Source organism: Gopherus evgoodei, unplaced genomic scaffold (genome assembly GCF_007399415.2).
Source record: "Gopherus evgoodei ecotype Sinaloan lineage unplaced genomic scaffold, rGopEvg1_v1.p scaffold_31_arrow_ctg1, whole genome shotgun sequence".
Taxonomy (NCBI): domain Eukaryota; kingdom Metazoa; phylum Chordata; order Testudines; family Testudinidae; genus Gopherus; species Gopherus evgoodei.
In genome coordinates, this window is record NW_022059983.1 from 3,826,773 (window position 1) to 3,895,967 (window position 69,195).

Below are 69,195 nucleotides of genomic sequence, written 5' to 3' on the forward strand. Positions count from 1 at the left end.
GATAGACAGAGCCTTAACAAGGGCAAAGCAAGTGTGGCACTGGCCTTGGGTGCAGAAAGCGGAGAGTGCAGCTCTATCGCCCAAGCAGGGTGGAGGGGAAAAAAACCAAAAGCTGCGATTGGCGCCGCTTCGGCGGCAGCTCTACCACCGCCGTTTCTTCAGCGGCAATTCGGCGGCGAGTCCGAATTGCTGCCGAAGAATGAATGAAGCAGCAGTAGCAATTTGGCGGCAGGTCCTTCCCTCCGAGAGGGACTCAGGGACCCATCGCCGAAGAGCCTGGAGCCGGCCCCTGCCTCGGGCGCAAAAATTCCCTGTTATGGTAGATAACAAGGTAGATACTGCACAGCTTCTCCATTGAAGGGACAAAGAGTCCAGTGGCACCTTATAGACTAACAGACGTATTGGCGCATACATCGGCCAAACCGGACAGTCCCTACGTAAAAGGATAAATGGACAAAAGTCAGATCTTCGGAATGGCAATATACAAAAACCTGTAGGAGAACACTTCAATCTCCCTGGACACACAATAGCAGATTTAAAGGTGCCATCCTGCAGCAAAAAAACTTCAGGACCAGACTTCAAAGAGAAACTGCTGAGCTTCAGTTCATTTGCAAATTTGACACCATCAGCTCAGGATTAAACAAAGCCTGTGAATGGCTTGCCAACTACAAAAGCAGTTTCTCCTTCCTTGGTGTTCACAACTCAACTGCTAGAAGAGGGTCTCATCCTCCCTGATTGAACTGACTTCGTTATCTCTAGATTGATTCTTGCCTGCCTCTGGAAATTTCCACTACATGCATCTGATGAAGTGGGTATTCACCCACGAAAGCTCATGCTCCAATACGTCTGTTAGTCTGTAAGGTGCCACAGGATTCTTTATTGCTTTTTACATATCCAGACTAAGGGCTTGTCTACATCAGAAAGTTGCAGCGCTGGTGAGGGAGTTACAGCGCTGCAACTTAGGAGGTGTACACATCTGCAGGGCACCACCAGCGCTGCAACTCCCTGTTTGCAGCGCTGGCCGTACTCCCGTTTTGTCTCGGGTGTAGAGGATCCAGCGCTGGTGATCCAGCGCTGGTAATCAAGTATAGACACTTACCAGCGCTTTTCTTGACCTCCGTGGAATAAGCAGGTATCCCAGCATACCTGAGGAAGCCTCTGGTAATCAAACTGGTCTCCTTCCCCAGCTTGCTCTCGCGTTCCCCGAACCCCGAGCAAGCAGGTCTCCTTCCCTGAGGTTTGCTGGGTGGTTCCGGGAACGCGAGAGCAAATCGCGGGGAAGCTGGTCTCCTTTCCCGGTTTGCTCTCGCGTTCCCCGAACAAGCAGGTCTCCTTCCCTGCGGTTTGCAGAGTGGTTCGGGGAACGCGAGAGCAAACCGCGGCGAAGCTGGTCTCCTTTCCCGGTTTGCTCTCGCGTTCCCCGAACAAGCAGGTCTCCTTCCCTGCGGTTTGCAGAGTGGTTCGGGGAACGCGAGAGCAAACCGCGGCGAAGCTGGTCTCCTTTCCCGGTTTGCTCTCGCGTTCCCCGAACAAGCAGGTCTCCTTCCCTGCGGTTTGCAGAGTGGTTCGGGGAACGCGAGAGCAAACCGCGGCGAAGCTGGTCTCCTTTCCCGGTTTGCTCTTGCGTTCCCCGAACAAGCAGGTCTCCTTCCCTACGGTTTGCAGGGTGGTTCGGGGAACGCGAGAGCAAACCGCGGCGAAGCTGGTCTCCTTTCCCGGTTTGCTCTCGCGTTCCCCGAACAAGCAGGTCTCCTTCCCTGCGGTTTGCAGGGTGGTTCGGGGAACGCGAGAGCAAACCGCGGCGAAGCTGGTCTCCTTTCCTGGTTTGCTCTCGCGTTCCCCGAACCCCCCTTGAAGCCGCCCAACAGCGCTGCAGTGTGGCCACATCTAACACCACTTGCAGCGCTGGTTGCTGTAAGTGTGGCCACTCTGCAGCGCTGGCCCTATACAGCTGTACTAATACAGCTGTAACAACCAGCGCTGCAAAATTTTAGATGTAGACATGGCCTAACACGGCTACCCCTCTGATACGTCCCCATTGAAAAGATTCTGTGCAGGAATATAGCTTTGCCACTAGGGGGCGATATCCCTAAGCATTTTTCCAATTACCGCAGATTTTCTCTTTAGAGGTAAATTTTTTCAAAATCCCCATGCAGAGACAGATGAATCTGAAATTGTACTTGTTAGGGGGCTTATTCCTTCACCCTCTCACTTCCCTGGTCCTTCTCGCATGAACAGAGAGAAACAATACCCGAAGTCCAAAGGCGCAAACAATTCAATGTTTATTGGGGTGAACTTCCAGCAAGCACGATTCCAATTTCTGACACCACAGAGCCTTGTTCCTGTCCCCATCCCCTGTTCCCATTCCCCCCTTTAGCAAAACATGATCCCAGTTCCACCCCCAACCCCAGTCCCTGTTCCCATCCCCCCTTTTACTTCCTGATTGACTGCAGAGGATATAGTAAAACTTGAGTTCTGCTCAGCTATACCGTAACCAATCACTTTACTGAAATTTAACTAACCAGTCCTAACATACTGTAACATGGTTATTTAGCCAATTATATCCCACCACCTCAATTGATTTACACCCAGCAAAATTAATTACACAGCAGACAGAAAGAATCACAGAACCAGACAGATTATACAGACAAACAATAGGGAAGTGGAGACTACACTGATAGAACAATACAGAAATGAGGATTTCACATCCCAGCTATTGAGAAGTGAGTTCTTGCCAGACAGGATGCTATCAAACTAAAAGTTTCCTTTTGCATCTTCTAGGCTCTTCCCTTTCTCTGAAAGTGAGAGGAATATCAGGACAGGATTGTATTCCTAACAGCCCAATAGCACCTTATTTCAATGTGGCTAGTTTGGAATGTGAGGATGTGACCATACACTTCCCAGTTTATGGCTGCCTTTGCTGCTTAGCTGAAGAACCAGGCCTCTCACTGTCACAGTAAGAGACGGCCATTACACAGACAGACAGTGATTTTTTATTCTTTCTTTTATACCTCTATAACTAGCTAAGTGATAAGAATCCACCTAAATTCTTGAAGTATAAGCCTTTGCAGACAGGCCTGAATATCTATATCCTAACAGTGCTACTTAGCTCAAGGGCAGGGATGGAGCACGGGGTCTGAATCTTGGGCCATTTTGCCAGGGCATGCTGGAGAGGTTGGCTAGCTGGGTACAGGGAAGGCGCTGATGATGCAATTTCACAAAACCCAGTTCACACAACAGTCTGCAAAGACGCCACATGGTGCATACATCTAGTCACATCAGCCAGGCTCATGTTTCCCTCTGTACACAGAGCCCTTCAGCACAAGAGCTACCACCAACCCTGTGTGACAGGATGCCTGGGGCGCAGCTTGGAAATAGGGTACTGCTGTGCCCCCTTAACTCTCCAGCCTGGGCTGTCTCTCACAATGCTTTGCTAGTGACAAGCAGCAAATCCCTCCAGGTCCTGTTATCACTCAGCACAACAGCATATGGAGCCCTACACATAGCTAGATTGCATGAATGCTCCCAGAGCCGCTCATGAATCACACAGAGAAAGGCATCAGCCAAACCCCCCAGCTCCCAGCCTTGCACCCCAGAGCTGTGCCGTTCTGCCCTGGTCAGAAGCCTGAGCAGTTTACATTTATTACCCAGTCCATCCGCCCTCAACGTGGAAAGGACAATGCACCAGCCTTTGTAACCTGAGCTGAGCTTTCCCAAGCACTTCAAGCCAAAATATAAAACAGGGTTATTAAGTACAGAAAAATAGATTTTAAGTGATTCTAAGTGGTAGACATAAAATAAAAGATAAGCGCATGATCTAAATCTTAAACCTTATTACACTAGGCAGTACTTAGCTCAAGCAATTTGCTCACCCTAGTACAGGTTTTTTCCCTTAAACCTGGGCCAGTCTCTTCAGCTGAAGTCTTTTGTCTTTCCAGCGTTCTTCTTGCTTCCAGCATAGGTGGGGGAGGAGAAAGGCAAAGCATACTGTTTCCTATTTTATATCCTTAGTCCATGTGTGTAACTGTCTCACAACTGAAAACACCAAAGTCAGGACAAACTGCTGAGAAATGGGGCAGAGACACCCCAGAACTGGAGGTTATTCTCCCATGAGATATACCAAACCAGCAACACTGGCTAACAAGAAGTCAGAAAAGCAGTTTCCTCAGTTTTTGTATCACTCCTGGAAACATTGGATTTAAAGATGAATGGTTCTTTACAACCAGTCTCATCAAACAAAAGATTCTTCTGATCCCAAAGGATCAGCCACACACCCAGCTCAACATACAACTCAGATCTTATCCCTAATCATGCTGTTGCCAATCATAGAATATCAGGGTTGGAAAGGACCTTGGGAGATCATTTAGTCCAAGCCAGGACCAATCCCCAAATTTTTTTTTTTTTTTTAAAACCCCAGTTCCCTAAGTGGCCCCCTTGAGGGCTGAACTCACAACCCTGGGTTTAGCAGGCCAATACTCAAACCATTGAACTATCCCTCCCCCCTTTGGTAGCTAACATCTAAATGTTGAAAGAAAGAGTGAGTTAAAATTGGTTAAAGGAATCAAATACATATAAGAGGCCATGCCTGCTAGAGCTCAAAATTTCTGCCCTGCGGCAGGGAGTGGGGTCTCAGGGCACCAGACCCACGGGAGGTGCCTGCCAGGGTTCAGGGCTCTAAGCCTGCTCCTGTTGAAGCCCTGAGACTCCTCTCCTTGCTGGGCAGAAGGCCTGAGCTCACTCCTCACGTCTGGTAGGAGGAGAATGGGGAGGCATAGGCGTCAACTTTTCCCGGCACTGGTGCGTGTTCCCCTCCCTACCCCTATTGGACCTCTTCCCCAAATCCTGGCCCCAACTCTTCCTCCAGCACGCTGTGTTCCCCTTCCCAGCTGGGAGCTAAGGGGAGAAGCGGAGCCGCGGCATGCTCGGGGGAAGAGGCAGAGGCAGAGGTGAGCTGGGGCAGGGCGCTGCCAGTGGGTACAGCGCACCTTCCCTGTGGGTGCTACAGCCCCGGAGCACCCACGGAGTCGGCGCCTATGAATGGGCGGGGGGAGGGCAGCATGTGGGAGCATATTTAAAATGTTTGTTGATTTGAATATTCACAGTTGTTGGAAATTATGCGGGGAGTGGGAAGATGTCAGACAACAATTATTTAATGACAATAGACATTGAGATTCAAACAGTTAAAGCTTTATAAAAATGGTCAACATCACATACACAAAGTAAACAACTTTAAATCGAACTCTAATACGGTCTCAAGCAGCTTTTATCTTACTTTGCCTCTCTAGAAATTTTCAATTATTATTAATCGAAACATTTTTCTGTTTGTTTCTGAAATTGATGTTTACAGACATTCATTGATAAAAATCTACTTCCAATCTATATGCAATACTTTAATATAAAAGTTGAAACGAAATAGGTGTAAACATTGTGACACTATTGAAACAATAATGTTTCAAAGGTCCCAAATTGATTTTTTTTTACAATTTTCCTTTCACAGGAAATTTTTGTTTCACTGGACATTTTGAATTTTATGGGGAATATTTTTCAGAGGAAATTTTCGAATTTTTTGGCAGGAAATTTGGAAAAAAATTGCTTTTTTCCACTGGAAATTTCGGGTTTTTTTTAGTAGAAAATTGTGATTTAAAAAGATATCATGGGAATTTTTAATTTATTTTTTTTGTGGGGGAGATTTCAGACTTTTGGTTTTGCTGGAAATTTTGGGGGGATATTTTTCCAGGAAAAATTTCAGAATGTTTGTTTTACAGGAAATTTTTAATTAAAAAAATTATGAAAAATTTCAGAATTTTTGTTTGTTGGGTAAATTTGAATTTTGAGGGGCAAATTTTTTTCTTTGGGAAATTTTGGAATTTTTATTTCACAGATTTTGATTTAAAAAAAATTTCCATGAGAAAATTTGGAATGTTTCATAGGAAATTTTGATTTTCTTTTACTTTTGTGGGAAATTTATTGCATTAAAATGTTTGAAATATTTGTTTTGCATAAATTAAAAAAATTCCATGGGACGTCAGATTTTTTTCATGGGAAATATTGAATATATGGAGGTAACGGGGGGAGCAAGACATTGCAACATTTTTGTTTTATATGAAATTTGACTTTCCTGTGGGGCAAAATCCTAGGGTTTACAGATTAATGAGAACATAAGGGCTACCACACTGGGTTAAACCAAGCATCCATCTAGCCCGATATCCTGTCTCTGACAGGCTCATCCATACCACAGCTTCAGGGGCAGAGCACAGCACAGGGCAATTTTGGAGTGATTTGCCCCTCCCTTCCTCCCTGTTTCTGGCAGTCAGAGATTTAGGGTTGCCTGGAGCACAGGGTTGCATCCCTGGCTATCTCGGCTAATAGCCAAAGAACTTACCCAGGCGTTTTTTGAGCTCAGCTACACCTGCAATTACAGTGGCAAGGAGTTCCACAGGTTAACAAACTCATTAAGTCTGCTATTATCCCGCAGGGTGCCCCTGCTTGCTAGGAGTTTGGTCTCCCTCCACCTCAGCAGCTCAGGGGTTGCTCTCCAGTCCTCATCACCCTTGCATCCACCTGGCCTCATCAGCCCTGAGGGGGGGAGGGGCAGTACCCCACACTGAGCCCCTGCCCTGGGGCAGGACACAGGGATCGCTACAACGCACAAGTTTGCACACGCTCCCTGCGGCCGCTCGGGGTGGCTGCGCGCAGGCGCCGGAGGCGGAGACTACATTTCCCGTGGTGCCTCCTGCCGGCGGGGTGAGCGGAGCGGTTGTGCGCATGCGCGGCTGTGGCTCTTCCGGAGCGGAGCTGCGCGTGCGTGGGTGGCTTAGTTTGCTGTGTGGCGGCTCGCGGCGCTGGTGGAGCAGCATGAGGCCGGGTGAGCGCGGGCGGCCCACGTGGGCGGGGGGGGGGCGGCCCAGCAGAGGGGGCCGGTCGGGGGGGGCGTGGGCAGTGGGGCTGGTGAAGGGTGGCGGTCAGTGGGGGAGAGTCACGTGGCGTGTGGGGGGCGCGTGTCGCTGGGAGATGGGGGTTGAGGGATATTTGGGGGGTACCGTGGGGATCGTGTCTCCGAGGGGAGGGGCGCGGAGGGGGGTGCTGGAGGGATGCCGGGGGGCAGGGCGGATGTGGAATATCAGGTGGGTGGGATGTTGGGGCTGGGGAGCGGGGGATACTGTGGGGGGGGCGAATCCCTGGGAAGAGCGGTGATGGGGGGAGCAATGGTGGGGGGCAGTGTTGGGCTGCAGGCCCAGCTCTGTCTCTCCCCTGGTTTTGGAGGTGTGGGGCGTGTTGGGGGGAGTGTTGGGCTGCAGGCCCAGCTGTCTCTCCCCTGGTTTTGGAGGTGTGGGGCGTGTTGGGGGGAGTGTTGGGCTGCAGGCCCAGCTCTGTCTCTCCCCTGGTTTTGGAGGTGTGGGGCGTGTTGGGGTGTTGGGGGGGCGTGTTGGGGGGCGTGTTGGGGTGCCATCTCTAACTCTCTGTCCTGGTTGCAGGCTTCAGCCCCCGTGGGGGGCGCGGTGGATTCGGAGACCGTGGACGAGGCCGAGGGGACTTCCGGGGAGGCCGAGGGGACTTCCGGGGAGGCCGAGGTGGCTTCCGGGGAGGCAGAGGTAAGTGCCCTGGGTGCCCTAGTGGCATCATTAAGTCTGGGGGAACTTTGTGGTCAGGGAGGAGTGCCTGACCGGGGAACCAGCCCTGCTCCCTGGCTGTTTCTAGCACCCTCTCTTTCCCCCATCTCCTGCTGTCTCCACACCCCCCAGTAGCCAGCCTGGCAGTGCAGCACCCAACGTTGCAGCCGTGTCTGCAGGGTCTCCCCGTCCAGTGAATGCTGGGAGAATTGTGCCATCTTCGCACAGTGATTATTGTCCATGCAGTCAAAGTCTACCCTCAGCCAGAGTGTATCCTGCCCCAGCTCTATCGGGGTGCCCTGACCAAACCCCTGCTTAAGTCATTTCCCCCCGTGCGAACTCAGAGGGACATTCGTCCCCTTCACATCCTGTCCCAAAAAGTTCAGCTGCTGTGTCCCTCCCTTTTCCATGTAAGGCGGGCGCGCTGGTACAGGGGGACATGCATGTTACTCCCATCTCCTCTCTCCCTTGTAGGTGGTGGGTTTAAATCTCCAGGTGGAAGCGATGGAGGCTTCAGAGGAAGAGGAGGAGGCGGTGGTTTCCAGGGAAGAGGCGGGCCAGGCCGGGGCGGCCGTGGAGGCGGAGGTCGGGGCGGCCGAGGAGGGTTTAAAGGAGGCAAGAAGGTGACTGTGGAACCCCATAGGCATGAAGGTAACCAGCCAGGCCATGGGTGCTGGAGTGGCATGAGATGCACCAGTTCTTCCCGGAGCAGTGGGGGCCATGTGGTCAAGGTGGTCTGTCTAAATGGGAACAGGGTGGCGCTGGGGTTCACGACCAGATGCTGGGTCATGCTTGGTTGGGGCACAGCTGGGGCTGGGCAGTGTCCAGTGTTTCCAATACTGCTGTTGGGAGGTTGCACGGCTGAGCCATGGCTTGGTTGCCCAGCTGAGATCCCCTCATGATTCTCAGGAGTGTTCGACTACTTCCCGTGTTCGCCCAGCTCGGGGAGGGGGCTCCCCGTGCTCTGATGGCTTCCCATCTCTTTCCCCCTCCCCCCCCCACCTCAGGCGTCTTCATCTGCAGGGGCAAAGAGGATGCGCTGGTGACAAAGAATCTGGTACCTGGCGAGTCTGTGTATGGGGAGAAGAGGATCTCTGTGGAGGTAGGCGGCCTTGCTGGGCCGTGGTTGTGGGGAGGTTCAGGGGAGCGCTGGCTGCGGCAGGATTCGGGGGTTTGATGGTGCCAGCCTGCCTGGGCAGCTCCTGTGTGACTGGAGCTGGTGCTGTCACAGCAGGGAGGTCGTTGGGGGGTGGGGGAGGATGCTGCTATTGAGCATGCTTACAGCCAGCTGGAAGCCCCCCGGGGAGCTGAGTGGCTCAGCTCTGACACCACTGCTCTCTCCACAGGATGGTGAGCTGAAGGTGGAGTACCGCGCCTGGAACCCCTTCCGCTCCAAGCTGGCGGCAGCCATCCTGGGCGGCATTGATCAAATACACATCAAACCGGGAGCCAAGGTCCTGTACCTGGGAGCTGCCTCCGGGACCACAGTCTCGCACGTCTCTGACATTGTGGGGCCGGTAAGGAGTCTTTCCCTCCAAAGCCGCTGCTGGGCCTGGGTCTGTAACGGAGTGGGAGGTGGGGAGGAGGAGATCTAGGGGGTCTGACTCAGCTGTGCTGAAAGAGGACGGTGCCTGGTTGCCTTGCGGTGGCAGGGTGGGGTGGCAGGGAGAAGAGAGGCTGCTCTGCTCTGGGGGAGATGGCTGACCTCGGCTCTCTGCCGCACCCAGGACGGTCTGGTCTACGCTGTGGAGTTCTCCCATCGCTCGGGCCGTGACCTCATCAATGTGGCGAAGAAACGCACCAACATCATCCCCGTCATTGAGGACGCGCGGCACCCGCACAAGTACCGCATGCTGATTGGTGAGTGCTGCGGGGGGACAGGCTACAGAGCGAGGATCCCCCGCCATGGCCAGGATCCCCACCCCTGCTGATAGAAATGGCTTTCTCAGCAATGGGGGGCTACAGAGTGAGGTTCTTCCCATCATGCCCAGGGTCCTATAACCCCCACAGAACGGTTTTCCCCAGCTGTGGGGAGAGCTACCAAGAGAGGTTCTCCGCCATGCACAGAGCCTGGGCTGATGCTCCCCACTTCCACAAGCTCAGGCTGGATTGCAGGGCATTGAGAGGATGGGTCTGGTGCTGCCCCCTGGCTGGGGGGTATGGCGGAGGCAGGGATCTAAACCACCCTCTTCTCTCTGCAGGGATGGTGGACGTGATCTTCGCTGACGTGGCCCAGCCTGACCAGTCACGCATTGTGGCCCTAAATGCTCACAACTTCCTGAAGAACGGAGGGCACTTTGTCATCTCCATCAAGGTAACGGTAGCAGGGCCCGGCTGCTGCCCCTCCCAATGCCCCAGGGGTGTGACCCGTGGGCTGTCTAATGTTTGGGCTCAGTGGGGTGCCTCCTCGTCACTTGTTCCTAGTTTTTCCAGTAGTCTCCAAGGATCGGGGGGTTTGGTGCACAAGGTGCTGGACAAGCACAGGGTAACTCCCCAGTGCTGCAGTCCTGTGCATTGGGATCTATTTTTGGGGTCCATGCTGGATCCCCTGGGCTGCAGTCCCTGTGCATTGTGCTGTCTTTTGGGGCAGGAGGGGGCATAGGCTGTCTCTTCTGGCCCAAGCTGGGTCCCCATGGCTTGCAGGAACCATGCGCGGACGTTGTCTGTTGTGGAGGTCTGCTGGATCTTCTGGGCCAGAGCTGGTCCCTCCAAGCCCTCAACTGGAGGACCCTCTGTGTCCCTGAAGGAGGGATCTCAGCTGTGGGGCAGGTTCAGGGCTGTCAGGGAAGCAACTTACTGCAGTTCGAGGGGATACCCAGGGACAGAGTTGCTCGCAGAGGAGGGGAAAGCTGCTTAGCTGCTCACTGCTTCTTTTCAGGCCAACTGCATCGATTCCACAGCGGCGCCTGAGGCCGTCTTCGCCTCTGAGGTGAAGAAGATGCAGCAGGAGAACATGAAACCCCAGGAGCAGCTGACGCTGGAGCCCTACGAGCGAGACCATGCTGTGGTGGTGGGGATTTACAGGTACGGCTGCGTCAGTATGAGAGGTGGGGTTGGGAAGGAGAGAATGGCTGGGTTTACCAAGCAGAGGGATTGGGGGTATCCATGTACCCCCTAATGGGAACATGCATGCAGGCATGGTGGGTAAAGGCTTGCCCTGTGGGGCTGGGAGATAGCTCTGCTCAGAGCGTGGATCTAACCTTTGTCTTTCTCTTCCAGACCTGCTCCCAAACAGAAATAGTAGCATCTCCTTGGAGCTCCTTGTCACTGGGCCACCAGGCCGGATTCTATCGTCTGCTAGCATTGGGCCTGGGAGTGCTCCCTGGGTGTGAGGTCGTCTTGCTGCTCGCCCTACCTCTCCCCCGGGACTCATTTCTGTTCAGCTTTGTGGATTTTTTTTTCTTCTCCAGATGTATTTTTATTAAAATATGGGAAAATGGTAGCAGCAGGTTTGTGTGTGCTGGGCAGGCAGTTCACACGCGTGAGTAGTGACCCTATATTCAGTGGCCTCTGCCTGGGCCATTTGCCTGGCTCCTCTCCAACCCTGAGGGTGACTGTCACCCTGGGGAAGCTCAATGCCTGCTGGGGATGCGTGTGGGTTTGGCCTGGTGGAGAGGTGACTGCCCCAGCCCTAGGGGGAGTATCCTTGGGGGAAGCCAGGGGCCCGTTCCTTGATCTCTCCAAAGGGGGGGAGAGGGGTTGGCAGGGTACCTGGAGAGGGTAGGGTTGCCAACCATCCTGGTTTCACCAGGAGTCTCCCGGAATCAGGCTTGTTTGCCTGGATGCTACTGAAGCCCATCTGGGAGATTTTAGGCTGCTAAAAGTCTGGCTGCCCAGACAGGCTCCCCAGCTCTATCCTGCTCCCAGAAATGACAACATGTCCCTGCAGGCCCTAGACCAGTGGTTTTCAAACTGCGGGTCTGGGTCGCAGAACGTGAGGCCCTGGGTCGCGGTGGCTCTGGTCAGTATTGCTGACCGGGCTGTTAAAAGTCCTGTTGGCGGTGCTGCTTGGCTAAGGCAGGCTAGTCTTTGCCTGTTATGACATTGTGCTGTGCTCTGGAAGTGGCCAGCAGCAGGTCTGGCTGCTAGGCAGGGAGGCCACGGGTTGGGGCAGTGCCTGCAAGCAAGAGCCATTGGAACCGCTTGGGTGTCTCTGCCTAGGAGCAGGACCTGCTGCTGACTGCTGGGGCGCAGCACGATCTGCAGTGCCAGGAAAGGCAGGAATCCTGCCTTAGCACCCCGCTGCAATGCTGACCGGGAGCTGTCCGAGGTAAGCCTGTGCCCCAGTCCTGAGCCCCCTCTAAACCCGGAGCCCCTTCCTACACTCGAAACCCCTCGTCCCTGGCCCCAGTCCAGAGCCTTGCGTAGATTCAATCTGGTCAGTCTCATCACGTGGGCTGCTGGCCGGGCGTGTGCGCACGCCCCTCTGGTAGACCTGGATCATGTGGGTGGCTGGCACGGCGCATCTGTGGTGCCCTGGTGGCGGCGGCAGTTTGTTGTGGTTACCGTTATTTGTTGCATTACTGGGAAATCTCGGGGCACGTGCAGGAGCTGCTCAACTGGACTGGGACCTGCTGCTGGGGGGTGCCACCTGCAGCGGGATGGGACTGGGACCCGCCTCCGCCCAGGCTGGGCTCACCAGAAACCCCCCCACTAGGGCCGCTGCTGCAGGTGAGACCGGCAGTGACCCTCCTGCTCGGGACTGGTCCCGACTAAGTTGTCTATCCTCGGCCCCTCCCAGGACCCGACCTATCCCCTGTCCCCCCCCGGGATCTGAACCGACCCTGGGACCTGACCCCCCCCAGAGCCTTGACCCCCCCAATACCCCAACACTCTGCCCCAGCCCTGAGCCCTTCCCATACCCCAAACCCCTCACCCATTGGGTTGCAGGCATTAATAAATATCTTCAACTGGGTTGCCAGAGAAAAAGTTTGAAAACCGCTGCCCTAGGTGAAGGGGTGGCCAGGGCCTCTCTTCACACTGCCCCTGCTCTAAGTGCCAACTCAGCAGCTCCCATGGGCTGGGAACAGGGCACTGTGGCCAGTGGGACCAGCAGGGCCCTGTCTGCAGGCAGGGGAAGCACGCAGTTGCTTGGCTGCCCTGAGCCCAGGAGCTAATATTGGACATGTTGTCGCTCCTGGGAGCCAGTGGTGGTAAGCACCTCTGGGCTGGAGCCTGCACCCTGAACCCTATCCCGTGTCCTTGCCCCAGTCCGCTCCTGCACCCAACCTCTCTTCGAGAGCCTTCACCCTAACTCCCTCCCCCAGCCTCAGCCTAGAGCCCCCTCCCACCCTGCAAATCTCTTGGCCCCAGCCCAGAGCCTGCACCCCACCCCAGGTCCCAGCCCAGTGAGGGTGGGGGAGTGTGTGTGTAGGGGGGTGGGGCCTCAGAAGAGGTGGGGCCCCGGGAGAGGTGGGGTGGGGTGTGGATGTTTGGGTTTGTGAGACTACACCCTTGGCACCCCTGAAGTGGGTTATGGCTGGGGGAGGGGGAGAGGAAGGGGGAGTCCTGCCACTAGCTGGGGCCAGGGCCAGCCACGCGGGGGGGGGGGGAGACACAGGTCATTAAGGGGCGGGGCCTAAGCAAATGGGGCGTGGTCTGTTCCGGATGGGCGGGGTCATAGTGAGGAGGAAACGCCCTGGCCCCAGCCCTCTCCGAAGGGTGAGAGGACCCTTCCGAGAGGGGGTGGGGCTGCCCGTTGAATCCCCTGATTGGCTGGGGAGGGGGATGCGCATGCGGAGTTCGCGGCTCCCCACCGGCGCCTGTGGCTTGCAAGAGGAAGGTCACGTGCTGGCGCGTGCCCTCTGCGGGAATGCGCCTGCGCTCGCCAGGAGGGGTCACGTGGTGCTTCAGCGCCAATGGGGCAGTAGCGTCGGCGATAATTTATGACCCCATCAGAAGGCTCCTCAGTCACTTGTCAGGGCCATTCCGCATGCGTACTTCGCCCCGCTGATTTTGGTCACGCGCTCTTTCCGTAATACGCATGCGTAGATTCATTCTGGTCAGTCTCATCACGTGGGCTGCCGGCCGCGCGCGTGCGCACGCCCCTCTGGTAGGCCCGGATCACGTGGGCGGCCGGCGCGGCGCATGCGCGGTGCCCTGGCGGCGGCGGCGGTTTGTTGTGGTCGCCATTTTTTGTTGCATTACTGGGAAATCCCGGGGCGCGCGCAGGAGCCGCCCGACCGGACCGGGACCCGCCGCCCGCCCGCCGCGGGACGGGACCGGGACCCGCCTCCGCCCGCGCCGGGCCGGGCCCGCCAGAGACCCCCCGCCAGGGCCGCTGCCGCAGGTGAGACCGGCCGGGACCCTCCCGCCCGGGACCCGCCCCCGGGATCCGCCCGGGCCCCTGTGCCCGGCATCCCCAACTCCCTCCCTCCCCAGCGCGGGACCCTCCGTCCCTCTGCTCAGAGGGCCGCGGGAAACTGCCCCCTTCCCCCGTGTTCACTTTGACCCCTTCTGCCCCCGGGATGACTTGGCCTCTGTTTGTCCCCGCCCTGAATCCCCTTCTGTCAGGGCCGCTGCCACAAGTGAGACGGGCCTGGCACCAGTCCCTGGGCGGAGACCCGCTGTCCAGATCTCTGTCCCCTCCCTCTCTTGCCTAGGACCTGACCCTCTGTCCCCCAGTACCCCTGCCTGGCCCAGAATCAATTCCTTCCCTTGCTCCCGCCAGAAACCCTGTCCTGGTCCCCTCCCCTGCCAGGGATGCTGCCACAGGTGAGATCATCCAGGGTCCCTGCTCCCTGCCTGGAGCCTCATCTGTCTGGAACCACTCTGCTGTACGTAGCATAGACCCCCCCCCCCCCCCCCCCCAAATCTCCTGGGAATGGATTCCTTACCCTGGCCGGCTGTATGTACCCTGGATGCTGCACTTGAAAGCCTGCCTGCCCTGAAACTATCCTGCTGTACCGGATCTTGCTTTTCCTACCTAGGAGCTGACCCTCCAGGATCTAACCTGCCTCAGAAATCAATCTACCCCTGCTCTGCTCTACCTGTCTTGGAACCCACCATAAAGAAAATGAGCCCTTGCATCTTGCCCCAGAGCCCTTGGCCCACTGTATTTGTACCTGGCCCTGGATCCCATCACCCGGATAGTGACCCTCTGTTGCCCCACTGCACCTGCCTTGGAACTCACTGCCCAGGAAGTAACTTCCCCCTTCTCCATAGCCCTCTGCCTGCTGTAGCTGCTCCTGAATCGGCCACTTGGCAACCCCTCGTGACCTCTGGGAACACCCTGTACTTTACCCAGAAACTCCAGCCCCACCTTCTCTTACAAAGCATTGTTTTCACTGAATGTCACCTGAAAAATCCTCCACGGGAATCCCACCCCCAGACACTTGCCTGGAACTGTCTTGCCCACACCCGGGACCCACCTGGAGACTCTACCCATTGCATTTTCTCCTCCCCGCCCCTCAATATCACCCTGCACATTCCCCATGAGAACCCTGGCCCCACATGGGTATCCCTGATGTCTGGACCCTGGGAACTCTGTTACATTTATCACCCCACAAAAGCACATGGAAACTCCTTTCTCTTATGGTACTGCCTGGAAACTGCTCCCTCCTTCCTATCCCTCATATCTATGACTACTTGAAAACTCTCTCCTGATACTGTCTGCGGACCGTAAATTTTTTCCCCCTTAGGTACCATCACTATGGTTCCCTCCCTACTGCTTGGGTAGCACTCTTGATCTTCTATGGTACCTCCTAGAAAACTGCTCCTATATGCCGCTTAGGGCCTTGTCCCAATCCGTGCCCACCCCCCGAACTATGCAGCCCATTCCTGTTCCACTCCAAGAAACCTGGCCCCCTTCCCACTTCTGGGAACGTGGAGTCCCTCTCACCTCACTTCCCTATCTAATCCTGACAGCTCTTTCGTGCCCTGGCCCTACACTATCCCAGGTATCACACCGTAGCTCTATCTTCCCCACTTTCACTCTCTCCCCAAGCTTTGAGAGGTGATGGGCTGATCTTGGTCTGGGTGGAGTTTTTGCTTTTGGGTTTGTGTGTGTGTCTGGGGTGAGGCCTGCACTCTACAGGAGCACCGGGGGAGGGGGAGTTGATTTCGCCTGGTGCTTTGTGGGAATATCTGCATTGGAGTGATGCAGATCTGAGTTGGGGTGAATCCAAATTTGAGCAGAGACTGTGTGGTATGGATCTAGGGTGAGGGGGTCTAGGCAGGGCCGGAGCAGGTCTGAGATGGAGGGGATCTGGTTTGGACAGGGTCTGTGTGGTGATGTGATGGGGAGGGATCTGAACGGAGGGGCGTAGCTGCAGCATTTTAAGTGTAGGCCTGCCCTCGGTTTCCCTTACTGAGGGCAAGTCTATGCTACAAAATTAAGTCAACCTAAGTTACATCCATGTACAGCCCCTGCAGTTATTGAATCAGTTTTTCATGTCCACACTACGCTTCTTGGTTGGCGGTGTGTTCCCTCACCAGGAGCACTTGCATCAATTTAACTGCCAATGTGGGGCATTGCGGGACAGTTTTGAAAGGCAGCGACAGTCGATGTAAGCAATGCCACATCTACTTAACTCCATCAACCTAAGCGCTACTCCTCTTGCGGAGATGGAGTTAAGTCGGTGTAGTGGGCGAGTGATGTTGGTGGGAGCTACATTTTAGTGTAGACACTTAACAGAGTTAGTTCAATGTAAGCTGCCTTCTGTCAGCCTAACTCTGGTGTAGACCAGGCTTGAGTGTTTGTGCAGTCACCCACCAGCCAGTTCTTCAGTTGTCCATAGTCTCCCAATAGAAATGAGTGGTGAAGACCCATTTCCCAGAGTCAAACAGAAATATGGTTCTGGGGGTTGTGGGCCCCATTCTGGCTGCACAGATGCTGGAAGAGGCCGCGGCCGATGGTGCTTTTTGCAGGGCTCCTTTACATGCACATATGAATACAGTCATTCCGGTTTGTTTCCTAGCAGAGTTTGGAGAGTGTTGCTCCCAGAGGAGTGGGGAGAGCAAAAGACTGTGTTTGGTTCAGTTCTAATCACGCTGGGCTCCTTGACTCTGGGGTGCTGCCTGTGGGAGGGCATCTGTGTGGGTTTGGAGTTCTGGCAGCGCTGGAGAGCCTATGTCTTGTGGCTGGTCTCGGGGCGTCTCCCTTCCTCAGGGTCTGCTGGGTTTGCCATTGCTCTGGTGGACTGATCAGGTCATAGCTACTCCAGAACTTATAGCCTTGATGTAAGCTTGAGTGTTAATTTCCTCCCCTCCCTATGGCCCAGCCCCCTGTGAGTTTCTCTGTCCTGCCTGCCCCACTCCGTGTGCCTGCCCTTTGCCATTTCCTCTCCTACCTCGTCTGTCCTCATCTCTCCTGCTGGTTCCCCCAGTGGGCCCGCCTCTATTTCCTGGCCATCTCCCTTTCCCTGTTTCCCTGGTAGGAGAAGGAAGGAAGGGATTCCTGGAACAACAGTAGCTATCTGTTTGTTCGTGTTAAGGCTTAGTTGGAAGGGGATCTTTCTGTCTCAGTGTGGGAAGTGGCAGTCAGGGGCTTTCCCAGTTTAATGACCCTGGAGTTCCTAGAGTCTCCTGCTCTGAGAGGGCAGCCATCCCAGTCCTTAGAGCACTAGCCAAGGACTTGGGAGACCCAGGTTCAGTTCCCTGCTCCACCACAGTCTCCCTGCGTGGCCTTGAGCAAGTCATTTAGCTGCTTTTTGCCTCAGTTTCCCCACCTGTATCAGGTGGATAATGTCACTCAGATCCTGTTGTGGTGCAAGCCATGTAAGTACATAAGATAGAGACCCCTTCAAAGTGCTGTAGGGCAGCCCCATGGACGGCCCATACTATGGTGTTTGGTAGTGCCCTGAGCCATGGCCCCATCCTGCTCAGGCTGGAGTATAGCCTGTCCCTGAGTGTGCCAGTGCCATTAGCTGGGCCAGGAGGAGGTTATGGTGGGTGCTGGACACATCCCAGGTGACAGATGCATGCTGGGTCCACCCAAAGCATTTTAACTCTGCCCACATGGGCTGCCCTGGGAGAGCCATGTCTGTCCGTCACGGAGGGGGTAATACTTCCTAATGAAACAAGCCTGTGTGATGGGCGGGTACCCAGGAACTGATTGGAAGCTGTTTGGGGCAGAGATTGTCCATTGAATCTGTGTCTGTACAGCACCTAGCACAAGGAAGATTTGGTTTATGACCGGGGCACTTTGGCCCTACCATAATACAGTTAGACCCTACCGTAATACACCTAACAAAACAATAACGTACAGTTCCTGGCCCAGTGGTGTCCTGGTCTATTAGTAGGGCTCTTAGGTGTATTACAGTGCCATCTGATAAATAATGTGCTGCACCCAGCACAGTGAGGTCCATGACTGGGGATTCCCAAGCACTGCCATAATACACCTAATAAACACTAATATACAGCATCCAGTGTAGGGGGAGCCGTGTCTATGCTGGGGGTTCCTAGGCACTACCCTAATACAGCTAATAATAATGGACAGCACGTAGCACAGTGGGAGCCTTGTCCTTGCTGGGGGTTTGTAGGCATAGGCACTACCATAATACACCTAATAAATAATAATATAGCGCACCTAGCACAATGGGGCCTGGACTGTGACATGGCCTTCTAGGGCTACCACAGTAATAAGTGCAGTGCTGAACCATGACAGGATCCTGCCTCCTCACCCCCAGGATGGATGGTTTATTTCCCAAAGCAGCAGCTTTTATATCCCTTATTTTTAAAAAATCCCATGTAATATAATTCTGATGTTTTCATTATTCAGCCCCATTCCTAATCCCTTTCTCAGTCTTGGCCCCTCTCTTGGGGCTGTGAGTTCCGCAGGTGAAGAGCGTTGTGTATACAAAAAACAACTTTTCCTTTAATCAAGTTGCTCTATCTTTTGCCTCCCCAGCAATAATATGAAGAATCCACACAAGCCTGGCTGGGTCCTAAATAACCCTGCTCATTAAACGCACGCACACACACACATATATGCTTGCAAAGCCTACCTAACATAAGTACTGCTGCTCTGGCTGGCTTCTGGCATGCAACATGGTGAGCACTGCTAGAGGGCTCACAAACTGCTTAAAGGGTCACTGCATTTGCCTTTTAGCCAGATTGCCTGTCTGTGTTGTGAGAAAGGTGAAGGGGGGCGCACCCACACTTTATACTGCTCTGGTGTGTGTCTCTAATCTCTCATAAATCTTTCCTCCTGGACACACCTGTCCTTCTAGTTTTATCCTGCAGCCCAGCATCATGGTATGCACCCTCTGCAAAATTAATAGCAATAGCATGTTCTCTTCTGATGGCCTCTGAGCAGATGTCACGCTGACCCCTGGAGCTGTTCCCTCAACAGTTACTTTTGTAGGAAGGGTAAAAGTTTCTGGTGGTGCTCAGTTTCAGATGGGGGCAGAGTTAAGGTGCCCTGCCTGCCCTGTCAGTGTGTGTGTGGGCCACCACCCTGGGGTTTGAACTGGGGACCTCCAGAACTAGACGTGTGAGGAGCTACAGCAGAGCTAGAGCCAGGGCTCCTTAGGTTGTCACAGACTTGGAGCCTCTGTGGATTGAGTGCAGAGAGGGAGCTGTAACACCCACTCACCAGTGGGCATTCAGCAGCTTGGGGCTTTCTCTAAAGTGCAGCCTTGACTGGGAACTTGTAGGCTTCCTGCTGTGAGTTAGCTATGCCCTGGCACTGAGACTTTGCAGCCATGGTGGCGGGAGAGGGGGGCTGACAGTGCCAGAGACTTTTGCTTCATGATCCTTTTGCCTGGGAAGAGACCAGGGTCTAGAAGTGCCCAAGGAGCTGGGACAGCACAATGACCATATCCTTTTAAGGGAGCGAGTGGCTGAGTTCTGCACTCCTGAGTGCCCTGCAGCTCCGGGCGCTCAGACCTGGAGGTGGCAGGCGCCTGGGGTGCCATAGCAAGGCACTGCCCTGGTTGTGAACATCGGGGAATGGCTGGGGATCCCCGGAATGGATCAGGTGATGGGGGGAGCTGGACTGCACACCCCACCCCATGCCCCGGTGTGACATGTGAGTGATGGGGGCACTTGAGGGAAGTTGAGCAGTGCCAACCCCAGGCCTGTGTGAACTGCTTCATGGTGGCATGTGGGAGGGAGAGGCGGTGCTGTCATCCTGTGCCTGGCTTCCACTGCTCTTCCTTGCTTGTGCCTGGGTGGCGCTGCGCTCCCGGAGGAGCGGGCACTGCCTTGAGCCCTCTGTGGCGCCGTGCCAACGGTCTGGGCCCCGCTGTCTCCGGGGCAGCCGGCTGAGTAGGGAGCAGATTATTTATAGCCCTGTGTTCCTGGAAGGAGATCTGGCTCTTCCCAGGCGGGTATTTTTGGAGCCTCTCTGTCCTGCTCCTGTTTCATGCTTTGTTTGGGCATAATCGTCCCTGCTGCATCCCAGAGAGCCTAGCAACATGAGCTGCTTCCCCATTGGCTCCCGGGGATTCCGAGTGGCCAATGGGGAGCCTGTTGCCATGGCAGAGGACTGTTGCATGGAGGCGACTCAGAGAGGCAGGCGTTCCCTAGATCTGCTGTCAGGGCATCCGGGTTGCAGCCGCCTGGTCCCAGCGAGTGGCAGGTGTCCCTCAAGCTGGGGCTGCAGGGGCCCAGAGTGGGGATCTGCTTTTTGGGTAGTGGGGCTTGATCACGCTCCCAAGTGCCCATCCTGCCCTGGCAATGGCCAGGTTTTACTTTGCAGCCTCTGACCTAGAAGCAAAGTGCAGACATGGCCCTTTGCCAGGAGATCCAGGCGCTGTGCTTTGCCAGGGTGGGTTGAAGCGCTTTGCAAGAGACAAACACAGTAAAACAGTCCGTTTTCCCTCCTGTCCTGGGTCACAGCTCATCAGGGGATTGCAAATATTGACAATTACATTTCCACCTTTCCAATGAAGCCCCGACCTTGCGTCATTTCCCCCTCGTTGCTGCACAGGGGGATTTTTATATCCTGTGGGGATGGGATTTGTCCTATTATGGTTATCCCCCAGTTTTCAGGTACTTCCTAATCCAGGAAATTGTCACTGATTCCTGCAGATTTTAAGCTTTCAGGAAAATAGTTTCTGGCCCTTGTGGCTGGGAAGTTAAACCTTCCAGTGGTGAAGCTGACAATGCAGTGCTGTCTTCCTGCATCTGAAGGCAGGCAGCCATGCTCGGGTGCCTCTGCTGCTGCTTATAGCTCTGCCAGGCTGCCACAGAAGGGAAGGAGCCAGACTCTGGTCAGAATCACCCAGATGGTTGAACATCTGTGAAACTGACAAGATTTGGGTCAGTTTCATTCTGCTTCTGTTGGCAAAGGTCTGAGCAGCAGCAGAGGCAGGCTGCTCCCATCCTGCAGCCAGAGACTATGGTTTTGGTGGTGGTGATGGTGATGGGAGCTAATGTATTGGATAACTACCATCTAGAGGCTGGCATGAATACTCAGACTGTAACCTTGTTTGGTGTATGCAGCACCTAGCGTGGTGGAGGCCTGGTCTGTGACTGGGGGTATGGCTACACTTGCAACTTCAAAGTGCTCCCGCGGCAGCACTTTGAAGTGCGAGTGTGGCTGCGGCACCGGCTCTGGGAGAGAGTTCTCCGTGCGCTGCAGGTACTCCACCTCCCCGTGGGGATCAGCTTACAGCGCTGGGAGCCGTGCTCCCAGCGCTGGGGCACTGTTTACACTGGCGCTTTACAGCGCTGTAACTTGCTGCGCTCGGGGGTGTTTTTTCACACTCTTGAGTGAGAAAGTTGCAACACTGCAATGCAATGCGCCAGTGTAACCAAGGCCTAAGGCAGTGCAGAAAATTGAGTCTTTAAATCGTGATTTGAGGACTTCAGTAACTCATCCAGAGGTTATGAGTCTATTACAGGAGTGGATGAGTGAGATTCTGCAACCAGCAGTGTGCAGGAGGTCAGATTAGATGATCGTGTTAGTCCCTTAAAGTCTATGGGTATGTCTACACTACCCCGCCGTATCGGCGGGTAGTGATCAATCTATCGGGGATCGATGTATCGTGTCTCATCTAGACGCAATACATCGATCCCCGAACACACTCCCCGTTGACTCCGGAACTCCACCAGGGCGAGAGGCGGAGTCGACGGGCGAGCGGCAGCTGTCGATCCCGCGTCGCGAGGACACGAGGTAAGCTACGAGAATAGCATAGCTGAAGTCAACATATCTTAGATTGATTCCCCCCCTGCTTGTAGACCAGATCTATGAGGCACTTGTAACAGAGTATCTCAGAATCAGCAGCCTGAGAGTGTTGTTTGGCGTCCTCTCTTCTCCCTGTGTATCATTTTTCTCCATGGCTCTGGGACCCTCCTGCTCCAGCCCGAGCCCAGAAATCTACAAAGCAGTGAAACATCCCCGCAGCCCGAGCCCCGTGAGCCTGAGTCTCTCTGACCTTCAGTTTCCCCCAGTGTACAAAGGGGGTGATAGTGCTGTCCTACCACATATATGTTGTGAGATAAATACATTAAAGATTGTGAGGTGCACAGATACAGCGGTGATGGGAGGGGGATATGAACATCTAAGATACTTCCCTCCTTGTGCCTCAGTTTCCATCTCTGTGAAAAGGGGATAACGATACTGGTTTTTGAAGTAGGTCTGTGAATGGAAAGAGCTAGCTATGAGTCCTATGTGTTCTGTCTAGATAGAAAGGGATTAGTCATTGTTGTGACTAACAAGACTAGCTAGGGCACTTATAATCAATACTGTGACTGTCTAAAACAATCCAAGAGTTCTGGAAGAGGGCTATCATCCTCCAATTCAGACCTCTAGCTGAGGAGGGAACCTCTGGAGTCAGGTTATCCCATTCCTGACAGCAGTGGGATGTTTCATGCCATTTCCTCTGAAGCTCCTGGTGCGGATCACTTTCTGGAGACAGGATACCAGGTTAGATAGGCCCCCTGGAGTCTCACAAGACACCGAACTTGACCGGTCCCCTGGGTCTGATCCAGGCTGGCGGCTCCTGTGGTTTGATCTTTAATCAAACTCCCTTGCAGAGTTTTGATGATGTTTGTATAACACCCTTTTGCATTCAGATAAATAAGCATTGAAAAATGACTCCATTAGAGGTGCAAACCTTGTCCTGTGACTGCTGCCTTATGAGCAGCACATGCTTCTCCACTCATCAGAGAATAGCTTTGTCTTATAACCCCAGTATAGAAGAGTCACTACTGTGGATGGGTAGTAGAAAATAACTCTGTCTGTCAGCCTGTGCTGACTTTAAACGTTAAAGCTGTTGGACCCACAAATCAAGCCAGATTTGGGCGGTCTGTCTCCAGTTTCCCTGAGTGCTCAGTATGATGCAGCCATGGTTGTACTGGCTGAACTGCGTGTAACTCCCCCACACTGAGGCTATAATTTTCACCCATGGCTTGATGTTTAGATCTTGCTGAGGTCCACAAAGCAAGCAAAGTTTGACAGGACTCTTGGAGCACATGGTGTTACTTGTGGCTGCACATATCTCCCTCAAGGCTGGGATTTTCAAAGGAGTGGTGTGCCTGGTCTAGGCATAGTTTTCGTACCGATTGAACTATTTTGTGTGTGTGAGGGGAGAGTTATTTGCTACCGGTATCATTAGATAAGAACAGCCCCTAGCATAGATGTGGATATGCTGGTATAAATATGCCTTATAGTGATGTAGGTAGCTCCCCTTTCCCTGCATGAATGACCTGGACAAATTGGAGAATTGGGCTGAAATCAACAAGATGATATTCAATAAAGACAAGCGCAACATATGTCACTTAGGAATTAAAAATCAAATACACAGCTACGAAATGGGGAATAATTTGGGAGGCAGTAATACTGCAGAAAAGGATCTGAGGGTAATAGTGGAGCACAGATTGAATATAAATCAACAATTTGATACGATGCAGGTATGAAAAAGGCTACTATCGTTCTGGGGTATATTGACAAGCGTCATATGTGAGATGTGGAAGGTAATTGTCCTACTCTACTTGGCACTGAAGAGGCCTCAGCTGGAGTACGGTGCCAGTTCTGGGTGCCATGCTGTAAGACAGATGTGGACAAACTGGAAAGAGTCCACAGGAGAGCAACAAAAATGATCAGTTCAGAAAGCCTGACCTCTGAGGAAAAGTTGAAATAACTGGACATGTTTAGTCTTGAGAAGAGAAGACTGAGTGGGGACCTGATAACAGTCTTCAAACATGTGAAGGGCTGTTATACAGAGGATGGGAGTCAGTTGTTCTTGGTGTCCGCTGAAGGCAGGGCAAGCAGTAATGGGCTTAATCTGCGGCAGGGGAGATTTAGGTTAGGTATTAGGAAAAACTTTTTAACTCTCAGGGGAGTTAAGCTCTGGAATCGGCTTCCAAGGGAGGTTGTGGAAGCCCCGTCATTGAAGGTTTTCAAGAAGAGGTTGGACTAACACCTGTCAGGGATGGTCTAGATTTATTTGGTTCTGCCACAATGCAGGGGGTTGGACTTTATGACCTCTCGAGGTCCCTTCCAGCCCCACATTTCTGTGATTCCATGAATAATTGTAGTGATACAAGGCACCTTTGTACACCAGTAAAATTGCATCCACACTACTATTATTATTTGTTACTTGTATTACCGGAGTGCCTAGGAGCCAGGACCCCATTGCACTAGGCTCTGGACAAACACCAGACAAAAAGATAGTCCTTGCACCAGGGAGCTCACAGTCTAAATACAGGGAGATCGTACTGCGTTAGCTAGATCAGGGTAGTTAAAACGGTGCAACTTTTTGTGTGTAGACAAGGTATGAGGGTGTTGGAGGTGCTAGTCACATCGCCATTCAAAAACTTCACCTAAATACAGCCGGCTGCTCGGAAGCTATTCTGTGCTTGCCACAGACAGCAGAGCACGCCAACCTGTGAGGCAGGATGGGCCAGTGGTTAGGGCTCTCACCTAGCACTTGGGAGAATGGGGCTACATTCCCTGCCTCTGCCACTGACTTCTGGGGGGCAAGTCGTGTAGCCTGTCTGTAAAATGGGGAAACTGCCCTTCTTCCCGAGCTGTGAGGACGAATCCAGGGGAAATGGTGAAGTGCTCGGGTACTGTGGTAGCAGGGCCGGATAGCACGATAGAGAGAGTCGTCTGGTCCTACTTGCCTTCTGCATTGCATTGATTGGGTGTTCAGTTTTATAAAACCTGGAAACTTCCCCCCAGAGAGCTGGGTGAAGTGAATCTTATGCTTGTACAATAAAGTTATTGAGTCAGGCAGATTAAAGTTTGTTCCTTTTGCTTTTAACTCAGTTCCGCTACCTTCCTGTCAGTTTGAATTACCTAATCCCTGTGTTCTAGCATTCCTTTTATGCCACAAGTTTAGATACACGTGTAGGGTTGTATATGTCTGTATCTGACAAAGTACCAATCTCATTTTCCTTAAGCAAGGTCCTGCAGGTGTGCTTTAATAACAAGGTCAGCATGGATTTTTCCAGTATACTTACAGACTGCAGCTCTCAGCTATGCTGTTTTAGCTCGCCTTGGTGTTGCACATAGTGATGCTGTGAACAGGGCCATTGCAACCATTTAGGTGGACTAGGCGGTTGCCTAGGGCACCGAGATTTGGGGGCGTGAAAAAGCACCCCCCAATTTTTTTTAAATGGTTGAGCAGCCGCTGCTGCTGGGACAGAGAGGGAGTCTGAGCTGCCAGCGGCAGCCGGCAGTCCAGGGTGTCCCCTGGGTCAGGGTGCCGCCGCAGCAGCCGGCAGTCCAGGGTGTCCCCTGGGTCAGGGCGCCGCCGCGGCAGCCAGCAGCCCAGGGTGTCCTCTGGGTTAGGGCGCCGCCTGAGGGGGTGGCAGGCAGCTCCCATGGAGCTGCTGCAGTGGTGCCTGCGAGCGGTCCGGTGGTCCGCGGCTCCGGTGGAGCTGCTGCAGTTGTGCCTGCGGACGGTCGGCTGCTCGCGCTGCTCTGGTGGACCTCCCGCAGACACCACTGCGGCAGCTCCACCGTAGCCGCGGAGCACCAGACCCTCCGCAGGCACCACTGCGGCAGCTCCACCGGAGCTGCGGGACCAGCGCGCGGGGTGGCGAAATGCCGTCCGCCTAGGGCGCTCAAAACCCTAGCGCCGGTCCTGGCTGTGAATTATTTAGCAGACTAGAAGTTCTTCTGCCTTGCTTTGCTGGCTTGGGAAAGAGGCACTTTTCACTTTGGTTAACTTGCAGAGTCGGACTTGGAGATCGGTTAAAGCCAGGGCTGTCTGAATTGGGTGTAGGCTGTTTGAGAAGAGGTTTCAGAAGGCAAATCAGATTCACGCGTCACTAAATCAGCACAGCTCACGTGAGCTCTTAGAACAGCTGCATGCTCTACGTACGCTCCTGGGAAGCTCTGGCTGAGTTAAGATGCTATTTCATCTTCCCCTCATCCCAAACCTGACTCTCAAGCTTGTAACGCCATGCCCACGGGTCTGCATCTAGGACCTTTGGATCTCAAAGCACTCTCTATTGGCTGAGCTAACAGACCCAACTCTGTTAGCTCATGGCCGCTAGCAAGCTCATCCACCTCTAGATGTGGCCCAGTCACCACTAGAGCGGGACAGTGCCACAGGGAGTTGGGGAAACTGTACGCCTTGGTGAATAGTGTCCTAGACTGAGAGACTTGGGTTCTATTCCCCACTCTTCTGCTGGGTGGCCTTGGGCAAGTTGTGTCTCTGTGCCTCAGTTTCCCCATCCGTGGGGATAGTTTATAGACCCCAGAGTCTGTCGTGAAGCCACTACCAAGCACATGTACAAGGGTGACCAGCTTTAGTGTAGGGTGCTCCACTGGCAAAGGAGAAGGCTGATTGTGTGTCTAGCCTGTGTTCACTGGCCAAGAGACCTCTGTGGACTAGAGTCAGTTCCTGGTCTCATGAACCTTTTCCCTCTTGGGCTGATGTTTCCCAGTCTTAGTCTCTCTGGAGAATAAAATTCTACAGCAGACGATAATCGCTAGTTTTTACAGCACTTACCTTACCTCACTTGACTGATTCTCTGCCGTAGAACCATAGAAATGTGGGGCTGGAAGGGACCTTGAGAGGTCATCAAATCCAGTCCCCTGTGCTGTGTCAGGTCCAAGTAAACTGATTCCTGTTGGGGTTTGCCCAACCTGTCCTTTAAAACCTCCAGTGATGTGGCTGCAGGATCCCCCCTTGGAAGCCTGTTCCAGAGCTGCACTCCCTTGAGAGTTAGAAAGATTTTCCTAATATCTAACTTCAGTCTCCCTTGCTGCAGATGAAGCCCATTCCTGCTTGCCCTACCTTCAGTGGACATGGAGAACAATCCAGCTCTGTCCTCTTTATAACAGTCCTTAACCGGTTTGAAGACTCTTCCCAGGACCCTGCTCAGTTGTCGTTTCTCCAGGCTAAACATGCCCAGTTCTTTAACCTTTCCCCATTGGTCAGATTTTCTAAACCTTTGATCGTTTTTGTTGCTCTCCTCTGGATTCTCTCCAATTAGTCTCATCTTTCCTAGAGGCTGAACTGGACCCAGTATTCCAGGTGAGGCATCACCAGTCTGAGCAGAATGGGACACTTACCTCCGGTGTCTTATATACAACAGTCCATAGCAGGGGCCTCAGACACTGTTTTCTGCCAGTGTGGCACACAGAAGTTGAGTCTCTTGAGGGCTGTAATACTTTGGTTTAATTCTGGCTGTTGTCTTAGTGCAGGGGTGGCTAGGTGGAGGCCAGTGGTCTGTGCTACGTCTGGGATCTGATCATCCCTTCTGGCCTTGTAAAGCACTTTACAAAGGCGGGTCAGCGTCATTCGTAGAACTGGTCAAGAATTTTTAGAACAAACGTTTTGCTGCTCAAAAATGCTGATCCGTGGAAACTGAAATTTTTCACCTGCAGTTTGGATGAATTTCCCATTCCAAAACCTCTCAAAATTTTCCTGGGATGGGAAAAGAGTTTCCCACCCAGCTCTAATCATCGTTCCCCACTTTAAGATGGGGGAAACTGAGACACACGTAGCGGGGGAAGTGACTTACCCAAGGTCTCCCGGCTGCAGAGTGGGGAATAAGAATCCAAGTCTCCCATTCCAGTACTCTCTCCACTAGGTGTCACTGCCTCCCCACTCACTGGGGAACTGTTGCCCTCTAGAGAGAGACTGGGACACATGCGGTGGTGCTATTGTCTGTGAGCTAACAGCAGGCCCATGCGTTAAGATGAAGAGGTCCCAGGTTCGATCCCTATTGCTGATGCCCCACTAGGGGCTAGACCTTACAAGCTGGAGAGTCTAAACCAGGTTTGGAATGAGGATCAAATTGCTTCCCCGTTACTGCAAACCCATTTTCATCACCCATTGTTGGTTCAGCCCCAGGCACCTGAAGCGGACGGGGGTAGGGAGCGTCGGCTTTGTGTAGGGACGGCTTGTGCTGAGCAGAGAGTCCTGTGTGCGGTTGGTGTGAAGTTGTGCAGGATGCTGGGTCCCATCCTTCAGCTCCACATGATTTATTCTTTATTACGGATATTACCGTACTGCTGTGGATCCTCAGTCACAGCCCAGGGCCCTGCTGCGCGAAGCACTGTATGTTGTTATTTATTAGGTGTATTACGGTAGTGACTGGGAGCCCCTTTCGTAGATCAGGACATCATTGTGAAGGGTGCGGCATGTTATTATTTATTGTGTATATTACACTAGCACCTAAGAGCCACAGTCACATACCAGGACCTATTGCACTAGATGCTGTACGTTGTTATTGTCTGTGTTACCCTGGTTCCTAGGACCCTGTTGCACTCGGTGCTGTATGTTATTTACTGTCTGTGTTACCCTGGCGCCTGGGACCCCTTTGTGCTAGGTGCTGTATGTAATTTACTATCTGTGTTATCATGGTGCCCAGGGCCCCTTTGTGCTAGGTGCTGTACAGAACAAGATGCTTCCCATCTCGGTTGCAGGCAGCCATCACTGCGTTTGCTTCCCCGTGCTCTGAGTTCCACTCCTAAGCTACTTTGTGCCAGCCAGGGGAATGCTCCCCTTACTTTTAGAGACCTGGGGCTGGCCCTCCCCAGCAATGCATCCTGAAGTTTTCAGGTCGCACCCGAAGCAGCCGTGCCAGTGGGGCCCACGCGTGGAGCAGGCCAGGTCTCAGGGCTGGCCTGGTGTCCGTGCATCAAGTGGCTATGCCCCAGAGCGAGGCTTCTTGTGTGCTCATTATGGATGTGTCCCTGCTGTAGACTCCAGTTCCTTGGGTTGCTGTGGCTTAGTCAGATCAGGTCCCTCCAGCAGGAGTGGTTGGGCGTCGTTCCCTGTGGCTGGGTCCTTACGATGTTCCCAGGAAGCTGATCTAGTCCAACGGCACCAGCCATAAGCTCAGCGAGAGCCAAGCTCAGATGACTTAGTGCGAGGTGGCCACTGCTGGGGCCCAGACAAAAGGGTTTGATGTGGCTGTCGCCCCCTTCAGGCGAGGCATTGTCTGCAGCAGCCTCACTCAGCTGTTCCCAGCCCCAGCTAAGCCTCCCGCCGTGAGCTGTTCTCCTTTCCCAGCCAGCTCCCACCTGAGCTGGGCTCTCTCCTTTTACCCAGGCCTGACACCTGCTGCCAGGAGAGCAGTACAGCCGCTTGCTAGCCCTTCCCTGGCCAGCGGGAGGTTTGTACCCTCCGGGCTGCTGAGGAAAGGATGGCGGCAATTCCATCCCAAGCAAGCAGGGCCCTGGAACTAGAGCTTCGGTTGGGAGGCCTGTAGAGAAGCCTTGTCAAGGGGGATGCTGTGGCTGCTGCATGGAGGATGCCTCATTTTCCCATGCTCCTTGCACCGTTGCAGTGTGCCCATGTGCCGTTCCTCCCCCAGGTCCAATCGAAGGTGGCCTGGAACCCACCTGCCGCGTCCACCTCAGGGTAACGAACCTGGTCAGGCCAGGACCCTGCCTCCCTGAGCCTTTCCACCTACCCTTTCTTTCCCTGCACAGGGTCCCCTCAGTGCTGCACAGCTCTCTGGAGTGTGCTGGTGGCATTGTGGTGTGAGGAGACCAGTCTTGGCTGGTAGCAGGTGCAGATGGGGCTGGCTGCTCAGCCAGTGGATTCTGGTGGAGCTAGAGCCAAGCCTGGTTAGGACCTGCTGGTTAGGCAAAGTTTCCTACACTTGATTCCTTTGTGTGGGTCTTTCAGGACTCTCCCCCACCCGTTTTATTCCTGCGGCATGTCTTTGCTCCATAGGCAGCTTCTCTGTAACCCAGAGAGTGCTTGTTAAGTGGCTGCTTCCACTGAATCGCTCAGAGATAGTTGGCAATGTTGCTGGAGTCTCTGTCATTGTTAGGGCCCAGAGTGAACAACCCAAGAAACAGGCTTTTTCACTCTAGCTTGGCCAGAAGCCGTAGGCTGAATGCAGGGGTCCCTGCAGAAGGTTTCTTGGCCCGTGTTATAGAGAAGACTGAGCAGGATGGATCATCAGGGTCCCTTGTGGTCGCAACTCCTCTGAATAGACCTGATGGGGTCTCAGTTGGCGCGAGCAGACTCTGCTTTGGGTCTGGGTGTCTTTGCAAGGGGGCTCATGTTTGCTGGGAGGCAGAATGCCTCATACGGCTGGATTTTCTTCAGAAGTAGCTGGTCTGGAGGCAGTGCGTGGGCGGTGAGGGACTGCCAGGAGCCTGGCTGTGGTCCGGCCTAGCAGGCGGGCTCCCGTTGAGTGGCAGCACAGCTCTGCCTGTGCAGGGCAGGCCGGGTTGCCCAATTGGTCACACTCCTGTCCAGCTTGCTTCGGGGCTGTCGCTCAGCTGTTCCTCTCGTCAGTTTCTTCTTTGCCATTTTGTTCAAACAGCTGCCTTGATCCCAGCCCCTCTTCCCCGCCGTCCTTCCCCGACCTCCGGTCTTGCCTGCGTACTGCAAGGACAGCTTCCACGGGAGGGACAGGGAGCCAGGGCTAGCGCCCTCCATTCGCTCCCCCACCTTCGCAGGCTCCGTGCTAGGAGCAACTGCCCACGCCAGGGGCAACTGGACACTTTCCCCCATGGTGATACCCTCCAGCATTGAGGTGCCGCCGCCTCCCGCCATGCTGCTGGCACTGCAGACGGACTGGGGCAGGAAGGAGCCCGCGTGTTACCTGCCATCTTCCCGCTGCCACAGGCAGCCATCCACAGGTGGGCCCTGGCACTGGGCGGTGGGGAATCGCTGGTGCCTGCCTCATCCCTGCGTGGTGGACACGGGGGCCAGAGGTTGTGTGGATGGGGTGGGAGAGCAAGGGCTGAGGTGGCTGGGAGAGCAGGGCTCTGTGAAAAGGTGGCCAGCGGGTGCCTCGAGGTTGCACACTAGTCCTGTGTCGTGAACTTTTCTCTGAACGATCTGGATGTGGGGGTGAGTGGCCAAGTGACGAAATGTCCGGATGACTCAGTTATGGGGCTGACACGGGGCCAGGGAGGGGTGCGAGGAGCTCCAGAGGGAGCTGACTGAGCTGGGTGAAAGAGTACCTTGGTGGCAGACAGAAGTCAAGTTTGCTAAATGCAAAGTGATGTGTCCAAGAGGGAAAAACTGAAACTGCTTGGACAGCGGACAGGCGTGGAAATGACCCTCGAGCACTCATCGTGAGCAGCTCGGTGGAGAGTTCTGCCCAGTGCACAGCCGCAGCTGGAAAAGCCCCTGTCATGTCTGGGCACGTAAGGGCTGAGAGGGGGAATGTTTAACGAGGGAGACTTGCGTCTCTGCCCCCTCTTTGTAGGGCAGTGGTGCGGCCCCACCTGGAATAGTGTGTGCATTACTGGGCACCCCAGCTCTGAAAGGATACTGCAGAACTGGGGAGGGGAGGTGTCAGAGGAAGGGGATGAAAATGATCTAGAGCCTGGAAAAACTGGAGAGAGATTGGAATTGTTACTGTAGAGATCCGGAAAGTGATTAGTGGAATTGAGGAGGGATATCGGGAGTGTCTGTTCTCCCAGCCTCACAGCTCAAGGACTAGGGGGCATGTGAGGAAATTGAAAGATGGGGAAACTGCAAACCCATCTGAAGAAAGGCTTTGCCATCAACTGCATGATTGGCCTGTGGAACTGCCTGCCACTGGATGGTGGTAAATGGACAACTAAGGTGGGATAGGATAGAGGTCTATAAAATCATGACCGGTGTGGAGAGAGTAAATCAGGAAGTGTTGTTTACTCCTTCTCATAACACAAGAACTAGGGGGGTCACCATATGAAATTAATAGGCAGCAGGTTTAAAACAAACAAAAGGAAGTATTTCCTCACACAACACACAGTCAACCTGTGGAACTCTTTGCCAGAGGATGTTGTTAAGGCCAAGATATAACAGGGCTCAAAAAAGAACTAGATAAGTTCATGGAGGACAGGTCCATCATTGGCTGTTAGCCAGGATGGGCAGGGATGGAGTCCCAAGCCTTTGTTTGCCAGAAGCTGGGAATGGGCGACGGGGGATGAATCACTTGATAATTACCTGTTCTGTTCATTCCCGCTGGGGCACCTGGTATTGGCCGCTGTTGGAAGATAGGGTACTCGGCTAGAGGGACCTTTGGTCTGACTCAGTCTGGCCGTTCTTATGATAAGTCCAAGAGCTCAGCAAGATACAAAGAGAAGACTGGCATTTCTATGGATAATGGGAATGGCCAGAGAGAATGTAATGGTACCAAAGTGGGGCAGCGATCTGAAATCAGCTGCTTTGCAGCTTCTGCTGAGCTCTCTGAGACCAGGGTGAGAGCTGTTGTGGGCACAGATTATCCCCATCTGCTGCTGCAGGGGGGTTGCACCTTCCTCTGAACAATCTGGTGCTATCAAAGGGGGGATACCTGGATAGACGACCCCAAAGGCCATTCTGCGCCAAAAAAATAACAGTTCTGTGCACAATATTTTAAAGTTTTGCAAAATTCTGCAAATTTTATTTGTCTAGTAATGTGGATGCTCCAGCCTGGCATTGGGGAGTACAGACCACTGGCTGCACAGGGATAGGTGATCACTTTGCAGCCCCCGCCCCCCGGACATGGCTCAGCAGTGAGGCTGCACTCAACCCTGACACAGCACAAGGACCGAGCCTGCCCCAGAAACACCTCAGGGCCAGGTCCCTCGGTGTCAGGTGCACCCAGTGGGATCCAAGTGTGGGTGGAGAGGGTTCTGTGTGCAGCAGTCTGGGTGCAAGAGGCACTCTGGATGCATAGGGGCTTGTTGTCGGGTTCTGAGTGCAATGGTAATTGAACTCTGTGGGGGTGTGTGTGTCCAGGTAGAGGTGGTTGGGGCTGAAAGGGGCAGAGTCTGGATGTGATAGAGCTCGGCGGGGGGGGTTGGGTGTGGGGGATTGAGTGGGTGGGGGGTCCGGATGCTGGGGGAGTAGGGCTCAGTGAGGTGAGGATCCAAGTACAGCCCGCTGGGGCTCGGTAGAGTGGGGATCCAGGTGTGATGGCTCTTCGGGGTGGTCCAGGTGAAGGGGGAGTGGGGCTCGGCAGCAGGATTGTGGGTGTTGGGGGGGTGAGGCTTGGTGGAAGGGTCTGCGTATGAGGGGATCTGGATGCATGTGGGGTTGGGCAGATGGGGGAGCAGCTCCCCATACAGTGATCCCTCCCCCTGCAGCTGAGGAGCGATTGTGGGGAGCGGGGGGAGTTTGCAGAGCTTCCTGCAGTCTGGAGAGAAATCAGGGGGTGGGTCTGACCTGGCCCCGGATGCTGTGCAGGGGAAGAGGAAGTCTCATCCTCCCAAGCCCAGCCGGAACTAGGAGCTGAGCCTAGGTCTTTCCCAGTCCCACCCCCGCCCCACAGTGATTTACCTCTCTGCCGGCTGCCTTGGGCACCCAAAACATACTGCTGGGGAGGGTTGCATGCCGCTCTTGGGGCTTCTCTGTCAGAAAGCTATTTTTCTGCAGGAAAGCAAAGAAATCTGCGGGGGACATGCATTCTGCACATGCGCAGTGGCACAGAATTTTCCTAGGAGTAATTGGTGGGCCTGGGGGCTGATCCACTCTGGCTGCTTCTATGTTCCTATGACTTTTTTGGGCTGCTGGTCAGATGGGGAGAGGCACTGCGGTAGCTGGGCCATGGAGCTGGGGTGGGTCCCAGGTCTCTGTTGACCCACAGGGTGGTCTCAAGGCATATGTTGGGATGTACAGGCTTGCAGGGAGGAAGGGACTTGAAGCGTATGTTGTAGGAGTGTCATAGGTAGCCCATCACCGCCCCCAGGGGAGCAGGGTTGGACTGGGACTGGCCTTGTCTGTCCTGTGTGCAGGAGGGATCCCAGAGCCGGTGGCTCAGACACGCCCTGGCACCCTGCCCCTGTGCTGTGTATGGGAGGATCCCAGAGCCGGTGGCTCAGACACGCCCTGGCACCCTGCCCCTGTGCTGTGTATGGGAGGATCCCAGAGCCAGTGGCTCAGACACGCCGTGGCACCCTGCCCCTGTGCTGTGTATGTGAGGATCCCAGAGCCGCGAGCTCCATCTTTTCACAGCAGTTGGCTCTACTTCTTTCCCACCGCCCCAGTCAGTTGCCAGGATTGCCTTGCTCCCTGGGGGTTAAAAATAACCCCAGCAGCTGTGCTGCTTGGGACCCCACCCAGCCTCCCAGCTGGCTCTCTGATGGCGCTCAGCCAAGTACTGGAACGGGTTGCAGGGCCCCTCCCTAGTCCTGGTGCATGAGCTCCTCAGCTGGCTCCGGGGCAGCAGAGGACGCAGGGCCCCAATCCCAGCCTGCATGAGCTCCTCGCCTGGTGCCCGGGTGGTTCACAAGGCCCTGATCCCTGCCTGTGAGCTCCTCGCCTGGTGCCCGGGTGGTTCACAAGGCCCTGATCCCAGCCTGCATGAGCTCCTTGCCTGGTGCCCGGGTGGTTCACAAGGCCCTGATCCCCGCTTGTGAGCTCCTCGCCTGGTGCCCGGGTGGTTCACAAGGCCCTGATCCCAGCCTGCATGAGCTCCTTGCCTGGTGCCCGGGTGGTTCACAAGGCCCTGATCCCCGCTTGTGAGCTCCTCGCCTGGTGCCCGGGTGGTTCACAAGGCCCTGATCCCCGCTTGTGAGCTCCTCGCCTGGTGCCCGGGTGGTTCACAAGGCCCTGATCCCCGCCTGTGAGCTCCTCGCCTGGTGCCCGGGTGGTTCACAAGGCCCTGATCCCTGTTTGTGAGCTCCTCGCCTGGTGCCCGGGTGGTTCACAAGGCCCTGATCCCCGCCTGTGAGCTCCTCGCCTGGTGCCCGGGTGGGTCGTAGGGCCCTGATCCCTGGGCGTGAGCTCCTTGGCTGGTGCCTGGGTGGGTCACAGGGCCCTGATCCCTGCATGTGAGCCCCTCGGCTGGTGAGCGGGTGGGTCAAACGTCCCTGATCCCAGCGCGTGAGCTCCTCAGTTGATGCCTGGGCAGGTCACAAGGCCCTGATCCCTGCACATGAGCTCCTCGGCTGGCGCCAGGGCAGGTCACAGGGCCCTGATCTCAGTGTGTGAGCTCCTCAGCCAGTGCACGAGCAGGTCACAGGGCCCTAATTCCAGTGCATGAGGTTCTCAGCCAGTGCACAGGCAGGTTGCAGTGCGTGAGCTCCTCAGCTGGCGCCCAGGCAGGTCACAGGGCCCCAATCCTGGTGCACCACCTTCTCGGGTAGCACTCAGCGGGTCGTGGGGCCCCAGTCCAGGTGTGCAGGATCCTGGCCCGCCGGTGCCTCAGCTGGCACGAGGATAGCGTGCAGGCTGCATGCCCCAGCCCTGCTCTCTGCCTAGGGGTCCTGATTGTTCTGGCGAGTGGGAGAATGTTGGGACCCCGCTGGCCCTCAGCGTTTTGACTCTGGTTCCGTTGAGCGTTTTAGCTCATTTTTAAAAAACAAAACCAAGATGTGAAAACGCCCCGAAATGAACCAAAGTCCAGGGGAACTTCATTTGGGGTTGACCAGAACGTTTCCTTCCAAGCAAATTTGTTTCGTTTGGCGAGAAAACTCGACAAAGCTTCAATTTGGCTCGGAAGGGAACCAGATTCATTGTATGTGTTTCAGTTTTTGCAGCCCCCGAACCCCTCCCGTCAGTTGCTCACTCAGCTCTAGTTGACACTGGGCCCAGGTCACCTAGTCCCAGCCAGGCTGGTGCTCATCTTGCAACTCCCAGTCCCTGCACCCACAAGCGAGGGTGCGCTGTTACTTAAGGCCAAGTGGATCCTGGCAGGGCACAGCTCTGCGGTGGCCATTTGCACCACGTGTGAGCGAGCTGATTTGCAACTAATGTGTGTGTGGCCGTCAGTTGAGCAGGTTGGGGCATGGAGTGGCATCCAAGTTGGCAGCTGGTGGTGGAGGAAGGATACTGCTGGGTTATGTGTCGCGGGGGTGGGCATCGAGTTGGGGGCTGCACCCTGCAGCGGGAGGGGCAGAGGCGTGGGGATCCAGTGGGGAGGGCAGACGAGCACTTGGGGATCGAGGAGGTGGCCGCTGGGCCAAGGATCGCACTGATCCAGTCTCCATCTCTCTCTGCCCCGCAGGTGGCAGCAGCAGCAGTGCAGGATGCCAGCTGCCGCCCGCCAACCAGCCTGCCTCTCTGGGCGTCTCCCTTCCCACTGAGCCAAACATGTCGAGCCAGCACGGTCATGCCCCCTTCTCCAGCATCCAGTCCATGGCTGATCACCCGCAGGTACCGGCTCTCCCTGCCTCCTCTGGCCTGGGTGCCTGGGGGAGGAGCCTGCTCTGCAGCAGGGATTCTAGACGCACAGGGCCCGGGCTGACCCTTGCCACGGGACAGACAAACAGCCGAGGAGCCCTGGAAGGGGCTGGAGATCCTCCCCCACTTAGTGGGGATACGTCTGGCAGATGGGCTTAGGGCCAGATGCAGGATCCCTGCTGCCCTGGCACAACCTGGCCGGTGTCATGGGAGGGCACTGTGCCAGGAGGGAATAGCTGCAGACGAGGGAGGGCGGGGGTGTACCTGTCCCTTGCTGTGACTGCCCATCCGTAATCTCCGCAGATCCTGCCAGACCTGAGCGTCCTGCAGAGGCGAATCCCCCTGACCTTCCGCGACTCGGCCACGGCGCCGCTGCGCAAGCTCTCTGTCGACCTCATCAAGACATACAAGCACATCAATGAGGTGAACTCACAGGGGAGACGGAGTGCGTTGGCACCAATGGGTGGTCTCGCGTTGGGACAGCACCGTGGTGCCGTGCAGATTATGGGCCGGCATGGAGCGCTGGGAATGGGCAAAGCATGGGAGGTTTGTTCCCTGGACGGGGGCCCTGGCCTGAGACGCTGGCTCCCTGGGGGTTGGCGTGGGCAGGCTCCCAAGCCTGGGGCGCCGGCTCCCCCTGTACCAGAAGGTCAGTGCTGACTCTGCCCCCACCCCCCAGGTGTACTATGCCAAGAAGAAGCGGCGGGCGCAGCAGGTGCCGCCCGAGGACTCGAGCACCAAGAAGGAGCGCAAGGTGTACAACGAGGGGTACGACGACGACAACTACGACTACATCGTCAAGAGCGGGGAGCGCTGGCTGGAGCGTTACGAGATCGACTCGCTCATCGGCAAGGGCTCCTTCGGCCAGGTCAGCACTGCAAACCCTGCCGTACCCCAAACCTGCCGTGCCCCCACACTGCCCCCATGTCGCTAACCCCCTGCTACGAGATCGACTCGCTCATCGGCAAGGGCTCCTTCGGCCAGGTCAGCCCCCCAAACCCTGCCGTACCCCAAACCTGCCGTGCCCCCACACTGCCCCCATGTCCATAACCCCCTGCTACGAGATCGACTCGCTCATCGGCAAGGGCTCCTTCGGCCAGGTCAGCACCGTAAACCCTGCCGTACCCCAAACCTGCCGTGCCCCCACACTGCCCCCACGTCCATAACCCCCTGCTACGAGATCGACTCGCTCATTGCCAAGGGCTCCTTCGGCCAGGTCAGCCCCCCAAACCCTGCCGTACCCCAAACCTGCCGTGCCCCCACACTGCCCCCATGTCCATAACCCCCTGCTACGAGATCGACTCGCTCATTGCCAAGGGCTCCTTCGGCCAGGTCAGCCCCCAAACCCTGCTGTACCCCCAAACCTGCCGTGCCCCCCCATTGCCCCCATGTCCATAACCCCCTGCTACGAGATCGACTCGCTCATCGGCAAGGGCTCCTTCGGCCAGGTCAGCCCCCAAACCCTGCTGTACCCCCAAACCTGCCGTGCCCCCCCATTGCCCCCATGTCCATAACCCCCTGCTACGAGATCGACTCGCTCATCGGCAAGGGCTCCTTCGGCCAGGTCAGCACTGCAAACCCTGCCGTACCCCAAACCTGCCGTGCCCCCACACTGCCCCCATGTCGCTAACCCCCTGCTACGAGATCGACTCGCTCATCGGCAAGGGCTCCTTCGGCCAGGTCAGCCCCCCAAACCCTGCCGTACCCCAAACCTGCCGTGCCCCCACACTGCCCCCATGTCCATAACCCCCTGCTACGAGATCGACTCGCTCATCGGCAAGGGCTCCTTCGGCCAGGTCAGCACCGCAAACCCTGCCGTACCCCAAACCTGCCGTGCCCCCACACTGCCCCCACGTCCATAACCCCCTGCTACGAGATCGACTCGCTCATTGCCAAGGGCTCCTTCGGCCAGGTCAGCCCCCCAAACCCTGCCGTACCCCAAACCTGCCGTGCCCCCACACTGCCCCCATGTCCATAACCCCCTGCTACGAGATCGACTCGCTCATTGCCAAGGGCTCCTTCGGCCAGGTCAGCCCCCAAACCCTGCTGTACCCCCAAACCTGCCGTGCCCCCCCATTGCCCCTATGTCCATAACCCCCTGCTACGAGATCGACTCACTCATCGGCAAGGGCTCCTTCGGCCAGGTCAGCCCCCAAACCCTGCTGTACCCCCAAACCTGCCGTGCCCCCACACTGCCCCCATGTCCATAACCCCCTGCTACGAGATCGACTCGCTCATCGGCAAGGGCTCCTTCGGCCAGGTCAGCCCCCAAACCCTGCCGTACCCCAAACCTGCCGTGCCCCCACACTGCCCCCATGTCCATAACCCCCTGCTACGAGATCGACTCGCTCATTGCCAAGGGCTCCTTCGGCCAGGTCAGCCCCCAAACCCTGCTGTACCCCCAAACCTGCCGTGCCCCCACACTGCCCCCATGTCCATAACCCCCTGCTACGAGATCGACTCGCTCATTGCCAAGGGCTCCTTCGGCCAGGTCAGCCCCCAAACCCTGCTGTACCCCCAAACCTGCCGTGCCCCCCCATTACCCCTATGTCCATAACCCCCTGCTACGAGATCGACTCACTCATCGGCAAGGGCTCCTTCGGCCAGGTCAGCCCCCAAACCCTGCCGTACCCCAAACCTGCCGTGCCCCCACACTGCCCCCATGTCCATAACCCCCTGCTACGAGATCGACTCGCTCATTGCCAAGGGCTCCTTCGGCCAGGTCAGCCCCCCAAACCCTGCCGTACCCCAAACCTGCCGTGCCCCCACACTGCCCCCATGTCCATAACCCCCTGCTACGAGATCGACTCGCTCATTGCCAAGGGCTCCTTCGGCCAGGTCAGCCCCCAAACCCTGCTGTACCCCCAAACCTGCCGTGCCCCCCCATTGCCCCTATGTCCATAACCCCCTGCTACGAGATCGACTCACTCATCGGCAAGGGCTCCTTCGGCCAGGTCAGCCCCCAAACCCTGCTGTACCCCCAAACCTGCCGTGCCCCCCCATTGCCCCCATGTCCATAACCCCCTGCTACGAGATCGACTCGCTCATCGGCAAGGGCTCCTTCGGCCAGGTCAGCCCCCAAACCCTGCCGTACCCCAAACCTGCCGTGCCCCCACACTGCCCCCATGTCCATAACCCCCTGCTACGAGATCGACTCGCTCATTGCCAAGGGCTCCTTCGGCCAGGTCAGCCCCCAAACCCTGCTGTACCCCCAAACCTGCCGTGCCCCCACACTGCCCCCATGTCCATAACCCCCTGCTACGAGATCGACTCGCTCATTGCCAAGGGCTCCTTCGGCCAGGTCAGCCCCCAAACCCTGCTGTACCCCCAAACCTGCCGTGCCCCCACACTGCCCCATGTCCATAACCCCCTGCTACGAGATCGACTCGCTCATTGCCAAGGGCTCCTTCGGCCAGGTCAGCCCCCCAAACCCTGACGTACCCCCAAACCTGCCGTGCCCCCACACTGCCCCCACGTCCATAACCCCCTGCTACGAGATCGACTCGCTCATCAGCAAGGGCTCCTTCGGCCAGGTCAGCACCGCAAACCCTGCTGTACCCCCAAACCTGCCGTGCCCCCACACTGCCCCCATGTCGCTAACCCCCTGCTACGAGATCGACTCGCTCATTGCCAAGGGCTCCTTCGGCCAGGTCAGCACTGCAAACCCTGCTGTACCCCCAAACCTGCCGTGCCCCCACACTGCCCCCACGTCCATAACCCCCTGCTACGAGATCGACTCGCTCATTGCCAAGGGCTCCTTCGGCCAGGTCAGCACTGCAAACCCTGCTGTACCCCCAAACCTGCCGTGCCCCCACACTGCCTCCACGTCCATAACCCCCTGCTACGAGATCGACTCGCTCATTGCCAAGGGCTCCTTTGGCCAGGTCAGCACCGCAAACCCTGCTGTACCCCCAAACCTGCCATACCCCCACACTGCCCCCATGTCGCTAACCCCCTGCTACGAGATCGACTCGCTCATTGCCAAGGGCTCCTTTGGCCAGGTCAGCACCGCAAACCCCGCCATACGCCCAAACCTGCCGTACCCCCACACTGCCCCCACGTCTCTAACCCCCCGCTCCAAGATTGACTTGCTCATCGGCAAGGGCTCCTTTGGCCAGGTCAGCCCCCAAACCCCGCCGTACCTCCACAATCTGCTGTACTCCCACACTTCCCCCACGTCCCTAAACCCCTGCTACGACTCAGCTCGCTCATTGCCAAGGGCTCCTTCAGCCAGGTCAGCACCGCAAACCCCGCTGTGCCCCCTCCAACCCGCCAGACCCCTACACTGCCCCCACGTCCCAAACCCCCCACTACGACATCGGCTCGCTCATTGCCAAGGGCTCCTTCAGCCAGGTCAGCCCCCAAACCCCGCCGTACCTCCAAAACCCGCCGTACCCCCACACTGCCCCCATGTCCCAAACCCCCTGCTACGACATCGGCTCGCTCATTGCCAAGGGCTCCTTCGGCCAGGTCAGCCCCCAAACCCCGCCGTACCCCCAAAACCCCGCCAGACCTCCACACTGCCCCCACGTCCCAATCCCCCTGCTACGTGATCGACTTGCTTATTGGCAAGGGCTCCTTCAGCCAGGTCAGCCCCTGCCCCCCCGAATCTCTGCTGTACCCCTAAGTCTGCCCCCCCTCCCCCAAGCCCTTGCTTTACCCTCTTCCCCACTTTCTAATTCCCTGCTATGAAATGAACTCATTGGTCATCAAGGCCGCCTTCACACAGCTGAGAGTCACCTGCATCTGTCACATCCACCCCCAGCACTGGTCTACACCCCCCCCCCCCCGAGTCCGGCCATCCCCCCGACAGTGCTCTGTCCCTCCCAGGTGGTGAAGGCGTATGACCACCATGACCAGGAGTGGGTGGCCATTAAGATCATCAAGAACAAGAAGGCATTTCTGAACCAGGCCCAGATTGAGCTGCGGCTGCTGGAGCTCATGAACCAGCATGACACCGAGATGAAATACTACATCGGTGAGTGGAGGGGAACAATGGTGAGGGCTGGGACGTTGAGGGGCCAGGTCATATGTTGGGGAGGGGGGTATCTGGGGGCCAGCATGCACCAGGGGCCTTGGGTGTATGTTGGAGCTGGGGCATGTGTCGGGAAGTGTGAGGTATGTCGGGGCTGGGGTGTACATTGGTGAGTGGGGACATATATTAGAGTTGGGAGAATGTCTGGGGGTCAGATGTATGTGGGGAGACTTGGGGCATATGTTAGGGAGTGGGAGGCATATGTGGGGGACCTGGAGTTTGTTGGGGAGTGGGAGGTTCTTGTGGGGCAGGGGTGTATGTTGGGGAATGGGGGGATTTTCGGAGGCTGGGGCATGTCTGGGAGTTGGGGGGATGTCAGGGAGCAGGGGGACCTATAGCGGGGGCTATTGGAGTGCGGGGGTGTTGGGGGGGCTGGGGAGGTTATACCGAGGATTTCTCGTTGTGCCGTGTGGGGGGAGCTCAGCACGTCTGTAAGGTTGGGGGTCGCGGCGGAGGGGAAGTGCCCCCCTGGCTGTCCCTCACACTCCCTCCTCCTCCCCCAGTGCACCTGAAGCGCCACTTCATGTTCCGGAGCCACCTGTGCCTGGTGTTCGAGCTGCTCTCCTACAACCTGTATGACCTGCTGCGCAACACCAACTTCCGTGGCGTCTCGCTCAACCTCACCCGCAAGTTCGCCCAGCAGCTGTGCACGGCGCTGCTCTTCCTGGCCACCCCCGAGCTCAGCATCATCCACTGCGACCTCAAGCCCGAGAACATCCTGCTCTGCAACCCCAAACGCAGTGCCATCAAGATCGTGGACTTCGGCAGCTCCTGCCAGCTGGGCCAGCGGGTGAGAGCACCGGCCCTGCCCCTGAGCTGCAGCCCCGCCCCCTGAGCCATAGGCCCCTCCCTCCGGCCGGTGTCATGGCCCCGGCCCCTCTCTGCAACCCTAGGCCCAGTGCCATCAAGATCGTCGACTTTGGCAACTCCTGCCAGGTGGGCCAGCGGGTGAGAGCACGGCCCTGCCCCCAAACCGCAGCCCCTGTGCCATGGCCCCACCCCTACCTATGCCCCCTGCCCTGCAACCCCAAGTGCACCCTCAAGATCATTGACTTTGGAAGCTTCTGCCAGCAGGGAGTGTGCTTAGCCCTGCCTCACCTGTCCCCTAGCCCCACTCTGGGGGGACAGACTGAGAGACAGACTGTCCCACCCCTACCTCATCCCCACTGCCAGATCCGCACTGCCCTGCTTTAGTGGTTACAGCAAGGGAGGCTGGGAGCCAGGACATGGGTTCTCTCTCAGCTCTGGGAGGGGTATGGGGTCTCGTTAGAGCAGAAAGGTGCTGGGAACCAGAACTGAGCTCTATCTCTGCTCTGGGATGTATTTCCCAGCAAAGTCTGTGGGTCTGGCCAGGCTGTGCCCCGGTGCAGGCTTCCTCCCAGCTCCCGTCAGGGACTCATCATGCTGCCCCTCATCTCCACAGATCTACCAGTACATCCAGAGCCGCTTCTACCGCTCACCGGAGGTGCTGCTGGGCATGCCCTATGACCTGGCCATCGACATGTGGTCTCTGGGCTGCATCCTGGTGGAAATGCACACAGGGGAGCCTCTCTTCAGCGGCTCCAACGAGGTGAGGGATGGGTGGGGGAATTGCCGCTGGGGCTGTGCCCATGGGCAGAGACTGAGGGTCACAACCCTTCTCTAGGTGGGAGTGGGAAACAGGCCCTATCGGTGGTGAGGGGAGGACCATGGTGCATCATGGGGGCTTTTCTTTCGGTGCCTTGGGCCAAGCTCCCTAACTGGACTACATTTCCCAGGATGCACTACAGTATTGTGACTCTGATCACCTGTCATTTCATGAGAGGGGAGCATCATGGAACATGTAGTCCAGCCAGCTCAAAGAGGGGGAAATGAGAGCACAAGCCATATAAAGTATATTTTTCATGAGGTACCTTGTTGCCTGTTGGAGGGGAGCATGCCATGGTGCATCGTGGGAGACATAGTCCATCCAAGGAGCTCCTCTCAGAGGAAAGGATGGGAGTCCAAGCACATGAACTACATCTCCCATGAGGCACCTGTGGAGGGGCAGTTTAATGATGAACACTCAAAATGAAGTGTGTTTGGGTCATTTCAGCAAACTGAACTATTTCAAGCGGGGTAGAACCGGCCCCTGTGCGTCCTGCTTGGCTCCCCTGCCACCCCCCGGAAAAGGGAAACATTTTGGCAAAATGCAAACTTTTGACCCCAGGGAATTTTTCAGGTTTTGAAGGAACCACGTGTCCACAGAGAAATCTTTTGGGTGGGAAATTCCCGACTGGTGGCACTCAGGATGTCACCCATTCCTGGGGTGAGAGGCTGGGCACATCTGCCTCCATAAAGGGAGGGAGCGGGGCTGGGTGGGAGCAAGGCTGGCACGGGCGCCCCATGACGCGTCCCTCCCTCCCTTCAGGCAGATCAGATGAACAGGATTGTGGAGGTGCTGGGGCTACCACCCCCACACATGCTAGAGCAGGCGCCGAAGGCCCGGAAATACTTCGACAAGCTGCCCGAGGGGGGCTGGGCCCTCAAGAAGAACAAGGAGGTCAAAAAGGTAATGGGGGCCCTGGGGTCCTCACCCCATGCTCCTGAACTCCCCTCCCCACCTTGCAGGATCTCTGTTCTCCCCATACACCTTCTCCTGCCATTCTGGCCCTGATGCCAAGCCCTCCCTCCCCCATGCTGCTGGGATCTCTGTGCCTCCATGCTGCCCCTGCCCCCGTAAGCCACCCTATATCCAGCCCTGCTCCCTAGCACCCGCTGCCAGGAACCCCGCTTCCCTGTGCATTGCTCTCCATCTGCATTTTCCCCATTCTCCCCACATTGCCCCCTGACTGCTGAGATTCCCATGTCCCCACTGCTGCCCCCTCACTGCCTCTCCCACTCCCCACTCCAACCCCGCCCTGCTGGAGTCCCCCTGCCAGGATCCCAGTGTCTCACCCCACATCCCCAGTCTGCCGGGATCCCTGCATCTCCTGCATGCTATGCCACTCACCCCATCCCTGCTCTGCTGGGATCCCCATAACCCCTCTCTGCCCTGCCGGGATCCCCGTGTCATTCCCCTCAAAACTTATGTCTTCTGTGCTCCCCATCGCCCTGCCGGGATCCCCGCGTCTCCTGCATGCCAAGCCACCCACTGCATCCCTGCTCTGCTGGGATCCCCACAACCCCCTCTGCCTTGCCAGAATCCCCGTGTCATTCCCCCCCACACTCATGTCTTCTGTACTCCCCCCCACCCTGCCGGGATCCCCATGCCCCCCGCCGCCGCCTAGATGCCTGCATCTCTACCTGCCTCTCTTCCCCCGTCAGGTTCCCAGCCGGGACCCCTTGCTAAACGCGTTTTCCTTGCAGGAATACAAGGTGCCGGGCACACGGCGGCTGCACGAGGTGCTGGGGGTGGAGAGCGGGGGACCCGGGGGGCGCCGGGCGGGTGAGCAGGGCCACTCGCCCTCGGACTACCTGAAGTTCAAGGACCTGGTGCTGCGCATGCTGGACTACGAGCCGCGCAGCCGCATCACGCCCTTCTACGCCCTGCAGCACAACTTCTTCAAGAAGACCAGCGATGAAGGCACCAACACCAGCAACAGCAACTCCACAAGCCCAGCCATGGAGCACAGCCACAGCACCAGTACCACCAGCTCCGTCTCCAGCTCGGGTATGGCCCCGATCCCCTGTCCCGGCCCCTGATTCCCCGGCACCAGTACCACCAGCTCGGGTACGGCCCCGATCCCCGTCCCGGCCCCCGATTCTCCAGCACCAGCTCCGTCTCCAGCTCGGGTATGGCCCCCATCCCCTGTCCCGGCCCCTGATTCCCCGGCATCAGTACCACCAGCTCGGGTACAGCCACGATCCCCTATCCCAGCCCCCGATTCCCCAGCACCAGCTCTGTCTCCAGCTCCGATATGGCCCCGATCCCCTGTCCCGGCCCCTGATTCCCTGGCACCAGTACCACCAGCTCGGGTACGGCCCCGATCCCCGTCCCGGCCCCCGATTCTCCAGCACCAGCTCCGTCTCCAGCTCGGGTATGGCCCCCATCCCCTGTCCTGGCCCCTGATTCCCCGGCATCAGTACCACCAGCTCGGGTACGGCCCCCATCCCCTGTCCTGGCCCCTGATTCCCCGGCATCAGTACCACCAGCTCGGGTACGGCCCCCATCCCCTGTCCCGGCCCCCGATTCCCCAGCACCAGTGCCACTAGCTCGGGTACGGCCACGATCCCCTGTCCCAGCCCCCGATTCCCCAGCACCAGCTCTGTCTCCAGCTCGGGTATGGCCCCGATCCCCTGTCCCGGCCCCCGATTCCCCAGCACCAGTGCCACTAGCTCGGGTACAGCCACGATCCCCTATCCCAGCCCCCGATTCTCCAGCACCAGCTCCGTCTCCAGCTCGGGTATGGCCCCCATCCCCTGTCCCGGCCCCTGATTCCCCGGCATCAGTACCACCAGCTCGGGTACAGCCACGATCCCCTATCCCAGCCCCCGATTCCCCAGCACCAGCTCTGTCTCCAGCTCCGATATGGCCCGGATCCCCTGTCCCGGCCCCTGATTCCCCGGCATCAGTACCACCAGCTCGGGTACGGCCCCCATCCCCTGTCCCGGCTCCCGATTCTCCAGCACCAGCTCCGTCTCCAGCTCGGGTACGGCCCCGATCCCCTGTCCCGGCCCCTGATTCCCCGGCACCAGTACCACCAGCTCGAGTACGGCCCCGATCCCCTGTCCCGGGCCCCCGATTCTCCAGCACCAGCTCCGTCTCCAGCTCGGCTATGGCCCCCATCCCCTGTCCCGGCTCCCGATTCTCCAGCACCAGCTCCGTCTCCAGCTCGGGTACGGCCCCGATCCCCTGTCCCGGCCCCTGATTCCCCGGCACCAGTACCACCAGCTCGAGTACGGCCCCGATCCCCTGTCCCGGGCCCCCGATTCTCCAGCACCAGCTCCGTCTCCAGCTCGGCTATGGCCCCCATCCCCTGTCCCGGCCCCTGATTCCCCGGCATCAGTACCACCAGCTCGGGTATGGCCCCCATCCCCTGTCCCGGCCCCCGATTCCCCAGCACCAGTGCCACTAGCTCCCTCTCCAGCTCGGGTATGGCCCCGATTCCCTATCTTGGCCCCCAATCCACCAGTACCAGCAGCTCTGTCTCCAGCACGGGTATGGCCCCCAGTGCCCAGCCGCCAATCCTCTACCTCCGGCCCCCTGTGTTGGGCCCCCAATCCTGTGGCACGAGTACCACTAGCTCCATCTCCAGCCTGGGCCGTCTCTCATAATGCTTTGCTAGTGACAAGCAGCAAACCCCTCCAGGCGCTGTGATCACTGAGCACAACAGCATGTGGCGCCCCCCACCCAGCTAGATTGCATGGATGTCCCAGAGCTGCTCATGAATCACAAAGAGAAAGGCACCAGCCAGATCCCCCCAGCTGCCAGCCCCTTGTACCTCGGGAATATACTGCACGAGCAGTGCAAATTTATTTATTGGTTCACCTCTTCATCAGTGGGAAGTGGATACACACCAGCCTTTGTACACCTGAGCAGATTCGCCCCACACTTCATACAAACGCACTGGTAAAGATAAACAGTAAAACAAGTTTATTGACTACAAAAGCTAGATTTTAAGTGATTGTAAGTGTTAAGCAAAAAGTCAGTTAGTTACGAAAGAGAACAAAATTAGCACAGTCTAATCTTAAACCTGTAAGACACTAGGCAGTATTGAGACCAAGCAGTTTTCTCACCCCACTGGATGTTACAGTTCACACAGGTTTCACCCTTGAAACCTGGGCCAGTATCCTCTCTTGGAGTCTTCAGTCTTCTGAGTGTCTTTGTTGCTTGCAGTGTAGGTGGGGGCAGGAGAAGGGTCCAGCATGGGGCCCCTGGGGTCTGTTTTATACCCTCAGTCCATGGGCTTGGAGAACACAAGTCCAGGCATGTCTGGAGGCATTGCTGAGTCACCAGGCAAGGCCGAGCAGTTCCCTGGTGTGGCCTTGTGCAGGTGAGTCGTTGCATTTGTAGCTCCCTTGCTGGACAACGGCTGAACATGGTTGTGCGACAGCCACCCGACGTTGGTGATCCCCCTGGTTATTGTCTCTGGGGAGCTAGTATCTGGGCGCTTCCCAAACCCACAGCAGATTTTAGTGACAATCATACAACACAATTCTCAGAACTTCATATGCACTGATGACAGAACAGTGGGTTTCAGCAAATCAGAACCTTTCCCATGATGCCTTACAAGACATGCTTTCTGTGCAATACCACAATTATATACAAATGTTGAATATGGGGGTCACAGGGCGCACCTCTGGGGTGTACAGTGTGACAGCCAGAACCACCATCTCCATCTCCAGCTTGGGTATGGCTCCGACTCCCTGCCCCTGGCCTGGTACAGCTCCTGACCCACCAGTACTGCCAGCTTCATCTCATGCTCTGGTACGGCCTCCAGATCCTCCAGCCCCACTCTGGGGCTCAGCCTGGCACCAGCACCGACGGCCTCTTTCTCCCCCCACAGGCGGCTCCAGTGGCTCTTCCAATGACAACCGCAACTACCGCTACAGCAACCGCTACTACGCCAGCACAGTCGCCGCCCACACCGACTGCGAGATGCAGAGCCCCCAGGTACGGCCTCTTGGCCCCCCCGCCACCCACAGTGACTGCGAGATGCAGAGCCCCCGGGTACGGCCTCTTGGCCCCCCCGTCACCCACACCGACTGCGAGATGCAGAGCCCCCAGGTACGGCCTCGTAGCCCCCCCACCACCCACACCGACTGCGAGATGCAGAGCCCCCAGGTACGGCCTCCTAGCCCCCCCACCACCCACACCGACTGCGAGATGCAGAGCCCCCAGGTACGGCCTCGTAGCCCCCCCACCACCCACAGTGACTGCGAGATGCAGAGCCCCCAGGTACGGCCTCGTAGCCCCCCCGTCACCCACAGTGACTGCGAGATGCAGAGCCCCCAGGTACGGCCTCGTAGCCCCCCCGCCACCCACACCGACTGCGAGATGCAGAGCCCCCAGGTACGGCCTCGTAGCCCCCCCACCACCCACAGTGACTGCGAAATGCAGAGCCCCCAGGTACGGCCTCGTAGCCCCCCCACCACCCACACCGACTGCGAGATGCAGAGCCCCCAGGTACGGCCTCGTAGCCCCCCCCCCACCCACACCGACTGCGAGATGCAGAGCCCCCAGGTACGGCCTCGTAGCCCCCCCGCCGCCCACAGTGACTGCGAGATGCAGAGCCCCCAGGTACGGCCTCTTGGCCCCCCCCGCCACCCACAGTGACTGCGAGATGCAGAGCCCCCAGGTACGGCCTCGTAGCCCCCCCCCCCACAGTGACTGCGAGATGCAGAGCCCCCGGGTACGGCCTCTTGGCCCCCCCCGCCACCCACAGTGACTGCGAGATGCAGAGCCCCCAGGTACGGCCTCGTAGCCCCCCCGCCGCCCACACCGACTGCGAGATGCAGAGCCCCCAGGTACGGCCTCTTACCCCCCCCACCACCCACAGTGACTGCGAGATGCAGAGCCCCCAGGTACGGCCTCGTAGCCCCCCCGCCGCCCACACCGACTGCGAGATGCAGAGCCCCCAGGTACGGCCTCGTAGCCCCCCCCCCCCACAGTGACTGCGAGATGCAGAGCCCCCAGGTACGGCCTCTTACCCCCCCCGTCACCCACAGTGACTGCGAGATGCAGAGCCCCCAGGTACGGCCTCGTAGCCCCCCCGTCACCCACACCGACTGCGAGATGCAGAGCCCCCAGGTACGGCCTCGTAGCCCCCCCGTCACCCACACCGACTGCGAGATGCAGAGCCCCCAGGTACGGCCTCGTAGCCCCCCCGTCACCCACACCGACTGCGAGATGCAGAGCCCCCAGGTACGTCCTCGTAGCCCCCCCGTCACCCACACCGACTGCGAGATGCAGAGCCCCCAGGTACGGCCTCGTAGCCCCCCCCCCCCACAGTGACTGCGAGATGCAGAGCCCCCAGGTACGGCCTCGTAGCCCCCCCCCCCACAGTGACTGCGAGATGCAGAGCCCCCAGGTACGGCCTCGTAGCCCCCCCACCACCCACAGTGACTGCGAGATGCAGAGCCCCCAGGTACGGCCTCGTAGCCCCCCCCCCCACAGTGACTGCGAGATGCAGAGCCCCCAGGTACGGCCTCGTAGCCGCCCCCCCCCACCCACACCGACTGCGAGATGCAGAGCCCCCAGGTACGGCCTCGTAGCCCCCCCGCCACCCACAGTGACTGCGAGATGCAGAGCCCCCAGGTACGGCCTCGTAGCCCCCCCGCCACCCACAGTGACTGCGAGATGCAGAGCCCCCAGGTACGGCCTCTTGGCCCCCCCGCCACCCACAGTGACTGCGAGATGCAGAGCCCCCAGGTACGGCCTCGTAGCCCCCCCCCCCCCCACAGTGACTGCGAGATGCAGAGCCCCCAGGTACGGCCTCTTGGCCCCCCCCCGCCACCCACAGTGACTGCGAGATGCAGAGCCCCCAGGTACGGCCTCGTAGCCCCCCCCCCACCCACAGTGACTGCGAGATGCAGAGGCCCCAGGTACGGCCCCCTTCCTCCTCCCCCCCCCCCCCCGCCGCCCACACCGACTGCGAGATGCAGAGCCCCCAGGTACGGCCTCGTAGCCCCCCCGTCAACCACAGTGACTGCGAGATGCAGAGCCCCCTTCCTCCCCCCCCCCCGCCGCCCAGACCGACTGCGAGATGCGGCACTCCAGGCATGATCCCGCTGCCCCCTACCATCTCCATCCCCACCACCCCAGGTACGGCCCCCTTGCTCTCCACAGCCCACACCGACTGTGAGTTGCAGAGCCCCCAGCGTTGCTGACGCTCCAGCTTCTCTCTTCCTCACCCTTTAGCCCGGCCCCAGCCCTGCCCCCCTCACCGGTGGCACGTCTCTCTCTTTCTGCAGGCTCCTCCTCCACAGCAGCAGCCACGCCTCTGGGCCGGGGGGGATGTCCCGGCGCCGCCCAGCGACGGCTACCCGCCGATCTTACCTCACAAGCCCACGCCCAGCCAGCCGGCGGCACCGCACTTCCACGGGGCGGGCCCGCACCCGCTCTTCCAGCCGGCCGGGCGCGCCCACTACCACCGCCCGCCCGTCTCACCCCACGGCCCCGAGTGCATGGAGCTGGGTCCGGGCCCCCGGCACCTGGACTGTGCCCCTTTCGGCTCGTCGGCCTTCCGGACTAGAGCGGCGGTGGGGGGGCGGGTGGGAGAGGTGGGGCTGCCGCTGGCCTACCCCCCCCACCTGCGCAGCCGGGCGGAGCCCGAGGACTCGGCGCCCATGCTGGGCGTGTGCGTCCCGCAGAGCACGGCAGCCAGCTCTTGATGACTCCTCAAGCCATAACGCTCTTAGGATGCGCTGCCCGGCGGGGGACGGGCATGGTGCCCACAGATGTTCACAGCCCCGAAAGCTGGCGCCGCCTGCCACTCCCACCTCCATCCCGGGAGCTGGCACCGCCTGTGGCCCCCTTGCCTTGGGAGCTGGCCCTGCCCACCACAACCCCCAGGGGGTGGCAGCACTCATGGCACCCTGCCCTGCCCCGGAGCCAGCACCGCCCACGGTCCCTGACTCGCCCACCTCCAAGCCACCACGGCCCTGGCTCTCCCATAGAGCCAACCTCATGCCCACAGCCCTCTGCCCTCCCAAGCCAGTGCCACCCCTACTGTCCCACTGCTTAGCCAGCAGAGCCAGTGTCCCCTGTGGTTGCCTGGAGCTGGCACTGCCCTTGCCCCCCAGACTCCCCACGGTCCGGAGCTGGCACTGCCCCTCCCTCGTGTCCGTGTGGTTCCTACTGTAAATGGTTCCTAATTAACACTGGCTCACTGGGCTGGGTGGGTGCTGGGGGGCTGCCGACTGGACAGAGGGTCCCTCTGCACTTCATGGACTGACGGCCGGGCTGCCCGCCCCACGTCCAACTGGAATTGCTGCTAAAACCGCCCCCTGCCCCGGGCAGCAGGGCCCTAGCCAATATTTATAGACCCTGGCCCCTCCCGCTGTGGGGAAGGAGTGCCCTGATCTCTTCTCCCCCCCTCCATGTCCTGCTGGGAGAGCCCCATGTCCCTCTTGCCCTGCCCCACCCACCTTCCCTCTCACCCTGCCCCCCCACCCCCGTGTGTGTGGGAGCCCCCCGGGCATGAGCCCTGTGGTCCGACACCCTGGCACTGGCGTGGCAGCGAGCCGGGCCGGCCATGTGGTCCCAGCGTGGCCGTGGCTCGTGCTGTACTGTTTGTCTTTAATTTATTGTACCAAAGACGGTGCGCGGCTTCCCCTGGAGAGGCTGGAGGGGCTGCCCCGTCGGGCCCTCCCAGCACGGCCCCTGCGCTCGCCGCTGGACCCGGGGCCTCTGCTTTGGAGGGGGTGGTGAATAAAATAGTGACAGCAGCTCCGCCGGCTCGCGGTCCCTCTGCTGGCGTCCTCCGCCCACAGGCAGTCTGGAGACCTGCCTGCTGCTGCCGGCTCCCGGAGGGGAACCACTGGGGCGGGGTGGGGGGACAGTGGAAAGGGGAGAGGGTGAGCCTCCATATATCTGTCTTGGCTGGTTAGATTGTGAGCTCCTTGGGGCAGGGACTGGCCCAATGGGGCCCTGATCTCAGCTGGGGCAGGGCCTCTGTCTCGCTGTGTCTGGGTAGCACAAGGCACCGCGGGGCCCTGATTTCAGGTGGGGCAATGATTGTCTCTTGCTGTATCTGGGCAGCACCTGGCACAACAGGGCTCTGATCTCAGCTGGGGCAGGGACTGTCTCTGTATCTGGGCAGCACCTGGCCCAATGGGGCCCTGACCTCAGCTGGGGCAGGGCCTCTGTCTCGCTGTGTCTGGGTAGCACCCGGCACAACGGGGCCCTGATTTCAGGTGGGGCAACGACTGTCTCTTGCTGTATCTGGGCAGCACCTGGCACAACAGGGCTCTGATCTCAGCTGGGGCAGGGCCTCTGTCTCGCTGTGTCTGGGTAGCACCCGGCACAACGGGGCCCTGATTTCAGGTGGGGCAACGACTGTCTCTTGCTGTATCTGGGCAGCACCTGGCACAACAGGGCTCTGATCTCAGCTGGGGCAGGGCCTGTCTCTGTATCTGGGCAGCACCTGGCACAATGGGGCCCTGATCTCAGCTGGGTCAGGGACTCACTGTATCTGGGCAGTGCCTGGCATGATGGGACCCCGAAGTTGGTGTCTTGTTTCCCCCGAACAGTCCGTAATGCTGAGTCGTCTGGCAGGGGAATGGGCAAGACCATGGGGTAGTTTGGAGACATCACTGGGACAGTAGAAGCCAAATGTAAAACTGCCTCACCGTGCCAGGGGTGCCCTTGGCAGCCGCCTCCTCCCCTTACACCCTCCCCCCCCCCCCATTGGCTTGGAGACCCTGATGCCAGGACTGGTCACAATCTGTCTGGACCAGCTAATGAGCAAGGGAAGCCCTAGCTCTTGGAGCCCGCGCTCAGGGAGGATTGATTTCCACCCTCTCCCCAGGGGAGTCTTGTCCTTTGGGGGGCACAGTGTCCTGCCAGCGTCTGCTGTCATCCACGGAGAGGCCTCCCTGTGGGGTCCACACCTTGGGGCAGGGGATGCCGGCCTGCACTGCAGACTGAGGTGATTCATGGCAACGGGTGGATCCAAAGCTGCCCCTCACATGGCAGCTTGACATGTGCACGTGGCCAGGGGCTTGCTCTGTGCGTGTCTCCTGCAATGTTCATGGAGAGTAGCCACCAAGCCCTAGAGCAGGCAGGTCCTTCTGGCTCAACTGTCCCAGGGCTGGGTGAGTTCAGGTCCCTGCTCCAGCTGGCCCAGGGTGCTGGATGGGCTGTCTGACTTCTGGAGCCATGGGTCCCGTGTTGCTAAAGAGCTGGGGGCCAGCCCTTGGGGCTGCTCTGAAATTGGCCAGCCAAGCTGTGTCTGGCAGGAGAACTGGGCTGGTTTGGTAAAGTGCTGCTACTGTGCTGTGTCATGGGAGCTGTAGTTCAATTCTGTTATCTGTGGGCTGGACCACATCTTCCGTGATGCACTGCAGCCTCACCTCATGATGAGTGCATTGTGGGAGATATAGTTTGGCTGGCTCATGCCCCCTTTCTCCTATGGAATATACTCCACATTGATAGTATATCAGACTACAACTCCTAAGATGCGTTGTGGTGGCAGAGTAAGGGGGTGCATCATGGGAAATGTAGTCCAGATCATGGAGAATGGGGGGAGGGGTCAGAATAAGAGAGGCACCTGAATTACAGTTCCTGTGATGCACTCTGGGCCTGAGCCACAGGGGAGAGTGATGCATCATGGGGGATTTAAGTTGGATTTCTCATGTTCCCATTCTTGTGTGGAATGCACTCACCCTTGGTATTTCTCCAATGATACATTGTGTTTTTTTGAGAGAGGACACTACAACTCCCAAGATGCACTGTGGTGGCTGAGCAAGAGGGTTGCATCATGGCCAATATGGGTCTGTAATAAAGCCCAGCTCATGGGGCATGTGAGACAGCTGAACTATGACTCCCATGAGGCACTGGGGCTGAGCCAGAGAGGAGAGTGGTGCTTCATGGGAGTTGTAGTTTGAATGGCTCGTGCTTTCATTTTCCTCTTACTGTAAACAGTCTATTGACCATGATGCACTCCATCTTCTCCACAATAGGGGAGTTAACTCTGGGAGCAGAGCCAGAGGCGAGACTGGTGCATCATGGGAGATATCCAGCTAAAGTGCCCAGCCCAGAGAAGAGAATAGGAGCGTGATGCACCTGAACTAGACGTCTTGTGGGGCACCATGACGTGCTATTTCTGAGTTCTTTTTGTGGCCAAAAATTAAAGAAATTCTGTAGGGAAAGTGCCCCACTCACCCCTGTTGGGCAGCTCTAGTGCCCGCTGTAGGTGCCACCGTGCTCCTGTGGAGACGCTGCTCTTTGTTCTTTGGAGAAATGGCAGGGACTGCTGGTGCCTGGCCCTGGCAGCGCTGAGCTGCAGCCTTATGAGCGGCCAGACTGAGTCAGACCAAAGGTCCATCGAACCCAGTATGCTGTCTTCTGACAGTGGCCAATGCCAGGTGACCCAGAGGGAATAAACAGACCAGATAATCATCAAGTGATCCATCCCCTGTCACCCATTCCCAGCTTCTGGCAAACAGGCTAGGGACACCATCTCTGCCCATCCTGGCTAATAGCCATTGATGGACCTGTCCTCCAGGAACTGATCTAGTTCTTTTCTGAACCCTGTTATTGTCTTGGCCTTCACAACATCCTCTGGCAAGGAATGCCACAGCTTGACAGCCAGCTGAGAGGATTGGGTGCAGGTGCTGGCAGCAGATGGTTGGAGTTTGCCAGCAGTTGATGCCTTCCTAGCCGGCATCAAGTCAGTGGCTTCAACCTGCCTGGGGCCTGCCCCCCCTGGGGGGAGCACAGTTTCTTTGGGGGCTAGGGGCTGCCCACCAGTTTGGACTGAAGAGGCCAGGACTCTGGCAGCCTGCAACACCCCTGTTCCTAACACCCATGGGGGGCTGCAGCCCAGCTAGTGTGGGGCAGTACCTGTTCTTGTATCCTGGCACTGGCTGAGACAGCAGTAGCTTTGAGCTGGGGTGAGTGCAGGCCCGTCTCTGAGGTTGGCAGCATTCGGTTCCTGGGCACGGATCAGGGCCCTTTGGGCCAGGCACTGCCCAGCCCGTCTATTGCCTGTGCTCATGGGATCCTTAGCTGGAGGCAGCAGGCAGGGGTTCAGGTCTGTGGCTGATGGGCATCTGCCCCTTGACCACCCCAGTGCTGGAGCTCAACCAGGCCGGGCCCCGTATAACCGCCCACCAAGAGACATGCTAGAGCCCTGTATAAACTCACCTGCACCCCACTAGACCCCACCCTGCTGCCTACCTCCCAATGTGTGTTCCTGTATAACCCCTGCCCTTCTCCCAGACACTTCAGTTCTCATGTAGCCTCCCTCCCCCTGCAAACACTCCAGGGCCCCATATAAACCACCACCACCCCAGAGATGCCCCATATACCCGCTGTTCCCACGAGGTATGTCAAGGCCCTGTAACCCCCCTTTGCTCACATGTGAAGAAGAATGTTAGCAATCACAGATTTTTCCTAGTGCAGGTGAGTAACCATTGGAACAAAATCCCCAGGGCAGTGGTGGAGTCTCCAACCCTTGGTGTCTTCCAGTCCAGATCGAGGACTCTGCTGGAAGATCCTTCAATCAATCCTGCATTATGGGTGGCAATCCAGGGGTACCAGGGAGATTGTCCAGCCTGGGATATATAGGAGGGCAGAATGGATGATCAAATGGACCCTTCTGACCTTAGAACTCCTGGATCTATGGAAACCGTCATGTTTCCATCCCACTGGCACCAGGAGCCAGTTTAAAGTGAATTTAAAGTGAACTGATGGAGCTGATGTAGGCCAAAGGAACTGGGGGTGGAGCTGAGCATTGGCCAGGATTGAGGGAACTGGGGATGGAGCTGAGCGTTGGTGGGGTCGAGGGAACTGGGGTGGAGCTGAGTGTCAGCCGGGGTTGAGGGAATTGGGATGGAGCTGAGCGTCAGCCGGGGTTGAGGGAATTGGGATGGAGCTGAGCGTCGGCCGGGGTCGAGGGAACCAGGGGTGGAACTGAGCATCAGCCGGAATTGAGGGAATTGGGATGGAGTTGAGCGTCGGCCGGGATTGAGAGAACTTGGGGTGGAGCTGAGTGTTGGCTAAGATCTGTCAGCTCAACATCCCCATCCTGGTCATGTCTTGGCTCTAAACCTCCCTGGGAAGGAACCTGCCAGGTGGGTGTGTGGTGAGTCCAGAACCGCTACAGAGGAGGAGGAAGTGGGGTTTCCATGGGCAAGGCCAATCACCTCCACCTTGTGGTTTGAGCACTGGCCTGCTAAACCCAGGGTTGGGAATTCAATCCTTGAGGGGGACATTTAGGGAACGGGGGCAAAAATCTGTCTGGGGATTGGTCCTGCTTTGAGCAGGGGGTTGGACTAGATGACCTCCTGAGGTCCCTTCCAACCTTGATACTCTATGATCATGCGCTGCAATCCTGATTCTCACACGGATCAAGAAACTCATCCCTGTCCCACAAGTGGAGCTAAACCCTGCCTGACTCTTGGCAGATTCTCACCCCAGGTTGGGGTTTGCTTGGGCTTCTCTCCCTGCAGCCCTGAGGGAGGTGCCCCCCATGGGTGGGTGCCCTAGGAGATGCTCTAGGTGCCCATGGCTGGTGTGGAGGCCCCAGCAGAGATGGGGAGGGATTGGGGCTACCCCATGGCTGGGTCTCCTGGGAAAGCCCAGGTATGACAGCAGGCGACTCCTGGGCAAGGGGTGGGCCCCATGGGCTTGGGCACTAGGGGGGTTGGGGAAGTCTTGGCTGGCAAGGAGGGAATGCATGAGTCAGATGGATGCCCCCACTTTATTTCCATGGCATCCTCCCACCCCGTGGCACCGTCTAGGGGCCAGGTAAATAGAGCGTTTTCCTGCGGGGATCCAGCCGCCGCCGAACGGTGACCATGACGGGGATGGCTTCCTTTGCACGAGGCACCGTGGCAAACTGCAACAGAGAGAAGATGGGTTGGGGGGAGGGCACCCTGAGGGGTGGAGCCTGGGCACCCAGCTCCCCCATCTCATTGCACCTGGTTCCCCCCGTGTACTCAGCCCCTCATCCCTCCAATACATCCAGCCCCTCCAGTGCACCCAGTCCCAATGCACTCAGCCTCCCCCATCCCTGCACACCCAGCTACCCCATGCACCCAACCTCCAGGTCCTGACGTCCTCCCGCCCCCCGCTCACTGTGTAGGGGGGGCTCCAGGGCCCAGGGCCCGCTGCATTGAGGGCCCGCACGCAGATCCGGTACTGGGTCCCAGGGCTCAGGTTCTGCAGCCGCTCGGGTGCCTGGGCGCAGAACCACTGGCTGCGGGTCCCGCTGGGCTCCTGCAGACGCAGCTCGTATAGAGACACCCAGTCGCTCCCACGGGGGGTGACCCACCACAGCTGGGGGCAGAGGGCAGAGATGAGAACCAGGCACAGAGACCCCCTAATCCCACCCCCAGCTGGGCACAGACTAGAGACTCCTGATCCCAGCCCCCAGAACCAGGCACAGATCAGAGACTCCTGACTTCAGCCCCCCCGACTGGTCATGGACCAGAGACCCCTGATCCCAGCCCCCCCAACTGGGCAGACCAGAGATTCCCAACCCAAGCTCCCTGACCAGGCATGGACCAGAGACCCCCGACCCTAACTCCCCTGACTGGGCTCAGAGCAGAGACCCCTTTAAAGCCAGGGCCCACCAAGCCCAGTGCTCCCTTTGAACCCAGGGATCCCGATCCCTGAAACCCCTTTGACCCCCCAGCACTCCTAATCCCAGCCCCCCTCCCAGCCCCCCACCTGCGCGGTGGCAGTGCCAGCGACATGCTGGCAGAGGACGGGCGCCCATGGGGGCTCCATGCAGACGGGCGACTCGGCCCCACTGTCAGAGGTGTCCCCGTCGCTGCCCTCTGGGCCCAGGGGGGCAGAAGTGGGGCACCGGCAGGGGCGGCTGCCCCGTGGCTTGGCCTCCCGGCGCCCCCCCAACTCCCGTCGGGCCAGGAGCTCCTCCAGGCTACAGTGCAGGCTGCTGGCCCCCACCGGCCCGGCCCCGGCCCCCCAAGCTCTGTCCCCCAGCGTGCTGGAGCTGGCACTGTCTGTGTCCCAGGGCAGAGAGCGGTCCTCGGTGGGATCCATGAGGCTGGGGGGAGCAAAGTCACAGTCAGGGCTCCCCCTTCTCATGGACTGAGACTGCCCCCCCAGTGCCAGCTGTGACCCAACCCCCCTACCCGCAGACCTCCCAGCTATGCCCCCAAATCCTGACCCTCAACACAACCCTAACTGTGATCCCCATATACTGACCCCCGCAACCCCACCCCAGCTTTCCCCTCCAATACCTCAGCCCCCCACCTGTCGCCCATCTGTGACCCCAAATCCTGAGCCCTCTGAACCCTCCCAGACCTAAGCCCCCCATTGACCCCAAACCCTCCACCAACCTCAACTGTGACCCCAAATAAACGCCAACCCCCAACCTCTGATGCGACCTCACACCTGCCCCACTCCCCTGCTACCCTGAGCCCTTCCTTTCAGCACCACCCTGACCCCAGTGACCCCTTTGCCGAGCCAGGCCCTACCGTCCCTCGTACCTCAACCCCTCAAATCCCAAATCTGCCCCACCCCCACCTGACTGGACTGACCCCAACCCCGCTTCCAACCTGTAACCATTCCCCAGGAAGGGAGCCTGGCCAGCCCAGCCCCCTCACCACTGCAGAGGGGCAGTGAGTGTCAGCTACAATCGCAGCAGGGTGGGGTCTAGTGGGGTGCGGGGAGTTTCTGCAGCTGAGGGGCAGGGCCAGGCGGGTGCTGTTTTAGCCCCATTATGACCCGCATTGGCCTGGCCCGAGTTGGCCTGGTTCCACTGTGACCTGCTGGGGTGACCCTTTGGAGGCCTCAGTTTACCCACCACCATGCCGTGTCTAATCAGACAAGCTGTGGGGCAGGGACTGTCTGGGCAGCACACGGTTCAACAGGGCCCTGATCGCCGCTGGGGCAGGGACCATCTCTTGCTGTGTGTCTGGTCAGCGCCTGGCACAACACCAGGGCTTCTCAAACTGGGGGTTGGGACCCCTCAGGGGGTCATGAGGTTATTACACGGGGGTGTCGTGAGCTGTCAGCCTCCACCCCAAACCCTGCTCTGCCTCCAGCATTTATAATAGTGTTAAATATATTTAAAAGTGTTTTTAATTTATAAGAGGGATTGCTAGGGTGACCAGATGTCCCAATTTTATAGGGACAGTCCCAATTTTTGGGTCTTTTTCTTATATAGGCTCCTATTACCTCCCACCCCATCCTGATTTTTCACATTTGCTGTCTGGTCACCCTAGGGGTCGCACTCAGAGGCTTGCTATGTGAAAGAGGTCACCAGTATAAAAGTTTGAGAACAACTGCATGACGGGGCCCTGATCTCAGCTGGGGCAGGGCCTGTCTCTTGCTGTGTCTGGGCAGCGTCTGGCACAACGGGGCTCTGATCTCAGCTGGGGCAGGGCCTGTCTCTCGCTGTGTCTGGGCAGCGCCTGGCACAACGGGACTCTGATCTCAGGGTAGGAACTGTCTCTCGCTGTGTCTGGGCAGCACCGTGCTCTCAGCTGGGGTCTCCTGGCACTGCCCTAACAGCAATAGCAGCAATAATGACGGATGCAGAGCAAATCTGTCAATTGTGACCCCAGTGTAATCAATGCAGTGAGGCCTGCCTGAGTCTGCAGAAAGCCTCCCTCCCTCCCAGCCCAGATTTTCCCACAACCCTCTAGGACTCCAGCCCTGTGACCCGTCCATAGCTCAGGGAATAACCCCATTTGGTTTTCATTCCTGAGGGTCTAGCGCCCCCATGTGGCCCTATGTGCTCCATTCCCTTGTTCCCAAAAGACTGTTTTGTACAGAAATGTTCCAGCTGACGCAGACCCTGGAGCCAAGTTTGGCTTAAATCACCTGCCTCTTGCCCCGCACCCTGAAATAAGGCAGAAAGTCACCCCAGGGAAGACATCACAGAAACAGCTCTGTCCCAAAGCTGCATCCCCCCACATGATGCACCTCACTCCTGACCCGCAGCCCCCCATTTCAGACCAGGAACCTCAGCCTCCAAAGCTGCAGCCTCCCCCAGTGATGCTCCTCAGTTCCAACCTGCAGCCCCTCAGTCCCGTTTCTGATGATGGTTGAGTGTGGTGCTTTTTAAAGCATTTTCTCATTGGGGCTGAGTGGTAAGGCTCTAGCCCTGGCCCTAGCCCTGGCCCTGGCCCTTTGCTCCCCAGAGAGCTGGGTTCAAATCCTGCTTCTATCCACTCTGAGCTTTGTTCCCCTGAATGGGTTTCCTCCCAGGCACCGCACACAAACCCTCCGATGGCGCAGCCCAGTGCAGGCTTCTCAGTAAGGCCCGTCAGGGCTCAGGGCTGGGGACTTGCCAGGTAGCTGGTGATTGGACAGTAAATGACAATGACAGGCCCCAGTCTGATTCCTTGCCCCCCCATATGCCTAGATTGCCTCCTCTGCAGTGTAGACAGGACCAACTCCTCTCGCTGCTGGACCTGCCACCTTCTCTGTGTCCGGGGAACCAGCTAGTCCATGGAAGGGCAGAATCAGGGAAGGGAAAATGTGATGGAAGCATTTGGGAGACGAGAGGTGTGTCGGGGGATGGACAAATAGAGGGGATGGGGTGTATTATGGGGATGGATGGATGGACAGACGTGTACCGAGATAGACAGATCGATAAGCAGTGCTAGAGGGGACGTGTGGGTTAGATAGATGGGGTGAATTATGGAGATGGGTAGGTAGGTGAGGGGTGTATGTGGAGATAGATGGGCAGATAGGTGCAGGTGTATAATGGGCATAGCTAGCTAGCTAATGCGGCATGTGTATGGAGAGAGACAGACAGACAGACACCTAGCCAGCTGTGTGTGTGTAGGGGGAGGGTGTCTATGCAAATGGAGCTGGTAGGTCTATATGTGCTGAGAGGACTGTCCCACATGTCAGGGGTGGGGGGACGCTGGTGGCAGAGAGGCAGCCAAGGGGGGGGGCTGTGATACCTGGGGGCCAGTTTAGGGGCCAGTGCCGATAAGATGGGCTCTTCATTGAACCCATTTAGGTAAAAGCAGCAAAGAATGTGTAGATTGCCACGTACTTTTAGGGGCAAAAGAAAAATGCAGACTTGTTATTTACCAGGCTGCACATGGCAATAGACTGTATAGGTAAGGGATGCAAGGAGGGTATGGGTCACGATGCAAACTGCAGGCGCGCACACAACTAAAATTAATTAATTTAAAGTTTTACTGGGGATAGTTACAAGGGGTAGGGGAGCAGCGTATGATTAGCTAATAGGGTTAATGGAACTTAAAACATACAATGGCTAAAGTATTTACTATCAAACAATATTTATAAACAAAGATGCAGTAAACAATATTTATAAGCACAGATGCAACATTTAGTAATAACCAATACTTACGAATACAAACCAACTCATAACGACCGGCAAACGTAGAAACTCTGCTTAAAACATGTGAGCTGAGAAAGGCTTCGAGGTGATCAGGCGCGGTTACGGGTGTGCACAAGGTACACAGGATTCGTTTTTCTTTCTCCTCTTCTGCCTGCACATGGCAGACCAGCCTAAAGTACCCACTATGACATCATAGAAGTGTCATAGGGGACGGGGCCCAAAAACTGTGTGTGTTGTTTCTGATTGGTACAAGCAAAGTTTACACCAAGTAGGGGAGCAGGTGCCTAAAAGTCTGGCTTCGCCCCCAAAACGTGAGGAAATGCATATAGTTTAGAATGCGTTTAACACTGAATAACAAAAGAAGAGGCCAGGGCACTACCGGTATGGTCAAGTTTTTAGGATGCAGACAGGAACTTATCTTAACAGAATCCTGTGGCACCTTATAGACTAACAGACGTTTTGGAGCATAAGCTTTCGTGGGTGAATACCCACTTCCTCAGATGCATGTAGTGGAAATTTCCAGGGGTAGGTATATATATATGCAGGCAAGCTAGAGATAACGAGGTTAGTTCAATCAGGGAGGATGAGGCCCTGTTCTAGCAGTTGAGGTGTGAAAAATGACCATCACATACAGTCCCCAGCTAAAACTCCTCCAACGCGTCATCAGGAATTTACAACCCATCCTGGACAGTGATCCCAAACTTTCACAGGCCTTGGGTGGCAGGCCAGTCCTCGCCCACAGACAACCTGCCAACCTGAAACATATTCTCACTAGTAACTGCACACCGCACCACAGTAAGTCTAGCTCAGGAACCAATCCATGCAACAAACCGCGATGACAACTCTGCCCACATATCTACACCAGCAACACCATCACAGGACCTAAACAGATCAGCCACACCATCACCAGTTCATTCACCTGCACGTCCACCAATGTAATATATGCCATCATATGCCAGCAATGCCCCTCAGCTATGTACATTGGCCAAACTGGACAGTCACTACGGAAAAGGATGAACGGACACAAGTCAGATACTAGGAATGGCAATATACAAAAACCTGTAGGAGAACACTTCAACCTCCCTGGCCACACTATAGCAGACCTTAAGGTGGCCATCCTGCAGCAAAAAAACTTCAGGACCAGACTTCAAAGAGAAACTGCTGAGCTTCAGTTCATCTGCAAATTTGACACCATCAGTTCAGGATTAAACAAAGCCTGTGAATGGCTTGCCAACTACAAAAGCAGTTTCTCCTCCCTTGTTTTTCACACCTCAGTTGCTAGAAGAGGGCCTCATCCTCCCTGATTGAACTAACCTCATTATCTCTAGCTTGCTTGCATATATATACCTGCCCCTGGAAATTTCCACTGCGTGCATCTGACACAGTGGGTATTCACCCACGAAAACTCATGCTCCGAAACGTCTGTTAGTCTATAAGGTGCCACAGGATTCTTTGCTGCTTTTACAGATCCAGACTAACACGGCTACCCCTCTGACACATGACACCACTGAGGTAAGTGGCTGCATTGCTCTAGGTCTGCTATGGATCTGGCTGGTGGAGGAGAATTTAAGACCAGAGGGGGTGTGGACTCAGCGGGGAGGCTGCACCCAACCCTGACACAGCGCAAGGACCGGGCCGCTCCAGAAACACCCCAGGGCCCTGCCCCTCTGTGCCAGGTGCACCAGGTGTGGGCAGGCAGGCTCAGCAAGGCAGGATCCAAGTGTGCAGGGGCTGAGTGAGGGGGGATCCAGGTGGGGGTTGAGAGGGTTCAATGTGGGGCAAGCTGCATGCGAGTGGCTCAGTGGGGGATCTGAGTGGGGTGGGGGGAGAGGGATCTGGATGCACAAGGGCTTGTTGGGGGTCTGGGTGCAATGGTAATGGGAATCTGCAGGGGGGGTCCTGGTGCAGGTGATTGGGGCTCGGCAGGGAGGGATCTGGGTGTGGGGTGGATAAAGCTCGGCAGGGGGGCTGGGTGTGGGGAGCTCAGTGGGAGGTGTCCAGATTCTGGGGGAGTGGGGCACACTGGGGTGGGGATCCAGGTGAAGCTGGTTGGGGCTCAGTGGAGTGTGGATCTGGGTGCAGGTGGCTCATTGGGGGTGGTCAAGGTGCAGGGGGAGTGGGGCTTGTCAGGGAGGATTCTGGGTGCAGGGGGGGTGAGGCTCAATGGGTGGGTCTGGGTGCGATGGGGTCTGGATGCATGGGGGGTTGGGCAGATGGGGGAGCAGCTCCCTATACAGTGATCCCTCCCTCTGCAGCTGAGGAGGGATGGGTGGGCAGTTCGCAGAGATTCCTACAGCTGGGGGAGAAATCTGGGGGTGGGTCTGTTATGGCTCTGGATGCCATGCAGGGGAAGAGGAAGTCCCCTCCTCTCCAGCCCAGCCGGGACTAGCAGCTGAGCCTGGCACAGGGTAGGAGCCAGCAGCCAGATCTTCCCCAGTCCTGCCCCCTGCCTTACAGTGATTTACCTCTCTGCCAGCTGCCCTGGGCACCCAAAACTGCTGGGGAGGGTCACATGACCGCTCTTGTGGCTTCCCTTTGCTTCCCCCTTCAGAAAGTCATTTTTCTGCGGGGGAGCAAAGAAATCTGCTGGGGACATAAATTATGTGCATGCAGAGTGGTGCAGAATTCTCCCAGGAGTAATATCTGGCGTATGAGCTAGAGTGGATCTTTTGGACAGAGCTGCCCAATCTCAAGGGAAAGTTGGAGTAATGGAGCCTCCGCCTCATTGCTATGATAAGAGATCTATCAGTTAGCCAGTTTAAAATCTATTTACCCTAATAGGGTCTCCTGGTCTGTGCCTGGAGTTTGCAGGCCTTGCTATAGTATGTAATAATCAGGCCATTCATTTTGCACCAGGGGCTCAATGATAAATTGGCATTTGTTGCTGCAACTGAGTGAACATTTTCAGGTCAGAATTTTTTTTTCAATCAAAATATTTTCAGAATTTGAGTTGAATTCTCCAAATTGTGTCGGTTGGGAAAAAAAAAACAGAAAAAAATCAAAATGTTGCATTTCATCATTTGCAACACTTTGGAACATTTTGAGGTTTTTTTTAATTTGAAACACTTTTTTTGTTTTGAATTTCACAGCAGTTTCGATTAGAAGACCTGAAAATGAAGCAAAATACTGACAAATGGGAAAAGAATTCATTTTGTGTCGACTGGAATCTATTGGTTCAGCTATCCGGTGGAAAAAGCAGTTATTCCCATAGCTGTGTGTGACATCAGACGCCTCACAGAAATCTGTTACGGAGTCAGGTAATGGGGGATTTATTGACCAAATGATTATTCATTGAAAATTCTGAATTGTTTAAAATGCAACTTTGTAAACAGGGCGGTTCCCATGAATCTTCCAATTTGAAACAAAATATTTTGAGTGGGCTGGGAAGTTGTGCTAGTATCAAAATGTTTCATTTTGACATTTTAAAAATGAAACAAAGTCTGTTTTTTTCTGGCTTGAGCTGACTCTTTCTATGGCACTTTAAGAACATAAGAACATAAGAATGGCCACACTGGGTCAGACCAAAGGTGCATCTAGATCCTGTCTTCTGACAGTGGCCAGTGCCAGGCACCCCAGAGGGAATGAATAGAACAGGGAATCATCAAGTGATCCATCCCCTGTCGCCCATTCCCAGTTTCTGGCAAACAGAGGCTAAGGACACCATCCCTGCCCATCCTGGCTAATAGCCATGTGACGGAGTGGGGGCGTTTCTTGTATTTTTTTTTCATATTTTCCAGTGGGGTGCATGCAGAGGGAGGAGGACTCAGTGTCCCCGGGTGTTACTGGTTTAACGAGGTGATGGGAGAGGGTGTTTGTTGGTACAGAGGACCAGAGAGGGAACTTGGGACCCCAGCCGATGGCCGGGAGGATGGATACCCCAGCGACTGGTGACCTGGTGACCCAGAGACCCAGCTCAGGAGACACAGCCGGTTCTGGCCAGGGGGAGGACAATGGGCTGGGAAGAGAGGACCCCGGTGATCTGAACAGCCTGTTCCAGCCGCAGGGGGGCTGAGAGGAGAGGAGGTCCAGGCCACCCTTTTTACGACCTTGTTTACCTGGAAAGAAGACAATGGACAGAGGTGGGGCTTGGGGCCAGGGATATCAGGTGCCCAGCTGGGAAGCAAGGAGGCTCTGGGCTGGAGAGGGGGAGCAGGCAGGGCCCGCCTGGGTGCAGGGAGACTGGAATGTGCTGTGCTGAGGGAACCCAGGCCTGAGGCCGGAGAGTTTCCTGTGCTAGGTTCACACGCTCAATAAACCCTCCTGTGTTACGCTGGCTGAGAGTCACGCCGGGCAAGAGATCAGGGTTGCATCAACCCTTTCAGGACTGGAGGCCCCAGGGGTCCAGAGTGCGTAGACTCCTGAGGGGGCCCATGGCAGAGACAGACATGCTGAGGCTCAGAGAGGTGCGGCTCCGGGAGGTGGAGGAGCCTGACCCCGAGAGAGAGTGGACCCCCGAGAAGTGCTGTATCATTAAAGGGGAACCCCCCACGGACTGCATGGGGCCACGAGTGGGCACGACCTGTGAGTCTGTGACAAGCCATTGATGGACCCGATCCTCCATGAACATATTTAGTTCTTAAGTGAATTAGCCCGGTAAAAAGGTTAAAAAAACAGAGCCCCAAAATGAAAAAAAAACCCTTTTTGAAATGATCCAAACAGACCGTGTCTGTGGGACAGAGCCGAAAACAATGTCCGGTTTTCTCGGCTGGTAAAAATTTTCGAGATTTTGGCTTTTTAGTCCCACTTTGGGATAAACATTTTGGAATTTGTGAAAATATTTGGGGCCCAGCCCTCCGCAACAGTCCACTAGGTGGCAGCACTTGACTGTCTGATGGCGCTGGAGTGACACAAATGGACTTTATGCAAGTGGGTTGGACCGCTCCCCGGTGCAACCCCTTGAGATGGGGCGGGGCCATCACCTCCATTTTACAGCATGGGGCTGAGCCTGCAGATTTAGGCTAGGGTAATCAGAGTTGCCTAGGGGAATTAGCAAAGAATCCTGTGGCACCTTATAGACTGACAGACGTTTTGGAGCATGAGCTTTCGTGGGTGAATACCCACTTCGTCAGATGCATGTAGTGGAAATTTCCAGGGGCAGGTATATATATGCAGGCAAGCTAGAGATAACAAGGTTAGTTCAATCAGGGAGGATGAGGCCCTGTTCTAGCAGTTGAGGTGTGAAAACCAAGGGAAGAGAAACTGGTTTTGTAATTGGCAAGCCATTCACAGTCTTTGTTTAATCCTGAGCTGCTGGTGTCAAATTTGCAGATGAACTGAAGCTCAGCAGTTTCTCTTTGAAGTCTGGTCCTGAAGGTTTTTTGCTGCAGGATGGCCACCTTAAGGTCTGCTATAGTGTGGCCAGGGAGGCTGAAGTGATCTCCTACAGGTTTTTGTATATTGCCATTCCTAATATCTGATTTGTGTCCGTTTATCCTTTTCCGTAGAGACTGTCCAGTTTGGCTGATGTACATAGCTGAGGGGCATTGCTGGCATATGATGGCGTATATTACATTGGTGGACATGCAGGTGAATGAACCGGTGATGGTGTGGCTGATCTGGTTAGGTCCTGTGATGGTGTCGCTGGTGTAGATATGTGGGCAGAGTTGGCATCGAGGTTTGTTGCATGGATTGGTTCCTGAGCTAGAGTTCCTATGGTGCAGTGTGCAGTTACTGGTGAGAATATGTTTCAGGTTGGCAGGTTGCCTGTGGGCGAGGACTGGCCTGCCACCCAAGGCCTGTGAAAGTGTGGGATCATTGTCCAGGATAGGGGAATTAGACACCATGACGTGAAATCCTGGTTCTCCCTGACAAATCTAGTGACTTCAGCAGGGTCAGGCTGTCGCCCCATGAAATGCCACTCATAAATCCTTCGTCTGCTTTGGAAACCTCAGCCCTGTGCTGGTTGCGGCCCCGACACAGAGTGAGAGACAGTCCTTGCCCCAGCTGAGATCAGGGCCCCATAGCAGCCTAGGAACTACACCCAGCTGTGTCCCCCAGCCACTCTCGAATTCACTTCCAATTATTCATCCCCTCCTTTGACTCCAGATCAAGGGAGTGGTCCTGCCACTCATGGAAAGCCCTCAAGGGAGCATATCCTTGGTTCCATATCTCTCATACCAGACGAGTGGCTGCTGGAGACACTCATGCCTATGACTACAGCAGAAGCTAGGCTCTCGGCAGACCCAGGCAGCATCACTGTGTTGGTCACACTTGGGGCAGCTCCCCATTCTCCCAGCAATGGGCTCAGGCTCTCAGCAGACCCAGGCAGGGTTGCTGCGTTGCTCACTCTGGCTTCCCCTTTTCAAGGTCATCTTCCCATCCCCACCCCTAGAGTCGCAGGCTGTTTTGAAAATGAAAACAGGGATCCCCTCCAGGAGAACAGCTGCTTTGCCAAACCACTGCATACCAGCCAGAGCCCTGCAGAACTCTGCACTCCCTCCTTTTGCCAGATCACAGTCAGGGCCCAGAAATGCGTGACATGTTTCTGGGCACTACCACGGATGGTAAACGTGGCACCAGCTGGTATGGCTCAACTCTCTGGCCATGTGAGCCATGCTGTGGATGAGGCTGGGGCGAAGCCCTTGGAAGCCTCGTTATTCGGATTAGCAGTGGTGCTAATTAGAGAGCGCCAGCTACTCATTAGGTGCGGGCGGGGAGGCCAGCTGGCGTCTGGTGCCCCATGAATGCTGCCCCTGGCACCCAGGCCGGCTGGGCGGGCAGTTAAAAGCAGGATGGCTGGAGGGTGGAGACAGCTGGCGTTGGCTAGTGTCCTCCAGAGCCGAGTGTCTGGTGCTGATCCCTGGCCAGGTAAGGGAGCTGAGTCCACTGTTGAGGAGTGAGGGGGAATGCGGGTGTCTCCAGGGGTGGATGTGGGGCGGGGGGAATTCACCTGCTTCATCCCCACTCGGTCCGCAGGGGAACTGGGCGCATGGAGGCCAGGCTGACGATGGAATCCCTGGGGTCTGAGCTGGCAGCAGGGAGCGGGGGATCATTATAACTGAGCTTTGGGGGGTGGGGGGCGGTCCCACATCTGACACTTCCTGGACCCCAGGTGGTAGGTGTGTGGGGGTGGGAGTGTTTGGGGAAATCTCATCCGTCATTTATAGACAGCTCTCAGCTCCTTGGAGAAATGTGTGCAGGGATACAAAACTATCTATCTATCTATCTATCTATCTATCTATCTATCTATCTATCTATCTATCTATCTATCTATCTATCTATCTATCTATCTATCGCCCCAACCCCCCACTATCTATCTATCCCCATACACCCACTCTATCTATCTATCTATCTATCTATCTATCTATCTATCTATCTATCTATCTATCTATCTATCTATCCCCCACACCCCCTCTATCTATCTATCTATCTATCTATCTATCTATCTATCTATCTATCTATCTATCTATCTATCTATCTATCTATCTATCCCCCACACCTCCTCTATCTATCTATCTATCTATCTATCTATCTATCTATCTATCTATCTATCTATCTATCTATCCCCCACACCCATTCTATCTATCTATCTATCTATTGGGATGGATGGGGAGGGATAGAGGAATGGGGACAGGCGTATATGGGACAGATGCATGATTGGATGGGTGGGGGAAGAATGGAAGGCTGGGTGTATGCGGGCTGGATGAGGGAAGAATGGAAGGTGGGGTGTATATGGGCTGGATGGAGGAAGAATGGAAGTATATGTGATGGCTGGGGAAGAATGGAAGTGGTGTATATGGGCTGGATGGGGGAAGAATGGAAGGTGGGTGTATATGGGATGTCTGGGGGAAGAATGGAAGGGGTGTATATGGGCTGGATGGGGGAAGAATGGAAGGCTGGGTGTATATGGGATGTCTGGGGAAGAATGGAAGGGGAGTGTCTATAGGATGGCTGGGGGAAGAATGGAAGGGGTGTCTATGGGATGGAGGGGGGAAGAATGGAAGGCGGGGTTCATATGGGATGTCTGGGGAAAGAATGGAAGGAGTGTATATGGGCTGGATGGGGGGAGAATAGAAGGCTGGGTGTATATGGGATGTCTGGGGGAAGAATGGAAGGTGGGTGTATATGGGATGGATGGGGGAAGAATGGAAGGGGTGTATATGGGCTGGATGGGGGAAGAATGGAAGGCTGGGTGTATATGGGATGTCTGGGGAAGAATGGAAGGGGAGTGTCTATAGGATGGCTGGGGGAAGAATGGAAGGGGTGTCTAT

General features: G+C 56.6%; 3 protein-coding genes across 4 annotated transcripts in view; all 3 read left to right on the forward strand.

Annotated features, from left to right (window-relative positions):
* The first annotated feature begins 6,786 nt into the window (after positions 1-6,786).
* On the forward strand, positions 6,787-11,052 carry FBL (fibrillarin). The gene is made up of 9 exons (XM_030543487.1): positions 6,787-6,865; positions 7,476-7,592; positions 8,085-8,261; positions 8,618-8,712; positions 8,957-9,127; positions 9,338-9,470; positions 9,812-9,924; positions 10,489-10,634; positions 10,830-11,052. Exons 1-9 carry the CDS (start codon positions 6,856-6,858, stop codon positions 10,849-10,851), a joined length of 984 nt encoding a protein of 327 aa, XP_030399347.1. The 5' UTR covers positions 6,787-6,855; the 3' UTR covers positions 10,852-11,052.
* Positions 11,053-13,858: 2,806 nt separating this feature from the next.
* LOC115640468 (dual specificity tyrosine-phosphorylation-regulated kinase 1B-like) lies at positions 13,859-51,405 on the forward strand. Of its 2 annotated transcripts, none has more exons than XM_030543239.1 (11): positions 13,859-13,899; positions 35,853-36,001; positions 36,332-36,451; positions 36,708-36,896; positions 40,859-41,006; positions 41,567-41,853; positions 42,487-42,633; positions 43,453-43,593; positions 44,391-44,694; positions 47,531-47,637; positions 49,938-51,405. In XM_030543239.1, exons 2-11 carry the CDS (start codon positions 35,939-35,941, stop codon positions 50,355-50,357), a joined length of 1,926 nt encoding a protein of 641 aa, XP_030399099.1. In that variant the 5' UTR covers positions 13,859-13,899; positions 35,853-35,938; the 3' UTR covers positions 50,358-51,405. The 2 variants fall into 2 exon arrangements, with proteins under 2 accessions (XP_030399099.1, XP_030399098.1); XM_030543238.1 differs by lacking the exon at positions 13,859-13,899 and adding an exon at positions 29,826-30,567.
* An 11,051-nt stretch (positions 51,406-62,456) lies between these two features.
* LOC115640532 (kallikrein-15-like) overlaps positions 62,457-69,195 on the forward strand; it is a 13,246-nt gene continuing 6,507 nt past the window's right edge. Inside the window, exons 1-2 of the mRNA XM_030543371.1 lie at positions 62,457-62,497; positions 64,075-64,242. The gene's annotated coding sequence lies outside the window, so the exon portion shown is untranslated. The remainder of the gene's footprint in view (positions 62,498-64,074; positions 64,243-69,195) is intronic.

Bases quoted from the DNA above. Each gene is read 5' to 3' on its own strand.
- FBL (XM_030543487.1), top strand. The intron at 7,593-8,084 runs GTAAGTGCCCTG...TCTCCCTTGTAG, and splicing joins TGGCTTCCGGGGAGGCAGAG to GTGGTGGGTTTAAATCTCCA. The intron at 10,635-10,829 runs GTACGGCTGCGT...TTTCTCTTCCAG, and splicing joins GTGGTGGTGGGGATTTACAG to ACCTGCTCCCAAACAGAAAT.
- LOC115640468 (XM_030543238.1), top strand. From the start codon at position 30,438: ATGGTGATACCCTCCAGCATTGAGGTGCCGCCGCCTCCCGCCATGCTG. The intron at 36,002-36,331 runs GTACCGGCTCTC...TAATCTCCGCAG, and splicing joins CCATGGCTGATCACCCGCAG to ATCCTGCCAGACCTGAGCGT. The intron at 36,897-40,858 runs GTCAGCACTGCA...TGTCCCTCCCAG, and splicing joins GCAAGGGCTCCTTCGGCCAG to GTGGTGAAGGCGTATGACCA.